At 42.9% G+C, this 72089-nt stretch overlaps 2 protein-coding genes across 2 annotated transcripts; both read right to left on the bottom strand.

The window, feature by feature from the left end:
* Positions 1-34956: 34956 nt before the first annotated feature.
* LOC306776493 (ceruloplasmin-like) lies at positions 34957-46360 on the bottom strand (the record flags this gene model as incomplete). Its single annotated transcript, XM_079267204.1, has 24 exons — positions 34957-35067; positions 35169-35274; positions 35750-35806; positions 35907-36046; positions 36183-36274; positions 36723-36794; positions 36956-37011; positions 37179-37285; positions 37500-37628; positions 37767-37906; positions 39064-39268; positions 39722-39934; positions 40063-40219; positions 40483-40697; positions 40788-40832; positions 40950-41090; positions 41678-41817; positions 42080-42218; positions 42338-42525; positions 44037-44112; positions 44194-44367; positions 44837-45049; positions 45124-45368; positions 46200-46360. 24 exons carry the CDS (start codon positions 46358-46360, stop codon positions 35042-35044), a joined length of 3237 nt encoding a protein of 1078 aa, XP_079123330.1. The 3' UTR covers positions 34957-35041.
* A 1240-nt stretch (positions 46361-47600) lies between these two features.
* Positions 47601-50479, bottom strand: LOC306776064 (transmembrane 4 L6 family member 1-like; the record flags this gene model as incomplete). The annotated part of the gene is made up of 4 exons (XM_079266649.1): positions 47601-48926; positions 49353-49495; positions 50095-50163; positions 50438-50479. 4 exons carry the CDS (start codon positions 50477-50479, stop codon positions 48728-48730), a joined length of 453 nt encoding a protein of 150 aa, XP_079122775.1. The 3' UTR covers positions 47601-48727.
* Between the last annotated feature and the right edge of the window lie 21610 nt (positions 50480-72089).

Below are 72089 nucleotides of genomic sequence, written 5' to 3'. Positions count from 1 at the left end.
GTAGAAACCGATGTGACCCTCCTCCCCATTCATCATCACATCGGTGCTCAAGGTTTCTTCCACTGAGGGCAGTCCCACTCCACATGCCATCATCTAGATCTTCAGCCTGCCCCTACTGTCTTCAACAACTCCACAGAAGACACCTGGAAAGCTCTGAGGCAGGCCGCGGAAAAACCACTGGTCATAGCATCTGCACAGTCAGCATGCTGCGTCCGACGACAAAGCATGGCGCTGATGATAAGACAGGGGTACTCGAGGCCCGCGGGCTCCGGCCCGTGGGCTTTGAGTTTGACACCCCTGTCTTAAGAACTGCATTCTGGGAAGACTACGGAGTTACCCAGGTAGTAGCCCTGGCTTCTCGGAGCCAATGCTGACGGTGGGCGTTTGGACTATGGGGAAGACTCAGTCGTGCTCTTAAGCCCTGCATGGTGATAGGTGTCTCTTTGTGGGGCAAGCCAGCGCGGCCCGGAGGACTTGTTCCTCTGGAGCTTGAGTGGCTGCCGTCAGCAGAGTGTAAAGATGGTCGGCCAGTCTTCAATGCTACCAGGGGGCAGGAAGCCTGTGTGCCAGTCTGCCTCAGAGCTCACTTCAGGCTTCCGGTGTGTCCGATGTCGGCTGCTGTGGTAATATACTCTCACCAAACTCCTGTTGTGTGAACCAGCAGCATATCTGACCTGTAACTTTGGATTCAGAATAGATTTTGTCCGTTAGCACTTTTCGGAATTTGGCTTAGTATGTTTGATGCCACTATAATAATTTAAGGATTACCAAATCCCTCCTTGAATATCAAATTGTTAGCATTGATTATTTACTGAGGGTCAAGTACAGTAAAACTTAGAGAGCTTTGCATAGAGGAGGGATATTTTGAAATATAGTATTTATAATCATACAGTTGTAAAATAATTCACAAACTGTGTAAAATGTTGCTCACAAGTTTCTATGGATCATTGTTATATCTGGACACTGGTCTTGCCTCTAACGTAGTTGTGACACATGCAAGAGTAACTTCCCTGGTTGCCCTGATCGTGACAGTGAGCGTGTACTGTCGGGGAGAGGCAGTCACGTATCTCCTGAGTGAGAGTCCTGAACGGTGACATGTCACTGTGTTGGGCTGCTGTTTCAGTAGTATCAAACAAGGGGATGGCCAGTCTTCAAATCATGTGCCAACATGCGTTTGGGTACTTCCGGTGTCCGATGTACGATGATGGGGTAATATACTCTCACCAAACTCCTGTCGTGTGAACCAGCAGCATATCTGACCTGTAACTTTGGATTCAGAATAGATTTTGTCCATTCGCACTTTTCTTAATTTGGCTTAGTATGTTTGGTGCCACTATAATCATTTAAGGATTACCAAATCCCTCCTTGAATATCAAATTGTTAGCATTGATTTTTTACTGAGGGTCAAGTACAGTAAAACTTAGAGCTTTGCTCAGAGGAGTGATATTTTGAAAGAATTAATTTACAACTGTATGATTATAAATACTATCACTACCGGTATGTAAAGTTTGAGGATTTACTCTAACTTCCTACATTAGGACAGTCTTGTTATGCTCTCATTCACTCACTCATCTCTCTGGCTCTCGCTCTCTGGCTCCTACTCTATCAGCTGACAGTGGGCGATTTCGCCACGGCCTCCCTCAGCCAATCATATATTTCCTGTCAAACTTTAAAGACCTGTTCTCTTCTGTGCAGTCAGCTGTCATTTCAGTAGAAACCGATGTGACCCTCCTCCCCATTCATCATCACATCGGTGCTCAAGGTTTCTTCCACTGAGGGCAGTCCCACTCCACATGCCATCATCTCGATCTTCAGCCTGCCCCTACTGTCTTCAACAACTCCACAGAAGACACCTGGAAAGCTCTGAGGCAGGCCGCGGAAAAACCACTGGTCATAGCATCTGCACAGTCAGCATGCTGCGTCCGACGACAAAGCATGGCGCTGATGATAAGACAGGGGTACTCGAGGCCCGCGGGCTCCGGCCCGTGGGCTTTGAGTTTGACACCCCTGTCTTAAGAACTGCATTCTGGGAAGACTACGGAGTTACCCAGGTAGTAGCCCTGGCTTCTCGGAGCCAATGCTGACGGTGGGCGTTTGGACTATGGGGAAGACTCAGTCGTGCTCTTAAGCCCTGCATGGTGATAGGTGTCTCTTTGTGGGGCAAGCCAGCGCGGCCCGGAGGACTTGTTCCTCTGGAGCTTGAGTGGCTGCCGTCAGCAGAGTGTAAAGATGGTCGGCCAGTCTTCAATGCTACCAGGGGGCAGGAAGCCTGTGTGCCAGTCTGCCTCAGAGCTCACTTCAGGCTTCCGGTGTGTCCGATGTCGGCTGCTGTGGTAATATACTCTCACCAAACTCCTGTTGTGTGAACCAGCAGCATATCTGACCTGTAACTTTGGATTCAGAATAGATTTTGTCCGTTAGCACTTTTCGGAATTTGGCTTAGTATGTTTGATGCCACTATAATAATTTAAGGATTACCAAATCCCTCCTTGAATATCAAATTGTTAGCATTGATTATTTACTGAGGGTCAAGTACAGTAAAACTTAGAGAGCTTTGCATAGAGGAGGGATATTTTGAAATATAGTATTTATAATCATACAGTTGTAAAGTAATTCACAAACTGTGTAAAATGTTGCTCACAAGTTTCTATGGATCATTGTTATATCTGGACACTGGTCTTGCCTCTAACGTAGTTGTGACACATGCAAGAGTAACTTCCCTGGTTGCCCTGATCGTGACAGTGAGCGTGTACTGTCGGGGAGAGGCAGTCACGTATCTCCTGAGTGAGAGTCCTGAACGGTGACATGTCACTGTGTTGGGCTGCTGTTTCAGTAGTATCAAACAAGGGGATGGCCAGTCTTCAAATCATGTGCCAACATGCGTTTGGGTACTTCCGGTGTCCGATGTACGATGATGGGGTAATATACTCTCACCAAACTCCTGTCGTGTGAACCAGCAGAATATCTGACCTGTAACTTTGGATTCAGAATAGATTTTGTCCATTCGCACTTTTCTTAATTTGGCTTAGTATGTTTGGTGCCACTATAATCATTTAAGGATTACCAAATCCCTCCTTGAATATCAAATTGTTAGCATTGATTTTTTACTGAGGGTCAAGTACAGTAAAACTTAGAGCTTTGCTCAGAGGAGTGATATTTTGAAAGAATTAATTTACAACTGTATGATTATAAATACTATCACTACCGGTATGTAAAGTTTGAGGATTTACTCTAACTTCCTACATTAGGACAGTCTTGTTATGCTCTCATTCACTCACTCATCTCTCTGGCTCTCGCTCTCTGGCTCCTACTCTATCAGCTGACAGTGGGCGATTTCGCCACGGCCTCCCTCAGCCAATCATATATTTCCTGTCAAACTTTAAAGACCTGTTCTCTTCTGTGCAGTCAGCTGTCATTTCAGTAGAAACCGATGTGACCCTCCTCCCCATTCATCATCACATCGGTGCTCAAGGTTTCTTCCACTGAGGGCAGTCCCACTCCACATGCCATCATCTAGATCTTCAGCCTGCCCCTACTGTCTTCAACAACTCCACAGAAGACACCTGGAAAGCTCTGAGGCAGGCCGCGGAAAAACCACTGGTCATAGCATCTGCACAGTCAGCATGCTGCGTCCGACGACAAAGCATGGCGCTGATGATAAGACAGGGGTACTCGAGGCCCGCGGGCTCCGGCCCGTGGGCTTTGAGTTTGACACCCCTGTCTTAAGAACTGCATTCTGGGAAGACTACGGAGTTACCCAGGTAGTAGCCCTGGCTTCTCGGAGCCAATGCTGACGGTGGGCGTTTGGACTATGGGGAAGACTCAGTCGTGCTCTTAAGCCCTGCATGGTGATAGGTGTCTCTTTGTGGGGCAAGCCAGCGCGGCCCGGAGGACTTGTTCCTCTGGAGCTTGAGTGGCTGCCGTCAGCAGAGTGTAAAGATGGTCGGCCAGTCTTCAATGCTACCAGGGGGCAGGAAGCCTGTGTGCCAGTCTGCCTCAGAGCTCACTTCAGGCTTCCGGTGTGTCCGATGTCGGCTGCTGTGGTAATATACTCTCACCAAACTCCTGTTGTGTGAACCAGCAGCATATCTGACCTGTAACTTTGGATTCAGAATAGATTTTGTCCGTTAGCACTTTTCGGAATTTGGCTTAGTATGTTTGATGCCACTATAATAATTTAAGGATTACCAAATCCCTCCTTGAATATCAAATTGTTAGCATTGATTATTTACTGAGGGTCAAGTACAGTAAAACTTAGAGAGCTTTGCATAGAGGAGGGATATTTTGAAATATAGTATTTATAATCATACAGTTGTAAAATAATTCACAAACTGTGTAAAATGTTGCTCACAAGTTTCTATGGATCATTGTTATATCTGGACACTGGTCTTGCCTCTAACGTAGTTGTGACACATGCAAGAGTAACTTCCCTGGTTGCCCTGATCGTGACAGTGAGCGTGTACTGTCGGGGAGAGGCAGTCACGTATCTCCTGAGTGAGAGTCCTGAACGGTGACATGTCACTGTGTTGGGCTGCTGTTTCAGTAGTATCAAACAAGGGGATGGCCAGTCTTCAAATCATGTGCCAACATGCGTTTGGGTACTTCCGGTGTCCGATGTACGATGATGGGGTAATATACTCTCACCAAACTCCTGTCGTGTGAACCAGCAGCATATCTGACCTGTAACTTTGGATTCAGAATAGATTTTGTCCATTCGCACTTTTCTTAATTTGGCTTAGTATGTTTGGTGCCACTATAATCATTTAAGGATTACCAAATCCCTCCTTGAATATCAAATTGTTAGCATTGATTTTTTACTGAGGGTCAAGTACAGTAAAACTTAGAGCTTTGCTCAGAGGAGTGATATTTTGAAAGAATTAATTTACAACTGTATGATTATAAATACTATCACTACCGGTATGTAAAGTTTGAGGATTTACTCTAACTTCCTACATTAGGACAGTCTTGTTATGCTCTCATTCACTCACTCATCTCTCTGGCTCTCGCTCTCTGGCTCCTACTCTATCAGCTGACAGTGGGCGATTTCGCCACGGCCTCCCTCAGCCAATCATATATTTCCTGTCAAACTTTAAAGACCTGTTCTCTTCTGTGCAGTCAGCTGTCATTTCAGTAGAAACCGATGTGACCCTCCTCCCCATTCATCATCACATCGGTGCTCAAGGTTTCTTCCACTGAGGGCAGTCCCACTCCACATGCCATCATCTCGATCTTCAGCCTGCCCCTACTGTCTTCAACAACTCCACAGAAGACACCTGGAAAGCTCTGAGGCAGGCCGCGGAAAAACCACTGGTCATAGCATCTGCACAGTCAGCATGCTGCGTCCGACGACAAAGCATGGCGCTGATGATAAGACAGGGGTACTCGAGGCCCGCGGGCTCCGGCCCGTGGGCTTTGAGTTTGACACCCCTGTCTTAAGAACTGCATTCTGGGAAGACTACGGAGTTACCCAGGTAGTAGCCCTGGCTTCTCGGAGCCAATGCTGACGGTGGGCGTTTGGACTATGGGGAAGACTCAGTCGTGCTCTTAAGCCCTGCATGGTGATAGGTGTCTCTTTGTGGGGCAAGCCAGCGCGGCCCGGAGGACTTGTTCCTCTGGAGCTTGAGTGGCTGCCGTCAGCAGAGTGTAAAGATGGTCGGCCAGTCTTCAATGCTACCAGGGGGCAGGAAGCCTGTGTGCCAGTCTGCCTCAGAGCTCACTTCAGGCTTCCGGTGTGTCCGATGTCGGCTGCTGTGGTAATATACTCTCACCAAACTCCTGTTGTGTGAACCAGCAGCATATCTGACCTGTAACTTTGGATTCAGAATAGATTTTGTCCGTTAGCACTTTTCGGAATTTGGCTTAGTATGTTTGATGCCACTATAATAATTTAAGGATTACCAAATCCCTCCTTGAATATCAAATTGTTAGCATTGATTATTTACTGAGGGTCAAGTACAGTAAAACTTAGAGAGCTTTGCATAGAGGAGGGATATTTTGAAATATAGTATTTATAATCATACAGTTGTAAAATAATTCACAAACTGTGTAAAATGTTGCTCACAAGTTTCTATGGATCATTGTTATATCTGGACACTGGTCTTGCCTCTAACGTAGTTGTGACACATGCAAGAGTAACTTCCCTGGTTGCCCTGATCGTGACAGTGAGCGTGTACTGTCGGGGAGAGGCAGTCACGTATCTCCTGAGTGAGAGTCCTGAACGGTGACATGTCACTGTGTTGGGCTGCTGTTTCAGTAGTATCAAACAAGGGGATGGCCAGTCTTCAAATCATGTGCCAACATGCGTTTGGGTACTTCCGGTGTCCGATGTACGATGATGGGGTAATATACTCTCACCAAACTCCTGTCGTGTGAACCAGCAGCATATCTGACCTGTAACTTTGGATTCAGAATAGATTTTGTCCATTCGCACTTTTCTTAATTTGGCTTAGTATGTTTGGTGCCACTATAATCATTTAAGGATTACCAAATCCCTCCTTGAATATCAAATTGTTAGCATTGATTTTTTACTGAGGGTCAAGTACAGTAAAACTTAGAGCTTTGCTCAGAGGAGTGATATTTTGAAAGAATTAATTTACAACTGTATGATTATAAATACTATCACTACCGGTATGTAAAGTTTGAGGATTTACTCTAACTTCCTACATTAGGACAGTCTTGTTATGCTCTCATTCACTCACTCATCTCTCTGGCTCTCGCTCTCTGGCTCCTACTCTATCAGCTGACAGTGGGCGATTTCGCCACGGCCTCCCTCAGCCAATCATATATTTCCTGTCAAACTTTAAAGACCTGTTCTCTTCTGTGCAGTCAGCTGTCATTTCAGTAGAAACCGATGTGACCCTCCTCCCCATTCATCATCACATCGGTGCTCAAGGTTTCTTCCACTGAGGGCAGTCCCACTCCACATGCCATCATCTAGATCTTCAGCCTGCCCCTACTGTCTTCAACAACTCCACAGAAGACACCTGGAAAGCTCTGAGGCAGGCCGCGGAAAAACCACTGGTCATAGCATCTGCACAGTCAGCATGCTGCGTCCGACGACAAAGCATGGCGCTGATGATAAGACAGGGTTACTCGAGGCCCGCGGGCTCCGGCCCGTGGGCTTTGAGTTTGACACCCCTGTCTTAAGAACTGCATTCTGGGAAGACTACGGAGTTACCCAGGTAGTAGCCCTGGCTTCTCGGAGCCAATGCTGACGGTGGGCGTTTGGACTATGGGGAAGACTCAGTCGTGCTCTTAAGCCCTGCATGGTGATAGGTGTCTCTTTGTGGGGCAAGCCAGCGCGGCCCGGAGGACTTGTTCCTCTGGAGCTTGAGTGGCTGCCGTCAGCAGAGTGTAAAGATGGTCGGCCAGTCTTCAATGCTACCAGGGGGCAGGAAGCCTGTGTGCCAGTCTGCCTCAGAGCTCACTTCAGGCTTCCGGTGTGTCCGATGTCGGCTGCTGTGGTAATATACTCTCACCAAACTCCTGTTGTGTGAACCAGCAGCATATCTGACCTGTAACTTTGGATTCAGAATAGATTTTGTCCGTTAGCACTTTTCGGAATTTGGCTTAGTATGTTTGATGCCACTATAATAATTTAAGGATTACCAAATCCCTCCTTGAATATCAAATTGTTAGCATTGATTATTTACTGAGGGTCAAGTACAGTAAAACTTAGAGAGCTTTGCATAGAGGAGGGATATTTTGAAATATAGTATTTATAATCATACAGTTGTAAAATAATTCACAAACTGTGTAAAATGTTGCTCACAAGTTTCTATGGATCATTGTTATATCTGGACACTGGTCTTGCCTCTAACGTAGTTGTGACACATGCAAGAGTAACTTCCCTGGTTGCCCTGATCGTGACAGTGAGCGTGTACTGTCGGGGAGAGGCAGTCACGTATCTCCTGAGTGAGAGTCCTGAACGGTGACATGTCACTGTGTTGGGCTGCTGTTTCAGTAGTATCAAACAAGGGGATGGCCAGTCTTCAAATCATGTGCCAACATGCGTTTGGGTACTTCCGGTGTCCGATGTACGATGATGGGGTAATATACTCTCACCAAACTCCTGTCGTGTGAACCAGCAGCATATCTGACCTGTAACTTTGGATTCAGAATAGATTTTGTCCATTCGCACTTTTCTTAATTTGGCTTAGTATGTTTGGTGCCACTATAATCATTTAAGGATTACCAAATCCCTCCTTGAATATCAAATTGTTAGCATTGATTTTTTACTGAGGGTCAAGTACAGTAAAACTTAGAGCTTTGCTCAGAGGAGTGATATTTTGAAAGAATTAATTTACAACTGTATGATTATAAATACTATCACTACCGGTATGTAAAGTTTGAGGATTTACTCTAACTTCCTACATTAGGACAGTCTTGTTATGCTCTCATTCACTCACTCATCTCTCTGGCTCTCGCTCTCTGGCTCCTACTCTATCAGCTGACAGTGGGCGATTTCGCCACGGCCTCCCTCAGCCAATCATATATTTCCTGTCAAACTTTAAAGACCTGTTCTCTTCTGTGCAGTCAGCTGTCATTTCAGTAGAAACCGATGTGACCCTCCTCCCCATTCATCATCACATCGGTGCTCAAGGTTTCTTCCACTGAGGGCAGTCCCACTCCACATGCCATCATCTAGATCTTCAGCCTGCCCCTACTGTCTTCAACAACTCCACAGAAGACACCTGGAAAGCTCTGAGGCAGGCCGCGGAAAAACCACTGGTCATAGCATCTGCACAGTCAGCATGCTGCGTCCGACGACAAAGCATGGCGCTGATGATAAGACAGGGGTACTCGAGGCCCGCGGGCTCCGGCCCGTGGGCTTTGAGTTTGACACCCCTGTCTTAAGAACTGCATTCTGGGAAGACTACGGAGTTACCCAGGTAGTAGCCCTGGCTTCTCGGAGCCAATGCTGACGGTGGGCGTTTGGACTATGGGGAAGACTCAGTCGTGCTCTTAAGCCCTGCATGGTGATAGGTGTCTCTTTGTGGGGCAAGCCAGCGCGGCCCGGAGGACTTGTTCCTCTGGAGCTTGAGTGGCTGCCGTCAGCAGAGTGTAAAGATGGTCGGCCAGTCTTCAATGCTACCAGGGGGCAGGAAGCCTGTGTGCCAGTCTGCCTCAGAGCTCACTTCAGGCTTCCAGTGTGTCCGATGTCGGCTGCTGTGGTAATATACTCTCACCAAACTCCTGTTGTGTGAACCAGCAGCATATCTGACCTGTAACTTTGGATTCAGAATAGATTTTGTCCGTTAGCACTTTTCGGAATTTGGCTTAGTATGTTTGATGCCACTATAATAATTTAAGGATTACCAAATCCCTCCTTGAATATCAAATTGTTAGCATTGATTATTTACTGAGGGTCAAGTACAGTAAAACTTAGAGAGCTTTGCATAGAGGAGGGATATTTTGAAATATAGTATTTATAATCATACAGTTGTAAAATAATTCACAAACTGTGTAAAATGTTGCTCACAAGTTTCTATGGATCATTGTTATTGTTATTGACAAACATTATCAACTATGTGAAGAAGTAACAGTGAAGACGTCTATGTATTACGTTGCAGAAATCGACTAAAATGAGCATTCAGTCTCTTGAGCATCCGGTCTGCCCTCAGTCCAACATGAGAGGACGAAAAAGTAGAGCTGCCCCGCCAGAGCTGTCTCCACTCTCTTCCAGGCAAAGTCACCTGGCTTTTGGGGTCTGATCCCGGCCGACTGCCCCAACTCCCCGTGGGCAGCACTAACAGACAGTGGTAAAGGTGAAACTGACCCCTATTTGTTTGGAGCATGTGGCAAGATCTTACACATAGCACATTTAATCCTTTATTTAATTAATCTTCGTCCCACTAAGATTTTAAAAAGCTCAATAGAAAACCTGGCTGAGACAAAGTGTGTGTGATTACAATATTGATCTTTAATACTTATTCATCCCAGCATTATGCTTCTTATCCTGAGTAGATGTTTTTCTTACATATAGCCAGTCCAAGTCATAAGATACACATTAACATCCCATGACTGGAAGGGAATCAATGTTTGACTCAAGGGCAATTCTAGGAGGATGCTTGTCAAGACAAATGATTGTACTTTATATCTTTAAGACCGGTACAGAGCGAGAGGAAGATGCTCCTCATCAAGCCTGGTAAACAGGCTTTTTAAAAAACAGAACCCCCGCAAAGCAGCCGGCCCGGACTCTGTCTCCCCCTCCACCCTAAAGCATTGTGCTGATCAGCTGTCTCCGGTGTTTACAGACATTTTCAACACCTCCCTGGAGACATGCCACGTACCAGCCTGCTTCAAGGTCTCCACCATCATCCCTGTCCCTAAAAAAACCAAGGATCATGTTGAGAAAATTAGCTTATTTGCAGTTTTGATAGCCACTAGGTTATGCAGATTTAATAATCATTAGTTTATGCAGATTTAATAATCATTAGTTTATGCAGATTTAATAATCACTCACGCAATACACACAGTACACGCTAGGGCAAGGGAGAAGCCAGTGGGAGATTGATAACTTTAACTGCGTCACAAAGGGATAGGCTGCCATTTTTAGATAAGGTAGAATAATAGAGGAGTGAGACAGGAAAGAGACAGCGCCCTAGCAGTGCCCATTCTCCTTGCCCCCACAGCCGACAACATCTCATACGCACTGACAGATGACTACACCTTCTGGGATGGGCCAGTGTGGGCGGATATGCTCAGGTCCCAACCAGGTTGAATACATGTAAAAACATGCTCAGCCTGCAACTTTGACTTGAACCAATGGGCCTCTAGAGGAGGGACCCTATATAAATGATTACGCTGCTATGTTGAAGCGTGTCTAAATGGTGGAGCTCTGCGAGCGAAGCTATTAGTGACCCGTGCACGTATTACTGCAGGGCTGAATAACTCTGTTGATAAATAAACCTATTGCTTTTAATATAACTATAACGCCTCGTGAGAGCTTTCATTATCCTCTTAAATCCGCTCTGAGTGTGGGAGATAACTTTATTTTTCACAACAGATGGTGACCCCGACGTGATAGATACGATACAGAGCTTCGGATTAGAGAAATAATGGACCTCTCTTTATCTGTTCAGAACCAAAAAGGCGTTGTTTTTTCCCTCTGAGGCTGGGATTGCTGGTAATTGCCACCAGTGCCGTGCGAGCAGCTCGACAGTCTGATTGTACCGGTACAAACGAAGGTGAGCGCAGAAACCTATTTAACTGAATTCTGCAATATTGTATTTATAGGCTGATCCAGATTTTATCAGACTGACCGAGCTGTAAGTATTGCATAGTTATAGAGTACTTGTAAAGAATAATCGACCGAGCAACAGAGTTGTTATACAGTCATTGTACACATGAGTGAATGAGTCCATCAGAAAACGTAGAATAAAAGGCGAAAAATGACGTTTTTGTGGCAGCGTAGAGTGAAGTAGTGTGAGACGCGGTCGCGCGCCTCTTCTGTCGCGGTCACGCGCGCCACATGAAGCGCTCGAATTCATGCCACAAATAGCGTAATCTTTAACGTAATTTATAAAACGTTTTGGACTACGAAGAAACGGCATAACATGACGGGGATATATGTAAAAAGTCATTGAGAAAATAGACCGTGAAGTATTACCGTATCAAGACATTTAGTGTCCGTCTCCGGACGTGTGTTGCGTGTGGTGTAAAACCAAGTTAACTCTGCGTAGAGTAACCTTTAAATAGTTTCTGCACGGGAGCACAGGTTTTAAGATAACCGATGAGTCGTTGATAGCGGGCGAAGAGAAAATTACCTTATCGAGGCATCGAGTCTCAGGACACTGAATTTGTGTGTGGCGCTTAGTGGAAAACCATGATATCTTAGAGTATCCTCGACGGAGTTTCTGGGTGAGAGCACAAAATTCAAGATAACCGATGTATTGTTGATAACGGACGAAGTGTAAAAGAAAAGTCGACAGGAGACAGGCCGGAGCAGAGGCCGTCGCTATTTAAGTGTGCTAAATTGTGTTGTGGATACACAGGGCCAGTAGCATAGGGGTTAGCATTGCGGCCTTCCACGCGGTAGGGCCGTGTTCGAACCCCAGCCGAAGCAGATATTGTACTTGTGTTTTATGATACGCAGCGGCCGCTGTGATGCAAAGTAACGTTGTTTGTTTTGTGTGTTGGTTAGGGAAAGAATTTTTATGATTTGACTGTATTTTGTTTGCTGAAAAAGCAGTTTGTCATTTGTATCGTGATCAAGAGGTCATCGATGCGCCAGTCTGTTTGCTGAGGGTGAGGAAGTGAATTGACTGTTGAGTGGTTAAAAGAACAGACCGAGTGGATGATTTTAATTTTGTGTTTATTATTTGAATGTATTTGTAAAAGTATCCATTTCTTTCGGCCGTATTTGTGACCGTATTTGTGATTTGTGCGCATTCCAAAGACGGCAGTATGCTTGGTTTTAATTTTGGTTAAATGAATGTGATTATTTTGAGCGTGCATATGACAGAAAGAGAGCTGCTGAGCTGCTGAGCTGAGCTGCAAATGTGTGTGTGTGACTTTCAAAGTTTGAGGGACAGTGGAAACGCATATGAGACACACCCGTTGCTATCAAACACAAACATAAAACATTAGAATAGATCGATACGTGATTTGTGCATATTTCAGAGGGGTTGGTTTTAATGGTTTTAATGGTTTTAATTTGGTATGTGTGCTAAGGGTTAATACTTCAGTTTACTGGGAGACTAAACAAAGTTAGGAGCGAAAACATAGCAAGGCCAAGGTTGGAGATAAGCTGGCAGTCTGTGTTCCACCACAGTCCCCGACGCTGGTCTCATGATTCATTTTGTTTCTAAAGATAGATTTGATTTTGTAGCGAGTAACGAAGGTTTCAGGGGAAATGTATCGGAGTAAAAGTATCAGTTTTCTTTGCAAAATGTAGTGAAGTAAAAGTAAAAAGTAAACAAAATTGGGATTCCCTGAAAGAGGCAGTTTTAGCCTATGATTAAAATTTGATTAACTCAGAACGTGCTGGGAGCAGAGAAAAGGGTGAAGCAGATACAAATAAGTTGATGTCCAAGAGGAAACGAAAATAGGTGTAACTGTTTAAAATAGACAGAGAGGCATGTGAGCAGAGAGAGAGAGAGGAATGCAGGGGTGAGACACACACACACACACACACACAGAGGCACGCACACACAGAAACACAGGGATCTAAGAATTGTATCTCTACATGTCTAACATTTGCTGCTGAACTTTTGGCAGCTGTTTTGTTTTGTTTGTTTTGTTGATTTTTAGTCCTTGGTCCTGATCTGGGGATTCCGCTTCCTGCTGTATGCTCCCCAGCCACAAACAACGACACCCACCACTCAACACGTTGAGGATGAAGAAGACGAATGAGACTCGTCAAAATCTACAGGTACCATGTCAATGCTACAGAAAATATCTGCGGCATTCAAACCTGCAGTGAGTTGCATACGAGGATGGTGAAAACTGGCCGTATAAACATGCGGTGACAGCTCTGACTGAACTTTGTAAGAAAGCTTTCCGCCATCCATAAGCCTGGAGAACATCACACAAGAGAGTTGTGTGACATGCAGCATGCTGAACATGAGGATCAGTTCAACAACGGACAACAGAGAAGTTTCGTCAGCACAGATGCAAGCATGCCCAGCTGATAATGTATCAGGGCATGAGAGGAAGCTGAAAGACACTTTGAGACTTTGACACACACCAACTGAAGACTTTGTGTGCCATAAATGTGGCAGCTTGAACATTGAGGAACAGATGCTCACGCTCCATGAACAAGGAGTGGTGGGAGGGCTCGACAATCAGCCATCAAAGGGGGGTGCAGCAGGGACCGGAGTGAGACCAGAGCTGGACCAACGACGCGCACACAAATACAACACCGAGGGTGAGTTAACTTCAGATTCTTTAGATGACAAACTTGTATATTTAATACACACATTAGGAACTAGACAAACACCACTCACACCCACATATGTATTCGAATGAGATTGAAGGATTTAGAAAGTCACAGCAAGTCACGTTAACTAAAAAGAGAAAATGTTTAGACTGTCACATGCAGGCTGATTCACTTCACTGCACAGCACATGGGTTACGTGAACGAGATGCAAGGTTAGAGGAAGTATGATTTAGAGAGGTGGAAATTATATAATGGTATAATAACAGTTTGTTGGACAAAAAAGTACTGCTGCTGTCTGTTTCTCTGTGTCCCACACAATCTGAGTTTGTAAAGGGGGAGGATTCCACATGTTTCCACATGTTTCCACATGGTACACCAGGACTGGTGTGAAGGACATGTCTGACTGGCAGCAAGTCAGACTCAATTCACTGACTTCAGCAATATAGAGGATCCTGGTAATGTACAGAAACAAAGGTGACTTACACAAATCAATTTTATCAGTAAAAAGAGTCATTCAACTTATGTTTGATAAAACACACACACACATCCGTCAACATGGCTGAGCTGTCTCAAAGTCAAAGTCAAAGTCAAAGTCAAAGTTCACTTTATTGTCAAAGTTTCCACATGTGTTATGCATACAGAAAATTCGAAATGCCGTTTCTCGCAGTCCCACAGTGTAATATAGACATGAACATATAACATATAATAGAATAAAATAGAATAAAGTTAAGAACATAAGGGCCTAGATAAAGGATTAAACAAGTAGCAGCAGAGAATAAAAAGTGACTGGTGCTGATAAAAAGTGACTGGTGCTGATAAAAAGTGACTGGTGCTGGATGAGGGAAGGGGTGTGAGGGGGAGTAGATGTCCTGGTATGTTCCATTTGAGGCAGTGGGGAAAGGTGGGTGAGGGGGAGGGTAGAGAGGTCAGGGGAGAGATGGCAGGGGGGGAGAGAGGGGGAGCGAGAGGAGAGAGGGAGGGAGAGAGTTCAGCATCCTGACCGCCTGGTGGAAGAAGCTGTTCCTCAGCCGGGTAGAGCTCGAACGGAGACTGCGGAACCTTCTCCCTGAAGGCAGGAGGCTGAAGAGGCTGTTGGAGGGGTGGGTGGGGTCACCCGCAATGCCGAGTGCTTTGCGGGTGAGGCGGGTGTTGTAAATGTCCTGTAGTGTAGGGAGTGAGACTCCGATGATCCTCTGGGCAGAGTTCACAATGCGCTGCAGGCTCTTGCGGTTGGAGGCGGTGCAGCTTCCGAACCACAGCGTGATGCAGCTGCTGAGGATGCTCTCAGTGGCGCCTCGGTAGAATGAGAGCATGATGGGGGGGGGGGCTCCTGCTCGCTTGAGCTTCCTGATGAAGTACAGGCGTTGCTGGGCCTTCTTTGCCAGTGCAGTGGTGTTGCAAATGAGAGGCTATTGAAAGTATTACACCTGTTTTTGAGTTTTTATTGAAGGCTATATAATAATGGACCCAGGTGTCCTTAGGGTTATTTAGATTAGATTAGATTAGGACAACTTTATTAATCCCCAGAGAGGACAGACTTTTGTCACCCAAAAGCCCTGGTGTATTTCACAAAGCCTTGTGAAACAATCTGGTTGATTTACACTTACCAAGTGGTTCAGCCTTTTTTACAATATGTTGAATGATATCATGATTTGCAGGAAGTGGAAGCCAGACTAGGAATCAGACATAGGTATGGATCAGTGTATCATCCACAGTCACAAGGACTGGTAGAGAGGGCAAATCAGACGCTAAAATCGAAAAATAGCAAAAACATGTGCAGCATCAAAGCTGACAGGGGTTGAAGCTTTACCACTAGCTCTAATGGCAATTTTCAGTGGCACAAGGAAATGAGACGCGTCTTTCACCACATGAGTTAATAGTCATATTCCTGCCCTAGAGGTGCAGCAGGTAGACATGAAGGTGTATATGACTGCATTAATCATTCTCACGGAGGCTCTCTCCAAACAGGTCCAGCGAACCAGTGCAGCTGACCAGGAAGAGGTAAAAATCTCATCCGAGTGGGTGACTGGGTCAGGGTCAAAGTTCATAAGAGAAAGTGGACTGACCCCAGGTGGATAGGGCCGTACGAAATGAAGGAGGTTACTTCACACTCGGTCCAGGTCATAGGTAAATCAGGAGCACCTTGGCACCACCTGTCACATTGTGCCCCAGCACCTGAGCCGTCCAGACCCCTAGCAGAGGTCCGAGGTAATCTGACGCAAAATGCATAATTTGTTTTGTCATTTGTAATTTGACTTTTCAGCAACCACCAACAGGTGATCCAATTAGCTACAGGACATGGAAACGACAATGTTTGGTTAAATTGAATTGTTCAAAATGCTATAAAAAACAAAATGAGTGGCTGTATAGCTTGTGCTGCAGCTAGACCAGCTAGGTTCACCGAACCAGCACCACTATATCCTGAATCTGACCCAACAGGATACGCATGCATGACAAATATGACTAAAATGGCTACTCCATCAAATTGCATGACTCTGGCATCCATATTTCCACCAATTGATAACGCAACTGCAGTAGGATATTTCAAAGCTTACAAAGCCTGACCCAATGCAGACGCAGACATATCTTAGCAAAAAGAGCAGCTGGAACTGAGTTCAGTCTGGACAAAGGTCCAACCTACATAGATGAAATCGGAGTGCCCAGAGGAGTGCCTAATGAATACAAATTGGTAGACCAGCAGGTTTTGAGAGTATCGTATGTATCATTCCATGGATAACAGTAAATAAAAATGTTGATCGTATTAATAATGTGCATTACAATGTTCTTCGCTTGGCTAATCATACTAGGGATGCAATAGAGGGCCTGGCTGAGCAGCTGGCCCCAACTTCTTTGATTTCTATGCAGAACAGAATGCTGTAGACATGTTGCTTGCTGAAAAAGGGGGTGTTTGCTCAATGTTTGGAGATCTGTGTTGCACTGTCATCCCCAACAACACTGCGCCGGACGGTTCAGTCATAAAAGCACTGAATAGTCTGAGGGCACTGTCAAAAGAAATGCAGGAAGCATCAGGTGTAAACAATCCAGTTGGAGATTGGATGGAAAACATGTTTGGAAAATGGAAGCACCTGATCTTGTCAATAGCAGTGTCAGCGGGAGTGTTCATTGCAATACTGGTGTCATGTGGATGTTGTATAATACCCTGTATTCGTTCTTAGGTTAGCCGTCTCATCACAACTGCCCTCTCCAAGGAACCATTACCACCCCCTCCTTATGGAGCTTACCCAGTATGGGAGGAGCAGACCAGCCTGTTAGGGTCAGATGAGGCAGAGCCAGACACAGGCGTGTAACAGGGTAGGAAGGTAAAGAAAGTGACGTCTTTCAGACGTCAAGAGAGGGATTTGTTGAGAAAATTAGCTTATTTGCAGTTTTGATAGCCACTAGGTTATGCAGATTTAATAATCATTAGTTTATGCAGATTTAATAATCATTAGTTTATGCAGATTTAATAATCACTCACGCAATACACACAGTACACGCTAGGGCAAGGGAGAAGCCAGTGGGAGATTGATAACTTTAACTGCGTCACAAAGGGATAGGCTGCCATTTTTAGATAAGGTAGAATAATAGAGGAGTGAGACAGGAAAGAGACAGCGCCCTAGCAGTGCCCATTCTCCTTGCCCCCACAGCCGACAACATCTCATACGCACTGACAGATGACTACACCTTCTGGGACGGGCCAGTGTGGGCGGATATGCTCAGGTCCCAACCAGGTTGAATACATGTAAAAACATGCTCAGCCTGCAACTTTGACTTGAACCAATGGGCCTCTAGAGGAGGGACCCTATATAAATGATTACGCTGCTATGTTGAAGCGTGTCTAAATGGTGGAGCTCTGCGAGCGAAGCTATTAGTGACCCGTGCACGTATTACTGCAGGGCTGAATAACTCTGTTGATAAATAAACCTATTGCTTTTAATATAACTATAACGCCTCGTGAGAGCTTTCATTATCCTCTTAAATCCGCTCTGAGTGTGGGAGATAACTTTATTTTTCACAACAATCACAGGACTCAATGACTACAGGCCCGTCGCCCTGACCTCTGTGGTCATGAAGTCCTTTGAACGCCTTGTCCTGTCCCACCTAAAAACCCTCACCGACCCACTCCTGGACCCCCTGCAGTTCGCCTATAGAGCCAACAGATCTGTGGATGACGCAGTCAACTTGGCCCATCACTTCACCCTCCAGCATCTGGACTCCCCAGGAACCTACGCCAGGATCCTGTTTGTGGACTTCAGCTCTGCTTTCAATCATCAACCATCATCCCGTCTCTGCTGCATGACAAGCTCTCCCAGCTGCACGTGCCCGACTCCACCTGCAAGTGGATCACAGACTTCCTGTCCGACAGGAAGCAGCACGTCAAGCTGGGAAAACACGTCTCAGCCTCCAGGACCATCAGCACCGGCTCCCCCCAAGGCTGCGTTCTTCCCCTCTTCTCTTCTCCCTGTACACCAACAGCTGCATCTCCAGTCACCAGTCCGTCAAGCTCCTGAAGTTCGCGGATGACACTACCCTCATTGGACTCATCTCTGGTGGGGATGAGTCCGCCTACAGGTGGGAGACTGACCATCTGGTGACCTGGTGCAGGTTGAACAACCTAGAGCTCAACGCTCTAAAGACAGTGGAGATGGTTGTGGATTTTAGGAAGAACGCAGCCCCACCAGCCCCTATCACTGTGGGTGACTCCCCCGTCGACGTGGTGGAGTCCTTCCGCTTCCTGGGCTCCATCATAACCCAGGACCTCAAGTGGGAGCTGAACATCAGCTCCATCACCAAGAAGGCTCAGCAGAGGATGTACTTCCTGAGGCAGCTGAAGAAATTCAACCTGCCAAAGACAATGTTGGTGCATTTCTACAGAGCCATCATCGAGTCCATCCTCTGCTCCTCCATCACGGTCTGGTACGCTGCAGCCACTGCAAAGGACAAGGGCAGACTGCAGCGCATCATCCGCTCTGCTGAGAAGGTGATTGGCTGCAATCTGCATTCCCTCCAAGACTTGTTCACATTAAGAACCATGAAGCGAGCACGAAAGATTGTTGCCGACCCCTCCCACCCTGGACATGATCTATTTGTGCCCCTTCCATCTGGCAGGAGGCTGCGGTCCATCAGAACTAAGACCTCACGCCACACAAACTGTTTCTTCCCGTCGGCAGTCTGGCTCATTAACAGAGCCCGGGTCCCCCACTGACTCTGGCATCCCCAGGACAATTTCCTTCTGGTCTCTTTCCTTCTGGTCTCTCCCCCGCACATCCCTGTCTCTCTATTTAAACACACTCGTCACTTTTAACATTCATACACTTCACTTGGTTTACGGTCCTGTTATCTGTTTTTGTGTGCACTTTATTCCATATCCTATATTCCATATCTTATTGTACATTTCAAATATGTTTCTATTTCCTGCACTGTGCTGACTGTTTTTGATAGTTAAATGTTATTTGATAGTTTATGTTATTTTGATAGTTAAATGTTGTAGCTACTGTGTTAATTAATAGTTCCAATACTTGAAACAAACAATTGACTCGCAAATGTAAGAAAAACATTTTTTTTTAAAGCAAATGCCTTCTGCACATGACACCTCGCATCGACATATAATTAAACCTAATGACAAAAACCAAAGGATTCTAATAAAGCACGTTACTTCCTTTGCAAATTTGGAAGTAAAAGCATCCATACATTTAACTAGACCATTTTAAACAGTTCATGATAAATACATAAAACATAAAACACATTTCCGTACTGTATGTTTAACACTGAAATGAATGAGTCATCAAATAAATAAATATGGCGTCAAAACTTGGTTCACCTGCTTGAATTTAACATGTGACTTTTAAGTGGTCCAGTAAAATAGACTTGACTTGCTTATAATTAGAGTGCATGATCATTGGTAGACATCTCCCTACAGAAAGCTCAACAGGGCCATGACATTTGAGACAAGACATTTCAAGAAATTGAAAAGTAAAATATTCATCAGTTGTGTTTAAGTTCCTGGGAATCTATCCATATGAAATTGCAAAGACTTGCCTTGCAGTCAAACCGGCAGCCTCTCACATTCGCTCAACCTCTTTTACTCCACATACTTGATATTGCTTTGTTCAGCACAAGCCTTTTGACTTCCTTGTAATTGCATCCACCGGCTATTTCATCATATTTTTAGCCAGAAGCCAGGAAAGCCCATGCACAGGCACGCTGAGCGATTAGGATGCCTCGAGGTGTCACCGACAGAATCACCGAAACAGCATGACCATTCTGTGAACACTTCTCCCTGAGTTGCAGCCCCTGACTGTGGTGAACAATACTGTAAATGCCTCTCAACATGAACATGACTAAAATATGTATTTAGCATGAATCAGGCAGAAAGATTGACAGGTTTTCATCAGATTGTTTTGTTACAGAGTTAATACTTCTGGGATCTCTGCTGACTATCCTCTTGATCGACGGAGTAATAAAGTATACAGACTGAATGCAGATACAACAATCATAATGCTGTTGCAGAGCATGTCCTGGCACAGAGGATTGCTGTTGAGGTTCTGGACTGCTTTGAATGGAGAGGGCAGTAAGAGATGTTGGTTGGTCACGAAGGACTGGTGGTAATATTAATGTTCTTTAAGAATGTTCATGCCTAAATGTAGCTTATAATGAAGCTTATGACTTATAATGAAGCTTATAACTTCCTACAGCAGAGCCCGTGGGGCTCTGCTGTAGGAAGTTATAAGCTTTTCTCTATTTCAGATACAATAATGGCAAACTTCGTCTACTTCATGACATTTTTTGCAATCTTTCATCATCACTACATATTGCTTTGTAATGTGTGTAACCTTGTCTTTCTGCCTGAAGCTGCTCGCCCGTTTCTGCTTCGTGGGGCACAGCAGAACTGGCCTTACCGCACTTTTGGCTCTGGACCGACAAACCATGTGTGTATTGTGTGCACGCGTTTAACCTGAACTTTCCGGTCGTGAGGTGGGCCTGATGGCTAGGGCCCCTATAAGCATCCCATCGGTTGATTTGAATGGTGCAAGGGTGTACACTTCGTGCTAGCTAGCTAAGATGTTGAAAAGTATTATTCCTTTTAGTTCTTGTAAAGTTTTTAACTCTCACAGCACTTGAAATTTTAAAAAAATATAACAAGGTGGGTGGCCAGTAATAACCACAGACAACTGACTGGATATTAAAACAGTAAACCTCCAAAGCGTCATGAATTGCCTTCTGTTAAAAAGTAGGTTCAGGACAAAGTTATTACAATTTCCAGTAGAAAGATTGTGGAGGGTTTCTTTTTCTAGATATCTTTTCTATCTTCATTTTTTTCAAAAACTGTTGAATGACAGTAGTTCTGAGGAGCTGCGTTAGCTGCAGCACCCAAAACGACTGGTCCATTCAGGTGTAGGACAGTTGTGACACTTCCTATTAGAGTGTCCAGGATTCAGGACATGAATGAAATAAGCCCTCAGATCAAATGTATTCATCCAGAAAAGGGCTGTTCAGCAGGAACCTGCCCCCATCTCCCCTCCATTTGGAGGCTCGTCTGTCTCAGATCTACTTATCCAACCGCAGCCATGAATTCTGGTTAAGGGCTGAAGTAGTGTCTTTGTAGCTTTTGTCTCTTTCCCTCTTTCTTATCTTTCTGACACAAAACCAAACAGGATGCAGGGTAAAAATGCTGTTGTGACAGAATAAGTGCTGATACTGTAGATGTGAAAGGTCAGCAGTAAGGAGACGCAGAGGAGGGTCGATCGGAGGATTTCAAAGCTGTCTGCCTGTCAAAGTGATTTCCTTTGACATGGGATCTTGTTCTTTTGGGAGACAAAGACAGACGTATGGGCAGACATGCAAACAGAGCACAAGACAGGCAGGAAACCACCAAGACAGTATGCAGGATGATGGAAAGACAGACCAACAAAATAGAGACATACGTGTAAAAACAAAGACAGACAGCAGCAAGAGAGAAACTGATACGCAAGCAGACCATCAAATTGGCTCATTCATCAAAAAGACAGTGAAACTCTGGACAGCTTTTTGGATGACGTTGACAATATTTCCCTCTACCTGTGCCTTTGTGCAGGAGGTAACAGATTATGATGAATGGACCATTACTTTGAGGAAAGAGAAGTCTCTAATATAAAAAATCCAGAAACATAGGTCCGTACTTTCTATTGTTTTAATGCAGTGTCTAATCAATTTGAACATGTTTAATGATTGTCCTCTCCAAGGAAACAGCAGCATTGGATGTGTGTTTTAATTAGCATGTTGTTTTACTGCCATGCAAGTCCTATCTGGGTGTGACATGATGTAGCACGACTCCGGCACTGTTCCAAAGTCCACTAAAAGTGTTTTAGTTCTATTTTGTGTTTAACAAGTAAAACAAGTTTTGAAAAAAACCCCACTTTGCTTTGCTTTACTTGTTTTAATTAGTGTACACATCCTGTCTTATCTTTCCTGAATATCAGCAGGAGGAAAACCAAGTCGTTCCTTATCCTGGATCACTGACTTCAGAGAAGATTAATAAAATCAAACAAGAAAACTAGTTTTATGTAAGTACATATAGATAAAGTCAATAATTACTCATTAAATAGCAAATTCATATGCAGGTGAGTGTAATGCTTTAGAGATGCAAGCTGCTCCAGCGAAAATAGACCACGATGTACATGTAAGCCCTGATTGAGGCCCTTGCTTCACCAGCTGTGGTGGCAGTGGATCATCTTCAGCAGGTGCGAAGGAGACAAAAGTTCACACTCCATGTCCTTCCAACACTCATAGTTGTTTTCCTCAGGCTTTTCTCACACGGCGTTCACAGCTAAATCTACGTGAATAAAGATGCTGTAATTTGTAGATATCTAACGAAATCAATTCATATGTAATATACACCGCAAAACTCCCTCAGGGCGGGTGGGACGCGAGGCAGATAGGTCCAACAAAAACCGGCCTCTCGTTCGTGCCCTGTGGGAAACAAGAAGTCAATGTTGACTTTTCCTAAACCCAACGAAGTACTTTTGTTGACTAAACCTGACTCATTCGTTTCCTATGAAGAGTGGAGTTTCTTTTAAAAAGACTGTATGGTTGTTACGAATGGAAATTGCCTCGTGTTGCTGGACTTTCGTAAGAAAATGCATGAAAAACAAGGAGTTGTTTTTAGTTCTGTCATATGGGTAGTTTTGGATGCAGAGCACGTTAAAGGCGTTTCATTTACCACACAGTCACGGCAAAAGATCCCACTGTTGCTATGTCAGCCCTCCTTGCAGAGGCCCACGACGATGTCAGGATGGGAAGGATCACATGTTGCTGCCCTTAAGGTTTGCTCCCCTCCTCACCCCAGAGCCCCAGCTCTTTGTGCCTCCAACTGATAAGACTAGACTAATACCTGCTAAACCCACTGCCTGCGTGGGAAACAATAAACTCCCTTTATTCTTACCTTTACTTGGTGCAATGGAAAATGGAATCTAGCCACGAGTCCATTGTTATTCTGAAAAGAAAACCCATTGAAGGTAAGGCTGTGTAATAGCAGAGCAATACTGTAGCTGTGTGATCTATAGGTATCTGACATGGAGGGAAAGCTGCAGAATCAAAGAGCAAAATAATACACAGAACCTTGGAAGGAAAATCACTTCTGTCTGATGCATCGTTCGGCCATTCCTCATACTGTAATTACACAGATCTTTGGATTCCCAGCCGATCTGGAATCAGACCGCAGCTTGCAGGAACATGAATAATGGAAGTCCTAAAGAAGTCTCAATTATGTTTTTATATTGGGGGAAATTAATGATTCATATCTTAATATCTTCAGTGCTAAAGAGGCTTTTGGAGATCTCTGACAGATATTATGCTGTATTAGTATTCAGTTATTTCCACCCATTCAGGTGCAGCAGCTCAGCCCTCAACCAATGAGGATTCACTGTAGGAGACAAAGTCAGAGAGGCATGTTATTGTAATCCCACCACATCCATTTATGTTTCATGAGACAGCTTCATAATATACAGTGCAGGCCAACGATGGATGGGGGGATATGAAGAGCATCAATAATAAACGAGCAGACATTGATTGTCAGATACATGTGTGTGTGTGTGTGTGTGTGTGTGTGTGTGTGTGTGTGTGTGTGTGTGTGTGTGTGTGTGTGTGTGTGTGTGTGTGTGTGTGTGTGTGTGTGTGTGTGTGTGTGTGTGTGTGTGGTCTCTAGCCACCCCAGGCAAACCTGATTCTTGCGATCAGCTTTGCATGATGATTACATCCTCTACAGTGATTTACGTGCCGCTCACCATCGTGTCCTGCTCTTTACCCAGTGGGAAATGCCAATAGCCAGATGTGTTGAATGTGTTGACATGCAGGTAAGTCCACCAGGTGGGTTCATTATGGAGACAAGCACGGAACAGACAGGCGTTAAGTTATTGCCAGCTGTGGCTTACCTTCAAACATCACAGCGCTTCCTCCTCATGTCAACAGGGCTGCTTTTAGATGTACAGTGCAGCGTAGATGTTGGATAGGGCTTTTTGTTGTTGTTGTTGTTGTTGTTATACCTTCGTTATGTTCACTCTCTGCTGCAAAAAAGCTACTGTATACTGTAAGTCAGGCCAACAAGCCGAGTCTGGGTGTGTATGGTAATGAAAAGGTGCATATTGAAGGCTAAACAAGTTACAATAAAGTTAGTCTCAATCCAGATTGAACCATTAGGTATGCTTACATGCTCAAAAGAAACAGATTATGCAGGAAATTGGATGACAAGGCACTGCTGTATGCACAGGTTGTATTTTTGAGTGTCTTAATTTGACCAACAGTGAAAATGTATAAACTACTTATAAACTGACTTATTTAGACATCTAGAGGTATTTTTGAGGTTTTTCAGTTGTGTTCGGACTTCGAATTAAAATAAATAAAACACAACTGAGCATACATGAAAACTTTGCTTTCATCTTGCCAAACATTTTCAGTCTGAAGAGAAAACTATAAATCTGGTTTGTCTACTCTCTCAGACCGATTATGGGAACTGGGTCTCTTACAGTACATGCCATCACATTACTAGAAACCACTCATGGATTTTTCGTAGGCTCAGAATAATACAAGGTAACATTTATAACGAATTATTCTACGGATTACTCTGAATACCTGTATGTTTTGTGTTTTATTATATTAAGTGTTCAGAATGTTGCTCTTTGCTTTGCATTAAAAGTTGAATCACATAATTGAGAGTTTATTCAAGCACAAACGGAGATCTCTATTAAGATACTGCAGTTTGGAGTCACTGCAGCTCATAATGCTGAGCTACCGATCTCTGATGATTATGGGAACCATTTAAAACAGCCAGAAACAACGATGAGCACCGCATATTAATAAACCTCCAAAGAAAATTAAAAAAAATGCTCAGAGTGCTGTTTTGTGATCTAAAGAATTTGTACAATCAGACAACTGGATTAAACACGAGTTTGACTTGTTCATGTACTCTGCTTCCAACTGTGATTTTCATTACCCTAAATGCAGCTCTAAATATCTGTTGAGTATTGCTGTGCTGCATCTGATCTATGCTACTGCACAGGGCGTTTAACTCTAAATCCAAACATGAATGTTGTAAACATGTTAAAATCAGCTGCACCATTATGTAAAAACTGCATTTTACATAATATGTGACAGGATCTGTTTGTTCTAACCATCGTTTGATTGACTCAATTTGTAAACTGAATAAACTGCAGAAGGATCAGACTCTGAGGTAGTCTGGATTTTAAAACATAAACTCTGCTCGCTGTTTACCGAATTCAGCAAGATCGATACAAATTGTCACTGCGGAGTGGCCACACAAATCTGTATGTTTTCAACTTGCTGGGCCACTGTTCTGTGGAAAAAACAGTTTGCTTTAATGTAACCAATGCTGAAGCAAACTGCTTTATACAATCAAGATGGATGAAGTGGAGAAACTTGACGCTTTCTAACTTTTCTGCTTTATGTTCCTCTCATTTTTAAACCCTTTCTTTGGATATAAAGAATGTGTTGAAGTAGCGAATGTTTTTCATGCACTTTGAAACTGCCTCATACATGAAGTGTGAATAATGTGGGTATAATACACATCAAATAAAATACAATTCATATTTTTTTACATTTTTCAGACACACTAGCATTATATCACCACTGGTGTGAGACAGAGGAGTGATGTGATGTGATCTGATGTGGTGTGAGACTGGTGTGACACTATCTTCACAACGTTTTTTTTTTTTTTGAGTAATTATGCCTGGATATCACCATCAATTTGACAGGGATCTTTTGATCCTGAAAATGCTAGAACTGCCTCCAATTAAAGAAGATGATCTGCTTAAAAAACAATCACCACTTATGCTGTGTTTTTTAAATGAAGAAAGTGTTCAGCCTCGGGGATTGAGCATGCACGGCGACGGGAACAAGGAGTGAATGTTAAACTCCTGCTCCACCTTTGTGTCTGGTCTATGAATGTTTGATCACACCATTTAAATTCTCTCTGCATCGGGACGGGGCAAAGGTGCCAATTTTCTCTGATATTCCGGCATGGTGAGTGACAGCGAATGGGTGTCTCACTGAGTTAATGAGAGCGATCCAGAAAGTCCATTTTACTGATCGACAATGAAACTACTGACATGTTTTCACATTCGGCTCGAACATTGACAGCTAAAAACAGTGAGACGCTGGCATTAACGTCAGCACTTGATATGTTACCACAATTTCTTCACGAGCTATGCTTCGTGTGCATGTGCGTGTGCAACCAATTCACACTCCCAACTCGTCAAATAGCAGTTGGTCAGTGCCCATTGCCGTCTGAAACAGACACACCGTGCTTTCAACTAACTCCAATGTAAACCCACCCCCGTCATGATTAGATGGGCAGAGCAACTCACTTAGTATGAAGAGCAAGAGAGTCCACAAACACAGGACTTTCATCTAGGAGACCCATGTTTGTGTCCTGTATGAAACTAAAAGTAAACATTGACATTTTGTCACTTTGTCGTTAGTCACGCAACTAATTTGTCACGTGACTCACGAGAGTCATTAGTCATTTTGGCAGGTCCCATTTTTGTTCTCTAAGACAAAAAAAGATGAAAAGCATATACAGAGATTTGTAGATTAAATGAACTTCTCTATTAATCACCACAATCCTCTAGTATAGATTTTCTTGAGTCAAGGACAACCCAAAAAAGCGACAATAGCTTTTTAATCAAAGAAGAGCCTTGAGGGATGAACCAAGGACACAAGGAGAAGGCTGTGATTTCCAAAGGAGTGTTTTCTTTCAGGCTTTTAAACCACAAATCATCGCGGAAAGTTACAGAGTTTCAAGTTGTTTTCGGGAAATACAAGCCTGTTGTCATATGTAATGTTTACAGGGTTCAACACTGTAGTTCAAACGTGACAAGCGATGGTTTCAGCATAAATGGTCTGTGTCTTCGTTGGAGTTCGGTGAGGACTATTTAATCCGAAATAAAAGTAGGTCAATTCAATCACAAGATTTAGTTGTTTTTTGCTTCTGATAAACCTTTGAATTTACCTTCAGAAGGCTTGAAAGCTTCAGCAGAGTGAAGCAACCGTAGTACGGTAAGTATTTTTCTGTGTTGTGTCTCACCACCACCTCAGCTGCAAAATGATTTAAATGTCAAATTAATTAATTAATAAAAAAGACAAGGTGATAAATGAAAACAACCATTTAGTATCAAATATCTCTGCTTGGCTGCTCTATTTGGGCTAAAAAACTATTTTAAAACAGATTCACCAACCTGATGTAGAGACGAAATATCTTCTTAAAACCCACAAAGACTGACATTCACCAACGTTTCTTATTTGGGATTTGATCTTCGGTGACAACAGAATCAGCGCACACTTGCGTACATTTGAGTGCTGACACGTTTGTGCAAAATGTTGCACTTTCTATAATTCTGCACTTAAATAAGATATAAATTGCAATCATATTTTCATCAGTTATAATATTTGTAGACTTTATTTACATCTTTGGTGGTGGAGTACAGTCAACATGTGGTTAATGGAAACCTCTCGGAGTATCTAGCTCATGGTGGTGATGGGGAGGTCCAATAGTAACAGAATCTAAATGATATTCAAAGAGGGGCATGTGTGGGAAAGTTGCATTACATGTCACCATTCACCCATTTGCAGCCATTCATACACTGATGACAGGGGATACCCTGCAAGATGCCACCTGCTCATCAGAAGTAACTAACATTAATACCCACACAGAGCAATTTGGGGATAAGTGTCTTGCCCAAGGACACATTGACATGGACTAGCGGAGCCGGGGATCGAACCACCGATCCTCTGATTGAAGGACGTCCCTGCTCTGCCACTGAGCCACGTTTTAGCTTGAGAACTAACACTGCAGGGACTCTCTGACAAATTGAGGCTGATATAATGTCTTCATTAGGTGGTTAAATTAGGTGGTTGAGGGTCAGTGTGTTACTCGCAGACACACGGATGTTGATGGACATGCAATCTATGGGTGAAATCAGTTATGAGGCAGTTTTTCTATCCGACGGGCCGCTCTCCCACCCACACAGTCTGTACCTCGAGTCTGACCAAATCAGCTCTATAGACATTTCCTCAGTTCAATGTTCTTTCAATCCTTTTTAATCACTGGATTAAATAGTTTCCATTCAGTTTGATCAGGCTTAGTGCGGAGGACAGAAATGATTTATGACTTTGTGACTAAGCAGCTCACAACAATGAGTTCATACTTTTAAGGTGGGCTGAAAGGTTATCTGAAACAAAGGGGCCGTTCCTTGAGAAACTGTCCGATTCTGATGGGGAGTAGAGTGGATATAAGGTGATGCTTATGCCAAGCACAGCCTATATTAAAAATGGCCTATTAAACATGCACTTAGTCAAAATTGATGGCTGCTAATGAAGCCGGTGCATTTCAAATTGGCTGAACAATATACAACATGTAGCCTTTTAGAGGAAAGACGAAAGACAGACGGAACATCTGACAGCAGTAGATGTTGATGTCCTCCGGGGAGTTTTAATCTGCTGCTGCTGAATGTTGCTGAACAACTTGAGTTTTAAGAAGCAAAGTCCCCAGATTCCCCAGTATATTGTTTCAGAGTTTGACAGCGACAAACAAACCCAAGGTCACTCAATCACACAGGTGTTTTTCTCAGTTTTTCTGTTACCAGGAGAGTTGACTACAGACAATAGAAGCTTCAGAGCTTATAGATGTCCTTGTGCTAAACTCCACTCGAACGGTCTTATTTTAGACAAGATGACCAGCTGGCACTTAAAAAAGAAGAAAGGGAAAAAACAAGCTTTAGAATTCCAGCTGGATTTAAAATTCCCCCGACTGTCACTTTTCCTTGAGTGTTTTGGGTAACAACACGATTGAATTCTAACAGGGAGACCGCTTCAATCAATATTTGGAGCACTTTTAAGATGTCGTCTCATGGTAATGACATGGCACTAACTATTGTAAAAGTAAAACTCATCTCTCCACTGTATGTGCAGATATTGGTGTGTGGCTAACAGAGAGAGGAATTACTCTCATATATGACCTGTAATCATCTTTCAGTTATCAAAGCACTCTGTGTGAACAGAAATGTAGAAAGTATGTGGACATTTGAGCAAGGTAAGTCCCAAACATTACATCAATAGGTGATTAGGATCCTAAAAATAATAACTGAACAACTAATTTGAACCAGGAAATACATCTTGAAAGAAACATAATGCCTATTTTATTACATTTTGGCAACTAAGGCATGATTCATGTTTGAATGAAGCTTAGCAGGAGTTCAGTCAGGGAGACTCTGAGTCATTCACAAATCTCTCTGTCTCTCACTCTCCGGTTTCTTTTCTGTCTGCTGAATATCGGCTCTAGTTAAATCAACCAGATGTTCCTGAAGCCAATCATATCATTGCCGTAAAACTTTAGATAAAAGACTGTTCTCTTCTCTGCTGTCAGTTGCCATTGAAGTGCGAACGGACGCAACCCTCCTCCACCTCGTTCACCAACAGTCTTCATCACGTCAGTAGCCAAAGTTCCTTCCACTGAGCTCATCAGAAGTCCTGCTCCACGTCCCATCATCCAGATGTTCAGTTAACTCTCCTTACCGCTTCACCACCACCATCGGTGTCTGATTTCCTAATGGAAATGGGTATTGAACAAACTCAAAGTTGCTTATAGTTAGGCCATGTGTTCTGTGCTTTTTTAACTCTCAACAAATACCTCCGACAACAACTGTGCAGAGCTCATCCTCCTGCTGCTGCTGCTATGGTGTATGGATTGACTCGTGGACTTCCCAAACTTATACCTGGCCGATACTATTTATTTTGCTGACAGGTGGCTGTTTGGTGTTTTTCAACAAAGCAAGGCAGTAATGTGGTGTGTTTCACAGGGTTTATATATTCAGCGTGAGAGCCACGGGGATCACACACGCTGTCCCCTGACACCCGACCTGCTCTGTTTCCACAGAAACAAGTGCATGAATATGTTTCCTCCAGCCTGGCCGGAGGAAACAGCATCTTTTATTCTTCCGTGGTGCAAAATGGCAAGAACAATTTTGTTTTTTGGGTAGGTTTTGTTTGAAGCAGGAAGGCTATTCAGAAGTGAATCATCGTCATGATTGTCACCAGCATCACGATGGGTTTCTCACTTGGTCTCTGACACTGAAACTGTAAAATTTGGGGGTGTTTTGTTTGAAGTTTTGAAGTTTACTAGTGCACCTATACTGCGCATACTGTAATATGTTGGTGATGTATCTTCTCCATCTTCTGATTTTAACTTGTTTATGTTTTTAACTATTTTAACTTCAAAGATTCTTAAAATTTAAGAGGTTTACAATTTTATATATTTCTCTATAACACACATATTCAACACTATATCAGCAAAAGACGGGTGCTCCCAGAACAGCAGAACAGAGCCATACTGCCAGATGTACTGAACATGGAAATAAAGTGATCCTGACTGAACTCTGATTGGTGCACAGAAATTTGGAATTCACGCTGGTCTCCATGCTCCTTTTAACACCTCTGCAGTTATCAAATCATTAATTAAGCTGATGTCGAATCTGCCCAGAGAGCCTGGTGTGGGAGAGAGATACGACTGCAGGCACCACCGGCCATCTGGGGGTCATGTGTGAAGATTGGAGCAGTACCTATATTTTGCCAATCAAACGGATCACTGATGAATTGATCACATGGATATATGTTTTGTATATTAGGTGGCCCTGAGAGCTCAGTGCACAGCTGCCTCCAAGAAAAAAATATCCAAATAAACCAAACACAAGTAAATTAAGAAAGAAAACATAGATCACATAACAAAGTATGGTAAATGAAGAAAACAACAACAATGAGAATACAGAAACCTTAAAAGGTCAATTTGGGAACCGCTGCTAAAGGTACAATCCAGAACTGACTAAATGTTTGTATATTGTTGAAGTAAAATGGGAGTTACAAATGTAACTATGGTTCAATGAATTCTGGATGACCCTCGAGTCGTCACGCATTCTGTTCCTTCAGAATCTTCTTGCCCAGATTCTGAGTGACAGACAACTCTGGCGGTCAACCAGAATTCATGGACCCATAGTTACATTCAGAACTCTTGTTCTATTTAATTCTTCCTAAAACAAATGCACTGGATGACTGATACCACTAGTGTGATGGGAGAACAATTTCGGGTTTAACCAGCACTTCTGGAGCTCTTCAATACAGGGCTTAGAAGGAGGGACTGAGAAGGCATAAGGCTGTGGCGTCTGCCTGAAAGAAGCACTCAAAGGAGCCGCTCCTACAGGAGCTTTATCCAGCCCCAGCCATGCTAAAGCCATCCTAATAGCTGGCTTCCTTGTGGCATGGCCAGCCTCTGATCCATATAAAGACCCACCATCCGACCCCTGAGAAAAAGCATCAGATGCCCTGTATCTCAATTATCGCTCTGCCCATCATCACACAAACTGTTGACAGTACATCATCCTCTAAACAAGGTGAGTCCCTTGTGGCGGAGTCACTAAGAGGAGCTGGCCTCCCTATTATAAGGCTGGAGATTGAGGAGGAGCTCTTTAATCTGAGCAAACTCTGATGAAAGATTACCAACATTGAGAGCCAAAGCTTCAACCTTTCTTACTTTTTTTGGTGGACCATGTGAGACCGCCTTGAGCCTCTTTGATGTTGTTGGGTCTGCAGACACACGAGCAGGCAGCAGCCCAAAATCCTCACCTATCTCTGCAAGTCTTGCCATTTTTACTGACAGTGGCATGAAACTACAGTTCATACAAGGGTCGTCAGATACGCCCGGCCTGAGGTTACATGAGTTATAGACATGCAAGTTCAACATGTCCTGAAGTGGGTCAGTCCCAAAAAATAAACACTGACTAGATGAGTGAAACAAATACATTACACAGCCAATACTAAGCAGTTACTTTTAAGAAACTACGTTCGGAACACAAATTCACAAATGTCTACACATGTCTTTACACATCCGGCCCCAGATACAGGATAACTGTAACATCTTGTTTACTTTGCTTTCTAAATGTTTTTTGACATTTCAAGGTCCACTTCCTTTCATGAACACTTGCACATGAACTCCCTGTCTCTACCAGCAGTGTTGACAACCTTGACATGCGATTAGAGGGGTGAAGGAAGCCATGGATTTTTCCTATTTTGTGATTTGTTATTTATTTTTCCTGTGAGCCTGAGCAAGACCAACTCTGGCTTGAATATGGTGTTCCTGAGTTATTGTACAGTTAATTGAAAATCTGATCTTTATGTAACTTGACTGCTTAAATTGTTTGTCTTTTCTCACCCGCCTAAAGTTAGTTTGCATCAGGTATTTAAAGCTGCCTTTAGATTCATGCACCTGTTTTGCCTGTAGGACAGTGCAGTCTGTGTGTTTGTGAACATATGTTACCATTGCTACCGTAAAGAGGTTAAACCTGTTTTATTTGGGTAACAACATTTGTCTGAAAGTCACAGCCTCGCATGTTGCTATAGCATTACTTTCATACTTATTATTTTGTTCTTTTCAAATCTGAATTGCAGCTTTAAATTGTCTCCTTCAGCAGGCTTAAACAGCAACATATTATGGCTCGGGTAAAGTCACCATAGCCGAGTGAGAGCGAGTATCAGGCAAAGTTTTACCAGCTGAATATGACAGAACAGTTTGGCACATCATTGAGATGCAGTACAGGTTTAGATCAGAGCTGGCATTATTGGCCACATTTCATGGTCTGAATCTTTTAAATTCCATTTCCTAGTCAGCTAATGGAGCACTGCAGGTGGCTGCTAAGACACTGATCTGCTCTCAGTTCAGTGAGTGTGTGAGCGTCTACGTGTTTGGTATGTGTGTGTGTTTGGTGATGATAGCTGATCCTCACAATATCAGATCCCTTTGAACAATGAAAAAGGGGCAAAGTCAGAATAAAGTGACTCCTCACAAGCCTGTCAAACTGCATATTTATTTGAATATATTTGAGGCTTTTATCTGAGTCTGGGACATGCTAAAATGATTCATAGCATCTTCTATTTTGGGATTAACTTCCAGGATTCTAGACTGCCTTGTCGAGCACTTTCATTGTGACACTAGACTCCAGGAATCATAGACACCGCTCACAGGATTTGCAGGACACGTGGCACACAGATGTGTATGAGAGATTGGAGCCATTCAATTTCTCATCAGTACTTGCGGACTAACTGCTCCTAATGGATCCCCTCTCAAAGGTTCCTCTGTGGGACACTGACAAGGTCAAAGGCTTATAGTTGCATCATCTTGAAAAGTCAGAGGTGGATCCAAATTTCCTAGTTCGCAGTGACATCAGCTGGATGAAAAGAGGAACTGTCAGTTGCTTTTCTAAATTGCTTCCTTAGTTTCATCTAAACATATTGGTCAAGTCAAGCCGAGCATGTGTTACTCCTGCATCCCTCCGGTGCACTTAAAGTGTTATTGTGTATAATGTTTGTAGAAAGTCAGATGATCACACTGCATCAAAAAGACATAGCCCAGCAGTTACAGACAGACACATGCATCAGCGACATCTGAGCTGCTTCACACTGGTCTGTAGCTGTAGAGATGCAGCCTTGCAGGTCGTAGACTGCTAATGTTGCTAAATATGCATTAAAGTGATATTACTGCAATCCACTGGTGGATCAGACTGAACCCTTGCTTGTGTCAAAGTATGAACAACTTGATATCCTGATTGCAGGTTTCCGGTGGCTTTCATGTACATGCTTGTGAAACCTAACCGTACATCATTAGGCTAACATTTGTTTCAGTCCTAAGTTTTCTCTTTTACCCCTCCAAGCATGAGACCTCTAGAGAACATGTACTGCATGCTTTTTCAGTAAATGTTGTTCAGCCTACTAGGGGTTTTGAGTTATAATGTTGGAATGAAAGAAAATCTAAATTTTTTATTTTTACAAATACTATTTTGATGCTATTATTACAAAGAATCCCACGACAACATAACTAGCCTATTAAATAGGCCGTATTTGCTGGGTTGCCAATCACCCTAATAATGAACAGCGTCAGTTACTCCCATCTTAAATTCATTAGGGAAAGTTGGAAAGACTATTCAGGTATTTAGGGAATAACCTACAACATAATATTAAAACATAAAAATGTTTTTTTAAGTGTTGCTCTGAAAGACATAAAGCTGAGCAGTTTGTGTGTGAGTGTATGAACACAATGATTGGTTGCGATGCAATGGGCACCAGCTAAAATCATGCGCAAGGCAACACTACATCCCTACCTCACAGTAATCACTCAAAAGGTTATTCCAAAGGATACATGTTTCCCCTGCTGATGTGTTATGTGAGTTACATCGCTGAAGACAACAATGTTCACTTGTGTTACAAATGATTTTAGTTTCCGCACACAGTGCAACTCTACGGCTACAGTGCCCCCTGCTGCCCGACTGCTGTCATTACATGCCACACATAACAGTTATATAGAACTGTTCATTCATTTTACATTTTTCTTTATTTTTTTCAGTACTCTTACAGGCTTCAGTGTCATTTGGGAAAATATCAAAGCAGATAGACAATTTTAAAAATGCACATTTTATTATTTATGAATTGTGATGTCTATTCTGAGATGTAATTATCTGCACAAGTAACCGTTCACATTAAGATGAGTTTATGAAGAGCGTTTAATGAATTGGGTCCTGAAATAAAATGTCAGCTCATCTCGGCTGTCTTCTATCCTTTTTTCTCAACTGTTCAGCCAAAGATTCCCTTCTTCTTTGCTGTTGACGAGAAACAAACATGTCACTCTTTGCACAGCATACTCATTATCTCGCATTTCTCCAAGCCTGAATTCATGTCCCTGCCCAATTAGTGTTCTTACCTTTCTCAGTAACAGTATACATCGCCTCCATGCCACCTTTAATGTGGTCAATGACGTGACAGTGGAGCAGCCAGGAACCAGGATACTCAGGACGCATCTTTACAGTCTGAACAGGGAGAGGATGGAAACGTCAAGTGAGTCACAAGTTTCATTTTTATTCATGTTTGACAACACTGAACCGACAGAATCCAGTTTTCCTGCAACTGACTGATGCAAAATGTTCTAACATTTTAAGTTCTATATATATATATATATATATATATATATTTGCTGTTAAAGATGGTAGGATTGGCAAAGGAACACTTATATCATATATGCAGCAGCACAATTAAAACAATACTTTTACCTGATTTCCTTTTTTAAAAGTGAGCAAAAAATATTTTAAGTTAATCTGTATTCCTTATTTGGTGTGTCTATATGAATTTTGTAACCTGTTTTAAGAGAAGATAATATTTTAATATATTTTACAATCCAATGGATGATGAACAATAACCTTTTACGACACTGATCCCTTGAAGTTGTGAATATAATAAGACAAATTAAATCAGTTGATGCCACGTCAGGATGTTTTGAGGTTTTACCTGAAAGGTTGCTGGAAACAGCTCATACACATCCGTACGATGAGGACCTCCACCCAGCTGGAGAGAAAGAGCAAAAAATAGTTGGAATTTGTGTGTATTAGTTTGCGTAATGTGTGATTGTGTAGGCATGTCTTGCAAGTTTGTTTGTCTTGTATACCTTATATTCCACACTGTGCCCATGCCAGTGTGCGGTGTGTATGTCCACATCATTGCCCATTCCCATCAGGTACCAGTACACCTTATCACCCACCTCCATGTTTAGACCATTCAGATTTCCATACATATAACCATTGATGGCTGCATATACAGAAAAGCACACAAACAAACATATTGGAAAGACATGAAGAATATTTCGATCGACATCGAAAGTAAAAACAAATACCATCGGTCAAAATGATGCCGTTTATTTTGATAAAGATTATCTTTATCTCACCATGCATCTTGTTGCTCTCTATAAAGGTTTCATCATCCTTCAAGTTTGTGCGAGGGTTCCTGATGTAGGTCCTGATATTTTCATCCAGATACCTGGAATAATAATAATAATAATAATAATATTAATAATAATAATAATAATAATAATAATAATAATAAAAGGATATGAGGTGGGACCCGATAAAATTGCATATAAACTTCACTGTTGAACCATCTACTGATGAAATTCTCTAAACGGAAAATGTTGACATTATTAAAGTGTGTGGATTATCCTGATTATCTGTGAGAGGGTTTACAGAAAGTAAGTATTTCAAATTGACAGTGTTAATTACCATAATTGAAATTCCAATCAATTCCATTGTATGGTGGTGGCGGCATACATTTCAGACAATTTCAAAACCTCAGAATATAAAACCAAAAGAACATTTTTTTAGATACCATGAAGTAAAGGGACAAAATCAGTTTTGCATTTAAATTAGACACCTTAACTACTAAAGGTCTAAACAGTTCATAATTAGTTTTAAGGTTAGACTCCACTTACCAACTTTCATTCTCATCAAAAACCAGGAAAAGCAGCGCGAACTCTTCCACTTGCTTTTTCATACCAAGACTCCTGAAAGAAACACAGTTTATAAAGCTGTAAATTAGCACTCTATAAAATACTTTATAATATTGTTTTGTGATGCAGAACAAAAATTCATTCCTGCCTCATCATACCTTGAAAACACACACGCACACAGTACATGCTGCATGAAATGATGCAGAGACACTCACCTGCCCCAGCTACGGCGACAGATCACCAACGGACCAATCAGACCGCTGTACAGGTCCTGTTAGGCAGGGAGGCGAGGTAAGTGTGTGTGTGTGTGTGTGTGTGTGTGTGTGTGTGTGTGTGTGTGTGTGTGTGTGTGTGTGTGTGTGTGTGTGTGCGTGTGTGTGCGTGTGTGTGCGTGTGTGTGCGTGTGTGTGCGTGTGTGTGCGTGTGTGTGTGGCGTACCTTGGTAACATCAGCAGTGGAGTAGTATGCTGACACAAAGCACTCCTCCTGCTCTGTGGTTGGTCCTGTATTCTTTGTAACGTACCACTGGTAGGAGTAAGTCTCACCTAGGAAAGACATGTTTCTAGGTATTGAATCCTATACTATGTGAAAAAAGTATATTAGAGCTAAGTGAAGGACCTTTGCAGAGTCCTTTTGGTATTCTCAGAAAATTGTAACTTTGTTACACAATAATAATGAAGTAAATCTACAATTAAAATGTTGCATTCTGGGATTAATTCCAATATTTCTTGATGGTCTGCAAGCAGGTAGACACACTACCTGGTTGGGTGAGATGAACTGCCGGGATTTCTGTCTTGACTCCATGGGCGTGGATGGAATAAGGCCTGGACGCCATGTTTTTAAAAACCACCGTCACCTTGTCTCCCACATCAGCGTGAATCATTGGACCTGGAAGACGGGAAAGTGTTGTGATTACAAGACCAATCCAGCTGGAACATAAATCCAAGATGTTTCATACATAGTTTTTGTGGCTTTTATATTACAATCACAGTTTGTGCATTCCTGCTGCCCTGGCTGAGAGCCTACCCATGATGCCGAGGTGTTCTATATCAGCTGCTCTTTCCACTTGCTTGGTGAATTTGTTATTGGTGAACTGGCGGTAGACCACCTTCTTGTAACGGGAGCCGATAAACCCACCCTGCTGGTCCAGGAAGACAGAAGCAGGGCTGCGGAGGGAGAGAGACGGGCTTATTTTGCAGAGGATTAAATGTTGTGTGTGTTTATGGTACAATCACCTCATGCGGATGTGTTTAAGCATTCACTTCCATTTGCATGTAAATGTCTTTGTGCATGAATCTGTGTTTTGCTGTTTGGTTATCAAAAGATACAAAACACTAAAGACAACAAAAAACATTAGGTACAATATTATTTCATCTTGACATAAATAACTGAGCAGAGTTAAATGAAATAGTAAGGAGAGAAGTTTTATAAAAGTGCAAAGTTAGATTTAAAGGATAAGACTGGTGGTATTCTACTGTACATTTTTCTTATTGTTAAAAAATCCCATGAAAACACCAAAACCAACAATGTGTTAGTCCATCTCTCAGCCCCTCTGGTTCCTTCGCAAGACCTTTAATAAACACGTCTCCAATAAATAATCTCATTTTCAAAAGGCTCCATTTTCTAAAACAGCTGGGAATTTTAAGAAAACTTTACTCAAACAGGAGTACACAGAGAACTTGTTGGGCACCATTTTTATACGGATTACTCCATGTCTGGTGCTCAGCTGCATGCCGGTGTGTGGGATTGACTCAAAAATAATGTGTGTTTGTACTGAAGTAACATCTCACCAACAGCAACAATATGGCTCATTGATGGGTTTTTTAATAGTTTTGGGGCAAAACTTGAGGTCTAAGATGCATCAAGCTTAAAAGGCAATACCTCTTAGTCAGATCAATTGCATTGCTGGTTTTGGTCTTTTTCTGACATTTGTGGACAGTAAGAAATATTCAGGGAATCAACATTTATCTTATCCTTCAAGTTTTATACAATGTTTGTATAATAAAATAAACTGCATGCATGTTAAGGTAGTGCATGGTTTCCGCTGTCATCAATCTTTGGAGGCCAATTTTGCCGCCAACTGTCCGCAGAAGTCCAGATATTTGTAAGCAACTGTTTTCATGCTGTACATGTGCAGGGGACGATATTTTTTTCCGACGATGGCGAAGGCATGACCCGCCCTACTCTGCCTCTGATTGGCTTACCCTGATATTACCCTAACCCCAACCAAGCTATCTCCTCATACACAGGCAGAGTAGGTCGGGTCATGACTTTGACATCTTAGGGGAAAAAAGAAAATTGGTGTGTGCAGGTGGTACTGTACTTCTCATGACCGCGGAACATCTCAGCCTCCCAGGTACGGTTTGGAGAGTAGTCCCAGTCCATCTCCATGGCAGCGATGTAGTAGGTTTTTGAGCGCAACATAGTCTCACCCTGACGCTGAAATATGCTGCACTTCGCTACCGTGTAGTTGGCTCTCATCCCACCACGGTAATGGTTCACTGTGGCTGACACCACTTCAAACTGACCTGAAACAAACACAATCATCATATGTACAGAAATACACAATGTACACGTTCGGCTCAATAATTATCCCAGACACCCAATGTTTGAAATCATTCGGTCTCTCACACACACACACACACACACACACACGTTATATTCTCATTCTGTTTGAATTGTGAGATCAAAACAAAGTTGTAACAATGTCACTGAAGGTTCTCACAAGTAAGAAGTACAATCATGTGTGCGTGAGAGAGAGACAGAGAGCGAGAGAGAGAGAGACAGAGAGAGAGAGAGAGAGAGACAGAGAGCGAGAGAGAGAGAGACAGAGAGAGAGAGAGAGACAGAGAGCGAGAGAGAGAGAGACAGAGAGAGAGAGAGAGAGAGAGACAGAGAGCGAGAGAGAGAGAGACAGAGAGAGAGAGAGAGACAGAGAGCGAGAGAGAGAGAGAGACAGAGAGAGACAGAGAGATGTATACCCATGCTGTCTGGCTCCATAGTGACAGTGTGTGAGATGTGAGGGAAGACGCTGATGGTGTCTCGTCTGTTCTGGCGGTAGATGAAGCGGTTTCCCTGGAAGTAAAGGCTGATGATGTCCGTCTCTGAACCCAGTCCTGACACGTGCCATGTTACCGTATCCCCCTTACACATGGTCAGGCCTGGGAGGTTCCTATACACAAAGCCATTGATTGCTAAAAGAGAAAGACACAGAAACAAAACATACAGTGATTAGCTCAAAAATGATAAAATCATGAAGGGAAAAAGCTAAGCTGAGCTGAGCTGCCAGTGATCAGTGTGTGAGTGTGCGTCGCCTACACACCGTGCATCTTGTTGCTTTCGATAAAGCCATCGTCCTCCTTGTTAAAAGGAGGCTCTATGGGAGCAGTGGTTAGGGACATAATGTTCTCATCCAGATACCAGCTCAGGTTCTCGTCAAACACAGTGGCCATGAGGTGGAACTCTTTTTTATAGTTTTTCTACATGAGGAGAAGAGAGAAGGATCAGGAGGAAAGGTGTCTAATTGTGATTTCATCAATACATTTCAGTCATTTCAGTTTTCTGTGTCCCTCTATGGCAGACCTCTATTGAAGCTGTTCTCCAGCCTTCTTGCCACAAGCCAGATATGTATCAGATTTAGGTCCACATATACTGCAAATATCCCCCAAATCATAACTGGAAACACCAGATTTAATGGGATGTGACCTGATCAAACATAAGTTTAGTGATGCCCTCTTCTTACTTGTATTCCTTTTTTCAGTGATCCAGGACGACAGATAAGGAGCGGTCCAACCAGTCCAGAGTGGGTGTCTTTAACAGGGTCCACTCCAGAGTAGTACAGATAGGTCAGACAGTCAGCCTCCCCTTGGACTGGACCAGCACCCAATGGCACCGTCCATTCATAGCTGTGCAACGTTCCAGGTCTGACTAGAGCAGCTGGGGGAGGGGTCACCACTCCTAAATGTATTAAAAGAAAGAGGAATATTATAATGATGTTAATGCATGCTAACTTAGACTGGCACTGTAATATTCCAGCTTTTAGCTCACTTGGTTCCCTCTTCAACTCCCGCAGTTTCTTTGCTGTATGGGACTCTGAGGAGGAGAAGAAGTGTAGGGCAGGAAAGACGGAGACATAAAACAAGATAAGAAAGTGTCTAAAGTATAATCTAGTACATTGATAACAGTGTGAGTGCATGTGCTTGTATTAACCTTCCAGTTCATTGTGATAGAGCGTCCCATCCTGTTCTATACTGTACTGAACACCATGAGGCTGTATACTGTAAGGCCGGCTGGCTTTGTTCTTAAACACCACCTTGATAGTGTCCTTCTCTTCAGCTCGCAGCACAGGACCTGGAGACATGGATGGACACAAATGGACACACAAGCACACATTTAGGACAAAGGACCATTAGATGACACTATGTTGGGAGATATCTCATCATGTTAACAAAATCCTGCCGACATATTTCAAACATTAGTGTTGGAACTGGCAAACTGTTGTTGAAGTGATCTGACGAAGTCTGTCCAAAATATGAACAAAGACCTCCTTCAACAATAACAAAGCTATAGAAGGTCAGAAGAATTTTTTTTTAAAGCTGTTTTTAGTTGTAACCCAAATATCTTTGGTTGTTTGGGACAGTTGGTTGGACTAAACAAGCAATTTGAAAATGTTTGGGAAGTTGTGATGAATAAAAAATGAAAAAGTAATCTGCAGATTAGTCAATGATGAAACAGTCCAATGTTGTATGGAAAGTTTTAACCAGAAAGGGGAGCAAGACATATAATATATTTCGTTACATACCATACTATCGATATATAGCATTTTTCATTGAGTAATAAGCATGTTTGGCTGTACTAATTTGAGTTTATTTGTGCCTCCAGAGCATCGCTGACTCTGGAAAAAAAAGTGCAACCAACCCCTGCCCAGCCTGGATTACCCAGAATTCCAAGGTGTAGCTCCGCTGGGCTGCGTAGCATCTTTGTTGTGAAGGTAATGTCCGTGTATTCCACATAGCGAACCTTCTTATAGCGGCTTCCAATACGGTTTTGACTTCTAGTTACAAACATATCTGCTTCACTACACAAACACACACACACACAAACACACAATACAAATTATTAGCAGGTCTCTTACAGAATCATGAAGATTAGCCTGGACAATTTCTGTGAGAGTGTGTGTGTGTGTGTGTGTGTGTGTGTGTGTGTGTGTGTGTGTGTGTGTGTGTGTGTGTGTGTGTGTGTGTGTGTGTGTGTGTGTGTGTGTGTGTGTGTGTGTAGGTGTGTGTGTGTGTGTGTGTGTGCGTGCGTGCGTGCGTGCGTGTGTGTGTGCAGTAACCAACCCATCAGTAGGCGGCGTAGGAGCGTAGTCCCAGACTTCCTCTTCAGCAGCAATGAAGAACGGTCTGAGCTCACCGTGTGGCCGGGCCTTGTGGACGATGGGGAAACACTTCTTGATCTCAAACAGAGCCTGCATTCCAGCTGGACAAAACCACAAAACAAAAACTCACAAAGAAATACTAAACAAATTTGTTCATTATCCAACTGGGTGACAAAAGGACTTGCTTGAATCAAATTAAGAATTAAGGAAGTCGGCTCACCCATCAAATGGTCATTGACAGTGCACGTCAGCAGCCAGTGTCCAGGGTTGTCAGCTACCATTTCAGCTGTAGTGCTGGAGCCGGGGAAAAGACTGATTATGTCTGTGTGGTGGTTCTGAGTGGTCAGGATCTGGCCATGGAAATGAACTGAATGCATGTCCACCTGTTGCAGATAAAATACATTTAAACTGGGTTAAGACCAGGTGCTTGCTGCTAACACCAAGACATGATGTGGGCTATTGTGAGTCCAGTTTAGCAGCCCTGCAAAAAAGTAACACATGTTCACAAATTTAGTTTTTTCAACAAACTGTCAACAGAGGCCAGATGCAATTGTAAATGTGACGGTTACTGTTCAGACTTTCACCAACAAAATGAGAACTAGAACTGCATGCACTCAGACAATAAATGTGAGTCCTATTACAGGTACTTGGTATTGTTAGTATACGTTAACATATTGTCAATATAGGCCCAGTCAGACAAAGCTTGAGCTTCTTCTAAATGTGCTCAAAAAGACAAATCAGACAATAACTACAAAAGGTTCACTCAGTAGAAAGCAGATCTCGGCAAGACGGGTCTGCTACGACCACTGCTGTATTGTGTGATTGAATGAAAACACCCCAAAATGGTTGAGAGCAGTGAGTGACGAGCCAGCAGGCAGCCAATGGCCGTATAAAATAGTTGTGAAAGTTGTTTGTAGACAGTGTGAGTCATCACAACCACGAGAGGCTCTTGAGCATGCAGCCATGGGCACCCAAAAATATCATTATGTTTGCTGCAGCAGAATGCAAGATTAGCCGAGGGGAGACACAGAGGCGCACACTCACTCACTCACTCACACACTCACTCACTCACTCACTCACTCACAGACTCACTCACTCACTCACACACTCACTCACTCACAGACTCACTCACTCACTCACTCACAGACTCACTCACTCACTCACTCACAGACTCACTCACTCACACACTCACTCACTCACTCACACACTCACAGACTCACTCACTCACTCACACACTCACTCACACACTCACTCACTCACTCACTCACACACTCACTCACTCACTCACTCACTCACACACTCACTCACAGACTCACTCACTCACTCACTCACACACTCACTCACTCACTCACTCACTCACTCACACACTCACTCACTCACTCACTCACACACTCACTCACTCACTCACTCACACACTCACTCACACACTCACTCACTCACTCACTCACTCACACACACACACTCACTCACTCACTCACTCACTCACACACTCACTCACTCACTCACTCACTCACACACTCACTCACTCACACACTCACTCTCTCACACACTCACTCACACACTCACTCTCTCACTCACTCACTCACTCACTTAAGGGTGTACACACATGCGCACACACACGCGACCGATCGCATGATCTTCGTGGAAAATATGAAAATGAAAAATTAAAGGATTAAAGGGCTAGTTGCATATTTTGAACTTTGGTTGGTTATGTGCCTCAATTAAGACTTTTTTTTTAAATATGACACATGCAACTAGAACAATATTCTGATTCGTGGGAGTAATAATAATAATAATAATAATAACAATACCATTAATAATAGTAATAGTACAATAATACTATACAATAATAATACAACTATTAACAACAGTAATAATAATGATGATGATGATGATGATATTAAAAATACAATATTTACCTCATATGCCAGTGGATCTTCTTGCCTTGGCACATGCTCAGTCCAGGCAGGTTACCATACAGAAAACCATTTATACCTGCAATTAAATCAGAGTTAAAGGTATTTGTATGTGTATGCATATGAGTATGCGTATGTGTACCTGGATACTACCACTCACCGTGCATTTTGTTGCTCTCAATGAAATCTTCATCCTCCTTCAGGCCACTGGCAGGATTTGTAATGTGCGTCCTGATGTTGTCGTCCAGGTACCAGCTGAAGTTCTCATCTGACACCATGAAGAGCAGAGCGTAAAGATAGTCTCCTGAGCTGTCTCCATGCAGGTCCAGGGTTCCTACAGAGGAGTGGAGAGAGGACATTTTAGGATAACATGCATTAATGTACTGAAGGGGAAACCTACAGTAAGTAGTGCCCCTACACAACTATTTTCTCAATTAACTTCTTACTATTTTGGATGCTGCTTTTTGGTATTGCCACAGCTGATCTCACAGATTTGACAAGAATCCAGCAATATTTTTGATAGTTTAATTTGTGGTGAAACGATTGGCTCAAAAATTGATAAGTTGATAGTAAGAAGTTAAATGAGGGAAACGTTGTTTGGGCCTTAAAGTAGGTTTCCCCTTCAGAATAAACCACAGAAAGTACAGAAAGTACAACATTTCCCTCTGAAATGGAATGGAGTGGAAGTAGCCGATATAGAAGCAGAAAATTAAAACTAAAGCAGAAGTACCTGAAAATATTACATCAGTTAAATAAATGTACTTAAGTTCCGTCACCAGATAAGTTAAAAAAGGTTCCAGTACCTCTCTTACAGACAATGAGGGGTCCCATCAGTCCTGAGTTGATGTCTTTTGGTGGGTTAACGTGGGAGTGGTAGAATCTGGTCAGGCAGTTGCTGTCCTCTAATGTTGGGCTGTGGCTCTCTGGGAGGTTCCACTCATATGTCACTGTTGTACCAGGAGCCACTGAGTCATCACGCTTCAGCTCTGGACCAGTACCGTCTGGGTAAAGGGCTCCTGAAGATACAAGCACACAGAGTCACACATATATCAGCCTGTTAAGGCTGCCCATCGATTCATTAATGCCTCACCCTTATTGCCCTTGCTGTAGTTCAGTCCATGTGAGTGGATGCTGTAAGGTCTGTTTGCCGTGTTATTCAGGTGGACGGTCACTGTGTCTCCCTCCTCGGCCATCAACAGGGGTCCCAGGTAGCCCAGCCACTCCGCCTTCACCACCTCTGTCCTGTAGGTGGCGTCGCTGTACTGCTTATACACAGCCTTCTTGTAGACGGAGCCAATGCGCTGGGGGCCTTTCTTTAAAAAGACGGAGGCTTCTCTACAGAGACAGAGAACGAGGATTATTATGGGTTGCAGTTAAAATATTACAAAAACCTGTGATTGGCTAAAAATTTTAGGGCCTTTTCACATCAGACATTTTGATTTGTGATTTTAGGGAAAGCAGAGGTGTAACTCATAACATTAACGATGGCTCTGATCTAATCAAGTTTCCCAGTAAGTCGTGACAGTATGACAGTGAGTGAGCATGTACAATATACCCTTTTTACCCACAAACACTGCTCATGATCGGACATGATTTTAACCACAAACGGTCTTATTATTTAGATTATTTCGATAAATGTATTAATTGTGGAACACAATTCATTACTGCGGTTTCTTCTTCTTCTTCTTCTTTTTTTTTAAAGCATGCTGAGCAGAGAGGTTAAAAATTACAAAATAAATAGTTCACATGAAACATAAGTAATTGGTTAAATGGGTAAAAGTAAACATGTAAAATGCATTTTGCACAGAAAGCACATCAAATATAAAGAATCACTCTCCAAAGGAAACTCTGCACTACACGTGGTGACACTGAATTTTTCTTTGATGAAGAGATGGAATAAGTGTTAAAGTAAGGCTATTTGTCATGTCTTTAAAAGTTGCCTTCTTTCGAGATACAAGGTTTTCACACAACAGTGAAGATTGTCGTAATAATATTGCAATACTTGACATTGAAGGTTAAATTGTTGAGCAGTGTGGGTCAAAAAATGACAATGCTCAAACATCCATGCATCTTAATTGAGATCATGGTATGGGGGTGAAGTGGCTATTGGAAAGACAACATAATCTTTCCAACGTAATCAAGACAATGTACTAAGTTTGTACTCACTCATCCTCTTGCAGTGTGCGGTTTTGAATGATGTTCATCCCACTTGGGGCATAGTTCCAAGACACTTCCTCTATCTTGAGGAAGTACTCTCTCCTCATCCCAGACGCACATACTGCTGCACAACACAGCAACAACACTCCCCTTAACCCCAGTCGCTGCATTTTGAAGATATAGCGCTGGCACTACCACTGATAACCTGCCCAAGGAGGACGATGACTCTTTAATTCTGTTGAGCGATCCAGAGGATGATAATGATGAAGACAAGCAGTGCAGACACCTGACAGCTGTAAGTCAGTCTGTCTGAGAGGCTTTAGACCCTCTGTGTGTCTTTATACTACCTAAGCTGACTGGTGGGAACAGCCAAGCAGGGCAGAGGGGTCACTGACCAACAGACAGGGTTTGAGCCAACCCATCACAGAGATAAGGGAGGGCGTTCCCTGACAGACTTTTTGATCAAAAGGTTACATTTGCATAAGAACAGAACATGCTATTCTTTGCAATGTCCACATTTGATGGCACAACCACGAAGAGATCAGATTTAACTTACATTTACATCAGACATTATGCAGAATATCTCATATTTGTCAGAATATAGAAAGCCAGATCTGTACCACAGTCAGTTATATTTTCCGTGCTTGTGGAAATGCAGCCAAAAATCTTGCTTAGTCATGTACACATGACTAAGCAAGATTTTTGCCAGTGATGAAAACACAGACTTTTGATCCAGTCACTACTGCTGTCCAATATTAACTGCAAGGTTGAAAATGATACAGAAAAATCTGATTCCGTTGTTTCGATTTGCGTTTGTCCTAATCCACAAAATCAGTCTAACCAAGCTAAGTAATTGAATTAAAACTAATTTGAAGTACTTTCACCTACCCCTAAAGACAATTAAGGTCAATGAATTCTGCTACCAAAACTGGTTTGTCATTGTTTTAAGGTTTAAAGCGCAGTAGTTTTTTCACAATGTGACATGGACATAAAAAGTAAAAAATACTCTCCCCACAGCCACCGTGTGATAAAGAATTGAAAAATGTCTTGTGATGGACTTGACTGCAGGGTCTGAGGCCACAGTTACTCAGTCTGTGTCCTGACATCGATCAATAACGGGCAACTCTGGAAACTCCAGGACACTTTAAACACACACACACACACACACACACACACACACTGTTAAATGTAAGCTAATATTGCATTTGTGCAAGGCCCCTTCTCCAGATAAGTTAATGGAAACATTTTGTTTCCAGTAACAGTTTGGAGGAGGTGCAGCAGGGGAGTCAAGCATGCATACACATATACACACACAGGATATATATATATATATATGCCAATTATGAAAAGAGAACCTGTTTTTGTGGACAAAGATCAGCCTCAACTTAATGACTCACTGGATACTTAAAATGGAAATAGACATTTTTTTATTAAAGGCGGCACAAACAAACAAACATTATAAAAAATATGTCACTAAAACATATATAAAATGTCTGTTTACACTGATCTAGCTTCTGAAAGACGTAAAGAAAACAATTTACAACAAAATGCTCTGAAAATTAAAACAAATGTACAAACATAAAAATCTGCTCGTAATCCTTAAGTGATCCAACAGTGTATAAATGTTGGAACAACAACAACCACTTCCTGGTGCATCCAGATAATCATGTCAGCCAAGATGCGGATAAACAACCAAATAATGGAAATGTGCTTCTCTCCTTGCAACACCAATGACACAAGAGCTTATCTCATATGTGGCTGCCATCTTAAGTACACTAGTTTAATATCATTGGTTTGAAGTGTAATATCATCTGTTTAAGCAATAAAAACGTTAATGTAGTTATTGGGTTTCTGAAGGTACAGAAAGTATACCGCCAATAATGATAACAAAGAAAGTGAGCAACCTTGAAATTAAGAATGTAAATTTCATGAAGTGAACAGTTGTCACTCAAGTTTGAGAACAGTTGTTTTTGTATCTTCTTCTTTAAAAAAGCAAATGAAAGTTTCACACACTGCTACTTACTTCAGTGAAACCTATCCCATGTAGGATAGGACAACATACTAAATAATATTATTGATATTATTGTCGTTATCATTGTCTACTTTGTCTTTATTATTTAAGTTTACTGTATTTTCTATGGAGTATTCAGGACACACGCTCACACACATATCTACATTATTATGTACTAATAACCTGTTGCCTTTGAAATGTTGAGACTTCTGCACCAGAAAAGCTCATCATCATAATCATAATCAATGACTGCCTCGTGATTTTTGCCACTCTAAAAGGGCAAATCAAAAGCTTGAAAATATAGTGATTACACTGACGTGGCCGTCAGAAGTCCATGATACTGTAGGTGTGTCTAAGTAAGGTTGAATTGTACTCGCACACATGGTGCAGTGTGTGCAGACTTCCGCTTCCATGTGTGTCCATTAACGTCCTGTATCTGTGCATACATATTGCGTGTGTGATTTGTTTATGGGTGCACAGGCACTTGTGTCTCAGCAGGTGAGTCTACATACACGTGTGTGTTGATCTACGCGTTCAGACTATACTCCTGCTTGTAGCAACAGGGCCGGCAGATGGCGTTGACTAAACCATTTCCCAGCTGTAACAGACAGATGATGAACTCAAGCACAGCCAGGCCCAGCAACACACACAGCAGAGTCACGTTCCACTCCACGATGTGAACCGGCTGAAGACACCGTGACCACGTCTCTGGTTGTAAGAGATACCTGGGACACAGAGAGAGAAAGATCAATCACGGACAGCATTTACTACATTTATATTTTATATATTTTTTGCATTGGTTACAACTCATTGTGAGTGCTGCACCACATTCTTAAAATACTGAAATACTAAGGGGGAGAGTTGTCTCTAAGTATACATTGATGACATAAGTCGACACATGACAAGGTGTCCTCATTTACGAAATTAACAAAAAAAGTGGAGGCAAAGTCCATTGTTTTCCAGATTAGGGCACCTAGTCACATTTACCACAAAAGGCAACGGGTAAAACTGTACATTTTTACAGTTGTTTGTAGTCAGTTCATTCTGTTTACCAGTGAAATATAAAGTTAAGGACATGTATACACACATTCTTCTCTGTTTATAAACCCCCCATGCCCCAACACCCACGCACACACACAGCATCTCTCTACCTGCCCCCCTGGTCTGCAAATGGGTACGTCCATCCATAAGGAGTGAAGCACTGGGGACCCTGCACCAAGGCAAGTCCTGATATGACGAAACAGTAACCAGACCCCACCAGGCCGACCACAGCTGCCAACACTGACCCGCACATCTGGAGAGCAACACAGACACACAAAGTGATTATATAGAAGAACATGAACGTGTTGGCATGCCTTTGTGACTGTATGTGTGAATGCCTGTCTGTATAAATGTTAACGGTTTCATTTATGTGTTTAATAGATCAGATACAGAGACTGCTATAGACACACACACACACATAACAGCAGCTGTGCATGTGGCTTGAATGGTGTGAGCCAAGCTTACTTTGTTGAGATTTGAGTAACAATGGGACCCTTGTAGAATTATTATAGTTGATTAGCATTAACATTCCACCTCATAAGGACACAGTGTTGTCTGGCTTAATGACAACTGTTCAGTATTATTCTCCAAGTGGTGAGAAAGAAACAACAAAATGGCAGTAAAATGGGGACACTAAGAGTTACAATTCGTGAAAGATGTGATTTTGATCTGTGTGCAGCAAACAGAAATGTATAAGTATTTTTATATGTTTAGAGAGCAGCATGGGAAATGAGGATGCTGCTAAGCATCAGCTGAGCATCAGTGTCATTACTCCTGGAGTGTTTGATGCAGACTTAGCTTAGCATATACCTCCTGTGGATTTTGAGTGTGATGGTTTAATAAGTCCCTTACCATTAAGCTCTCATTCCAACAACAGTTACATTTCCCCAGAGTGATGAAGACCACAGCTGGAACCAGCATCTGGAAACACAGAGTTACATTTCTGAACAGCAGCATTTTTTTTTCATCATTTGAAATGGCAGGAAGTGATACACATTAAATCGTTATAGTAGTAGGCCTATATATACAGTATATATAGATGCTAAAGCTACGTAAGCTAGGCTAATAATCATATTCTACTACAAGAAAAGATTATTGATCCTGCTTCTCTTTGCTAGCAGCTAGCATATCATTATCACCACCCATACTGTATTATTGTTTTATACAGCACATACATACAGTAAACATACAGCACCTTGGCCTCGACACATGTTTTGTCCCACCTGTCAATCACCATCCTTGTTGAAAGCAGTATTGTACATATGGACGTCACCTAAAAGACAAATCGCCTGGGACGTAAACAAATGTGCAACATGAGGCTGTGTTGCTTATTTCACACTAATCGAATGTTTGCAGGCCATTTAAGACTCAGTCGGGTTCAACTTGTCAGAATTTGGCTCAACTCTCAACGGTCTTAAGACAGGGGTCTCAAACTCCCGGCCCTAATCATTTTATGTGGCCCGCGAATCCGCCAGCAAAAAAAAAGTTTAAAAAAAAAATCATTTTTTATTTCTTTTAATTTTTTAATTTTTAAGTTAGACTAATAATAATAAAAATATCCCCATAGTCGAAATTATGAGATATAAAGTCGAAGTTATTAGATAGAAAGTCATAACTATGATAGAAAGTCATAATTCTGAGATAGAAAGTCAAAATTATGAGATTGACAGTCAAAATGATGAAATAGAAAGTCAAAATTATGAGACACTTAAACAGTTAGAATCAGCTCTTTGACTGGTTACTGTACATTTGACATGGATATGTATTGTGAGCACATTGAAGACTACTTTAAACTGTGAATGCAGACAGTTATTTAACAATATGTTACGAGTAGTTACATTTACAACCGGCCCTTTGCGGGCGAGTTTGAGAATCCTGCTTTAGACACTGACCGCTCCACTTTCTGTCCGTTATTTGGTGCCGAGCAGGCAGCGCTCAGTGGATTTGTATTGGTGTGTCAGCTCAAAACAGCTGCTTGTTGACGAGAGTGGGGACACCGAACCAAACCGTGAATGTGTCCTAAACCAAAACAATGAGCTTAAAGAGGCTTAAACGTTCTGCAGAGCTGCAAAGTAAAGTGATGAATCTTTGTATCTGCCTCTCTGGAGGCTTAATTCTCACTATGAGGAACAAACATCTGTAGTCCTCTCATTCAATATAAATATAAAAGAAACATTCCTACACTACAATTTCTCTGTTAAATAACAGTAAAGTGCTGCCAGCAATGTCCTGTAATTCTACAGTATTCATACCGTGAAATGACTTAACAGCATATTACTGTAAAGTTATAATGCAGTGTATTTCTGTATTTTTTTAAATTTCTGTATTTTCATCTGTATTTTTTACGTCATTTTGAGACATAAATAACCTTATTATGAAATGACCACATGGTCAAGTATATTTTTGTATACTCCTGTGACTTCAATAAATGAAAAGTACTGAGTGTTTTCTCTTTTTTTGTTCAGAACTTAAAAGCAAAATGAATACAACAGTCTCAAGTGAACTTATAGAAAGGAAAAAGTATATGGTTCTGGCCAATGGGACAGCAGAACGTAATAAAAATCAAAAACAGCTGATAGATGCATTTTACAGGACAGGTGGCAACATTAAGGCCCATCATGATGATTTAGTCTGAATCTACTGCATGTTAATCATATGGCCGACATAACCTCACTGATAATTGAATCATTGTTTATAGTAACTGAGGTTAGCTTTAGTTTAGAGCAGTGGTCCCCAACCACCGGTACCGGCCGCACAGGAAGAATAAATATTATATTATTTCCGTTTTATTGATTATCAGAGTCTGAAGGAAGTTTTATTTTGAAAGATGACCGAATTCTCTCGCAATTTCATCCACCTGTGCCTCTTGACATGTCAAGACGCTTTGTCTCGGTCACAACTCTGCTGGTGTTTTGGATTAAACTCGAGGCTGAATATCCTGAGATCGCCACTAGAGCACTGAAAACCCTGCTTTCATTTCCAACCTCCTCTTTGTGAAGCGGAATGTTCTGCAGTGACAGCAATCAAAACAAAATGGCGGAGTCGAGTGGACATCAGGAACAGACTTCGGGTGTCATTGTCAGAACACAGGATGCAACATATTAGCGTTTGAATATGAATTTGCAAACAGAGACAGCTTAACAATGTTAAAAGGATCATTTGTGGAGTTACTTGCAACAGCTTAAACTTTTGTTGTGACTTGTTGCATGCAGTGGTGTATAAAGTACCCAAAAGCCATACTTGAGTAAAAGTAAAGATACCTTACTGGAAAACGACTCCAGTAAAAGTAAAAAGTCACCTATTAGAATACTACTTGAGTAAAAGTCTTAAAGTATCTGATATTTATTGTACTTAAGTACAAAAGTACTTAAGTACAAAAGTAATTTTCTGATATTAAATGTACATCATAACCTGAACATTAAATGAACATCATAACCTGTTCATTGAAAGTAAAAGTACAAGTAAATGCTGTTAATAAAAAAGCAAAGGGTCAGAATTTTGAGAATTATCAAGTTTATTCTTTTAAGCGCTGTGGCACCATGACCAAGGACATGGAGCTGTGTTGAACATAATTGGGTTGGCTGTGATCCATTCAGGAGCAACAATGTTCAACATAATATATTGTACATAAGTATACTTTTGCATCTACTATGAACTTATCATCATAATTCTCTGAAAAGCAATATGACACTATGAAGGAGTTGTAACAGTGCGTTTATAAGTCTGCTCATTAGACTAGAGGATGTAGAGGACAAATGCATAATATTATGTTCAGCAAAACATATCCACTTGATGCATCAGGTCAGTGTTTAGAGAAAGGACACCTGCCTTGTAAACTCCTATGGGTCTGATTTGAATACAAAGGTTTTGCTCAAGCTGAATCTGCAATTGGGCGACTGCTACCATCATAACTCCATCTGATCATCCACAACATGACTCAAATATCAAAACATGATCAATACTAAAGCAGCAACACAGTCATTACTTGAAACTGAAAAATGTCCTGTTCATCTTCAAAAGAAGTTGGTTTTTAAAATTGCGAGAATTCAGTCTCGCTCTTCTTGGGCTGAAGACTAGTCCTGCTATGCTAAATAGTCTTTCACAGGCCGCTGAGGCAGGTAGAGGTGTGTTCAGCGTCACAGACAGCTTGCGCACAGCTGCGAAGGATTTCCCTAATGCTAACGCTAATGCTAATGCTAACGCTAATGCTAACGCTGCGCTCTCTCGGCTCCCGTCACAACTGTCAACACTTCCTCAGCTCACTAACTCGCTAGCGATCCACTGATGTTGGTCTTCGTCACCACCGTAGTTTGTTGCGGGAGTAGCAGGTGCTTCCATTTCTGCTTCCATCATGAAATCAGTCATCGTAGAGTGGAATTATACTCATGTAGTCGCCCGCTAGCTTATAGCATGTAGCATCCTGGCATCACTGGGAATCAAAACGCCGCAGCTTTGAGAGCACTTGTTTGCAATTGTGCATTAACGTGATTAACCAATGATTTAACTTGCTGCTAGGACCACTGATTCACCAAACCTGCTTGCTTGCAGTCTGTGTTCCACCACAGTCCCCGACGCTGCTCTCATCATTCATTTTGTTTCTAAAGATAGATTTGATTTTGTAGCGAGTAACGAAGGTTTCAGGGGAAATGTATCGGAGTAAAAGTATCAGTTTTCTTTGCAAAATGTAGTGAAGTAAAAGTAAAAGTCAACATAAATATAAGTAGTAAAGTAAAGTACAGATACCCAAAAAAACTACTTAAGTACAGTAACTAAGTATTTCTACTTCGTTACTATACACCACTGGTTGCATGTATGATTTAAAATATCTGCAAAGCAATAGACTAAATTATTTTTTTTAATATACAGTGTTGTATCATTACTGCTAATGGGTCATAATGTGTGGAGTTTTGTGAAAACATGCTGAACACTGGACCAGCAAATAGTGAATTCATAGAATAGAACAGAATGGAGTGGTCTCGTGTGACGTCACAGTTTAGCTGTCGGCCATGTTGGAGTACACACAAAGCCACTGGCATGCACGGCTGAGTCGCATAACCTATCGATCATGGTGAACTTTTGTGCTGTCTTTGGTTGTGGCAGCAGAGCTGATAGACAAGAAATCATTCTTTCGTTTGCCAGCGGTCATTACACATCAAGGAAATGACACGAAGGAGCTATCCAAGCGACGTCGCGAGAAATGGCTGTCACGCATCTCTCGAGATATAAAGGAATGGAATTTGGCGTACACTAGAGTATGTGCGGATCACTTTATAAGTGGTCAGTGATTTTATTTACAAATTCGTTTGTGAACAGTATTTAATAAAGGAAATATAAATTAAACTTGGACATGAGAAGGTTACCGAAGCTTCATCGGCCCGTGACAGCAGTCGGTGCCAGAGACGTGTCGAGCGTGTACAACAGGCGAAACACAGAGATGCAGCCTCAGCATTGCTTGATATGAGTTTAACGTCAGATCATATATATATATATATATATATGTGTGGGGGGGGGGGGGGGATGAAGTTAGGAGTTAGTTGAAAGTGAATTCCTACACACACGCACACAATGACATGCACGTACAATGTAAACAAACACACGTGTCTGTTTGCGCTGAGTAAACATTGAATATTGCTAAATATCTGACCAGATCTGTATATATTTATTCTTCCAATGACGAGATGAGAATTGTCGATGACCGTTGCTTTGACGTCTCGGACCCGTCCACTGACAAACTGATTATAAGCGTCGAGCCCTTTGTAGCACTCCAGCTCGTCTTTTGTGTAAGGACTGGGGGTGTTCACGAGATATGCGTAGATGTTGGCGTAGTTTACCGATGGAGATAAGTAGGATCGGCACTGAAATGATCTGCACTCATCGTATAGGGATCCAAGTTACCAATAACCTTCAATTTGGCCAGGTAGCGAACCTTTGATGCACTATCCAGTGATTCAAAGTATGGTATTTTCGCCGCACTTCCTTGTTTACGCGCCGCCATGTAGGATCTGTATGTACTCCAACATGGCCGACCGACCTCGTAACCAGGGGCAGACTGGGGGAAAAAAGTGGCCCGGGAGTTTACTGTCAGACCGGCCCACTCAATGCATCGCACGTATCGATGTCAGTGGCCTACTTGGAAAAATACCCATACACTTAACATTATTTTCGATGATTACAAAGAAATTACATCATATATGTTTTTTTTATAATAATACTCCAAGGTAGTAGTTTGCTCGATGAATATGCTGAACTTTGGGCTAGTATCAGATGGTTATACGTATAACTACAGAGCCTTAAGGAATGAATGTCAGCAGAGAAAGACCACACAATAAAGAAACTGGAATCAGAGGGTAGAATTAGTTTGAACTATATTGAAATGAACAGAACATACGATGGGGTGTGAACATCAGTGGTATCAGTAGTGTTGCATGCTGGGTGTGTGATTGTGTGTGTGTGTGTGTGTGTGTGTAGGGGTGTTGAAGGTGCATAACAAAACAATAAGTTAAGTAACAGAACCTAAACTAACTCTGCCAGCCCAGGTGCATTATAGTCACATAGTAATAAAAAACAATATCAGTATACTCATGTGTTATTATTACCTCACTACACGAGTAGCAGCTCACTCTTTTCTGCAACACCGTCTATGATTTTCTCACTGTCCAGCATCTGCAAAACATCTGTCTGAGTAGCCATCAACATAAAAGCCTCCAGGTGCTGTTGAGAGCTGGTTAACTTAAACATTATTTGACATAAATTATTAGAAATGATAAGATTGCCCTCTTTACAACTACCACCATGGATAGCTTGCTCATCGATTGTAAGCAAGTAACTACGGCTAACATGTTAAATTAAATAATCTCGATGATGCGAACAGCGCCAGCTTGCTTATTTGACCAGATCATAACGGTCTCAATTTTGGACATTTATCATTTATCTAGCTAACGTTAGCTAGGCTAGCTTGTAGCCGAACACCTCATCTGTGAAAAGCAAGCTAACATTGGCCAAGTCAATGCCACAACTTACCATCATAACACTGTCACCAGTCGGTGGTTTCCCAAATAAGTCAGAGATTTTTAAATATTTTGATGCACCTTCCTCCAGATATCTCTTCTTTTTCTCCCTGAGCTTTTCAGCTCCACCTTTAAAGGATTTACGTTTTGGTACCGGTGCCATGCTGCTAGCTCGCACTCAAAACGGCTTGTCTCTGAGCGAGTGACACAAGCTGCAGATACATGAATCCGTGACGGGACGCTACGTCAATAACTGACAACGCATGGTCAAATCAACGTAATTAACACAATGACAGCCACAAAGTCATAAGAACCAGTCACATATATTCATATGACAACAAAGCACATCAATCCAGCAGACCTGCAGCGGATCCACGCATTCCACCACACACAAGAGCACGAGCCATCAAATATTATTCATAAAAACGTTACTGCAGATGTAAAAAAACAAACGCAGTTTGTCACTTACCAAATTCTTTGTTGACAAAGAATTTAATCCCAGTACATCGTTTCAGTTCCAGTAAGAAGTCCTTCTCGATTCATGGACGCCGTGACAGTCGAGCCGCCCCTGTATTTCGCCGGTCTACAGCGGCCATTCGCACCTCCGCGGCCCCGCCCCGACCGTCGCCCGGCACGAGCGCACGGCGCAGACCGCGGTTATGGAGAAAAGTTTTTAAAAGCACCGTAGTGTCCAGCCGTGCTATGGCGTCTCAGATCGCGAGGAGTAGTATAATGTCAGTCTATACTGTTGATACAGTTTTCACTGATTATTGACTTTCGGTATTAGAGTCAATTGAACGTGTTCTGTGAAGCATATAATATAGTCGGGGCCGGCGATGTCAGAGACCGGCCCAAACCCCGTCGGCCTACCGGGGATTCCCCCGGTATCCCCGATGGCCAGTCCGCCCCTGCCCCGCCCCTTAGTTACGAGTCGTAACTAAGGGGCGGGGCAGGGGCGGACTGGCGGGAGTCGTAACTAAGGAGATCGTGACGTCGGTGAGAGAATGCTGGATGAAACTGGAACACAGCAGAGAATGTTGAGGTGTCATCTTGTGAAGGTCTGTCATCTGACAAATTGGCAGATGAACTTGCAAGCTTTTCAACCTCACTTCAGGCTTCCGGTGTCCGATGTCGGCTGCTGTGGTAATATACTCTCACCAAACTCCTGTTGTGTGAACCAGCAGCATATCTGACCTGTAACTTTGGATTCAGAATAGACTTTGACTGCTACCACTTTTCAAAATTTGGCTCACGATGTTTGGTGCCACTAGGAGGGATATATTGAAATATAGTATTTACAATCATACAGTTGTAAAATAATGAACTAACTGTGTAAAATGTTGGGATTTCCTCTAACCTCCTACATTAGGACAGAGTCTTTATGCTATCATTCACGCGCAGGTTTGTTTGGATCATATCTATTATCTGGCACCGGATTGCTGGACCTGCCGCTGTTGTGGCACATGTGCTAGTCAGCGTGAGTGTTCTCCCCGTGTCCGATGTAGTGTGATGGGGTAATATACCCTCACCAAACTCCTGTCGTGTGAACCAGTAGCATGTCTGACCTGTCACTTTGGATTCAGAATAGATTTTGTCCGTTTGCACTTTTCGTAATTTAGCTTGGTATGTTTGGTGCCACCATAATAATTTAAGGATTACCAAATCCCTCCTTGAATATCAAATTGTTAGCATTGATTCTTCACTGAGAGTTAAGTACAGTACAACGTAGAGAGCTTTGCTTATAGGAGGGATATATTGAAATATAGTATTTACAATCATACAGTTGTAAAATAATGAACTAACTGTGTAAAATGTTGGGATTTCCTCTAACCTCCTACATTAGGACAGAGTCTTTATGCTATCATTCACGCGCAGGTTTGTTTGGATCATATCTATTATCTGGCACCGGATTGCTGGACCTGCCGCTGTTGTGGCACATGTGCTAGTCAGCGTGAGTGTTCTCCCCGTGTCCGATGTAGTGTGATGGGGTAATATACCCTCACCAAACTCCTGTCGTGTGAACCAGTAGCATGTCTGACCTGTCACTTTGGATTCAGAATAGATTTTGTCCGTTTGCACTTTTCGTAATTTAGCTTGGTATGTTTGGTGCCACCATAATAATTTATGGATTACCAAATCCCTCCTTGAATATCAAATTGTTAGCATTGATTCTTCACTGAGAGTTAAGTACAGTACAACGTAGAGAGCTTTGCTTATAGGAGGGATATATTGAAATATAGTATTTACAATCATACAGTTGTAAAATAATGAACTAACTGTGTAAAATGTTGGGATTTCCTCTCACCTCCTACATTAGGACAGAGTCTTTATGCTATCATTCACGCGCAGGTTTGTTTGGATCATATCTATTATCTGGCACCGGATTGCTGGACCTGCCGCTGTTGTGGCACATGTGCTAGTCAGCGTGAGTGTTCTCCCCGTGTCCGATGTAGTGTGATGGGGTAATATACCCTCACCAAACTCCTGTCGTGTGAACCAGTAGCATGTCTGACCTGTCACTTTGGATTCAGAATAGATTTTGTCCGTTTGCACTTTTCGTAATTTAGCTTGGTATGTTTGGTGCCACCATAATAATTTATGGATTACCAAATCCCTCCTTGAATATCAAATTGTTAGCATTGATTCTTCACTGAGAGTTAAGTACAGTACAACGTAGAGAGCTTTGCTTATAGGAGGGATATATTGAAATATAGTATTTACAATCATACAGTTGTAAAATAATGAACTAACTGTGTAAAATGTTGGGATTTCCTCTCACCTCCTACATTAGGACAGAGTCTTTATGCTATCATTCACGCGCAGGTTTGTTTGGATCATATCTATTATCTGGCACCGGATTGCTGGACCTGCCGCTGTTGTGGCACATGTGCTAGTCAGCGTGAGTGTTCTCCCCGTGTCCGATGTAGTGTGATGGGGTAATATACCCTCACCAAACTCCTGTCGTGTGAACCAGTAGCATGTCTGACCTGTCACTTTGGATTCAGAATAGATTTTGTCCGTTTGCACTTTTCGTAATTTAGCTTGGTATGTTTGGTGCCACCATAATAATTTAAGGATTACCAAATCCCTCCTTGAATATCAAATTGTTAGCATTGATTCTTCACTGAGAGTTAAGTACAGTACAACGTAGAGAGCTTTGCTTATAGTAGCTACATCAGGTCAAAATCTTATATCCATCTTTCAGTTGTTTGGTTCTGTTATTTAGATAGCTATGCCTTGTCTGAATAAAATAATACAAAGATCATGTAATTCGGTCAAGGCGTTACAAAGTTATTCCACTTTGAAGATGGTAGAAACGTGTGGATTAATGAATAGATTTCCATGTATCTGTATTATAGGCAATGGCACCGTAATGTGGAGGATTATCACAAATTTGGCAAACAAAATGTAACCATTTGCTCTGAATTATACTTGCAGCCATGAAATTTGGATCTTGGCACAAACAAAAGCCGATCTTCAAGATGACAGTGACAAATTTTATTTTTATGAATGTGTTTGCTCTGTTATCTATGAATCGATTCCCAATAGGTATAAGGCATATATTTCACGGCTAGGAGAATTTAATTTGGTTCTATATCTTTTTTATTGAGTTTGATCAACTTGAAATGTGATCCAGAGATAGCCAAGTTAAAAAAGGCCGTATCTGGTTTAATTTGACTTCCCAACCCTGCTGGAGCACACATGGACTCATCCGCCATGTCTCACACTGAGCGCGTGACGTCACAGAAAGGGGTTATGGCTTTAATGGCATCGCCCAAGGCAGCCGGCGTTTGCGGCGGGAAGGGTGGGTCAGAAAAACATTCATTTACAGCCGATTAATCAATTTATAGGGATTTCTGTTACTTACCAACAGATTCTATGTACTTTTTGCTACAAGATACAGTGAAATCGATTTTCTGAAAGTGATGATAGACGCATGATTTTGCTAACTGAAAGCTCAAAACTGAAAGTCAACAAACTTCTCGTGTACTTAGAAATCTCGTTGACCCACCTGCATGGAGCTGCGATCGTCTGCTTCAATCGTGACTACTCTCGGCTGTTCCAAATAAGGTTCGGTAACAACCGTAAATGGTTTTGTGCAAGTCGCGTCATTGCCGGAAACTCCGTGCCGTGCAGCGAGGCGGCGGTGGAACCCCCGTTACTCGCCTTCTCGGGCTAGTTCGTCACAATGTATGCGAGCAATGAATACAGATGTTTTGATATTATTAATCTACATTTTATAACCTTTCCATAGATACAAACCGTTTTGTTCTAGCCCGAAAAATAAATTCACAGCAGCAGAGTTACCGCGCCAGGTCTTGTGTACGCTGATATTCTACACGGATCCACTCTGGATCTGATGTCCCTATTATAATTGAAGGATTACAAAATCCCTCCTTGAATATCAAATTGATAGCATTGATTATTTACTGAGCGTAAAGTACAGTAAAACTTAGAGAGCTTTGCTTAGAGGAGTGATATTTTGAAATATAGTATTTATAATCATACAGTTGTAAAATAATGAACTAACTGTGTAAAATGTTGGGATTTACTCTAACCTCCTACATTAGGACAGTGTTTTCATGCTGTCATTCACTCACTCTCTGTGCTTTCTCTCCTCACACGTTTCTATGGATCATTGTTATATCTGGACACTGGTCTTGCCTCTAACGTAGTTGTGACACATGCAAGAGTAACTTCCCTGGTTGCCCTGATCGTGACAGTGAGCGTGTACTGTCGGGGAGAGGCAGTCACGTATCTCCTGAGTGAGAGTCCTGAACGGTGACATGTCACTGTGTTGGGCTGCTGTTTCAGTAGTATCAAACAAGGGGATGGCCAGTCTTCAAATCATGTGCCAACATGCGTTTGGGTACTTCCGGTGTCCGATGTACGATGATGGGGTAATATACTCTCACCAAACTCCTGTCGTGTGAACCAGCAGCATATCTGACCTGTAACTTTGGATTCAGAATAGATTTTGTCCATTCGCACTTTTCTTAATTTGGCTTAGTATGTTTGGTGCCACTATAATAATTTAAGGATTACCAAATCCCTCCTTGAATATCAAATTGTTAGCATTGATTATTTACTGAGGGTCAAGTACAGTAAAACTTAGAGCTTTGCTCAGAGGAGTGATATTTTGAAAGAATTAATTTACAACTGTATGATTATAAATACTATCACTACCGGTATGTAAAGTTTGAGGATTTACTCTAACTTCCTACATTAGGACAGTCTTGTTATGCTCTCATTCACTCACTCATCTCTCTGGCTCTCGCTCTCTGGCTCCTACTCTATCAGCTGACAGTGGGCGATTTCGCCACGGCCTCCCTCAGCCAATCATATATTTCCTGTCAAACTTTAAAGACCTGTTCTCTTCTGTGCAGTCAGCTGTCATTTCAGTAGAAACCGATGTGACCCTCCTCCCCATTCATCATCACATCGGTGCTCAAGGTTTCTTCCACTGAGGGCAGTCCCACTCCACATGCCATCATCTCGATCTTCAGCCTGCCCCTACTGTCTTCAACAACTCCACAGAAGACACCTGGAAAGCTCTGAGGCAGGCCGCGGAAAAACCACTGGTCATAGCATCTGCACAGTCAGCATGCTGCGTCCGACGACAAAGCATGGCGCTGATGATAAGACAGGGGTACTCGAGGCCCGCGGGCTCCGGCCCGTGGGCTTTGAGTTTGACACCCCTGTCTTAAGAACTGCATTCTGGGAAGACTACGGAGTTACCCAGGTAGTAGCCCTGGCTTCTCGGAGCCAATGCTGACGGTGGGCGTTTGGACTATGGGGAAGACTCAGTCGTGCTCTTAAGCCCTGCATGGTGATAGGTGTCTCTTTGTGGGGCAAGCCAGCGCGGCCCGGAGGACTTGTTCCTCTGGAGCTTGAGTGGCTGCCGTCAGCAGAGTGTAAAGATGGTCGGCCAGTCTTCAATGCTACCAGGGGGCAGGAAGCCTGTGTGCCAGTCTGCCTCAGAGCTCACTTCAGGCTTCCGGTGTGTCCGATGTCGGCTGCTGTGGTAATATACTCTCACCAAACTCCTGTTGTGTGAACCAGCAGCATATCTGACCTGTAACTTTGGATTCAGAATAGATTTTGTCCGTTAGCACTTTTCGGAATTTGGCTTAGTATGTTTGATGCCACTATAATAATTTAAGGATTACCAAATCCCTCCTTGAATATCAAATTGTTAGCATTGATTATTTACTGAGGGTCAAGTACAGTAAAACTTAGAGAGCTTTGCATAGAGGAGGGATATTTTGAAATATAGTATTTATAATCATACAGTTGTAAAATAATTCACAAACTGTGTAAAATGTTGCTCACAAGTTTCTATGGATCATTGTTATATCTGGACACTGGTCTTGCCTCTAACGTAGTTGTGACACATGCAAGAGTAACTTCCCTGGTTGCCCTGATCGTGACAGTGAGCGTGTACTGTCGGGGAGAGGCAGTCACGTATCTCCTGAGTGAGAGTCCTGAACGGTGACATGTCACTGTGTTGGGCTGCTGTTTCAGTAGTATCAAACAAGGGGATGGCCAGTCTTCAAATCATGTGCCAACATGCGTTTGGGTACTTCCGGTGTCCGATGTACGATGATGGGGTAATATACTCTCACCAAACTCCTGTCGTGTGAACCAGCAGCATATCTGACCTGTAACTTTGGATTCAGAATAGATTTTGTCCATTCGCACTTTTCTTAATTTGGCTTAGTATGTTTGGTGCCACTATAATCATTTAAGGATTACCAAATCCCTCCTTGAATATCAAATTGTTAGCATTGATTTTTTACTGAGGGTCAAGTACAGTAAAACTTAGAGCTTTGCTCAGAGGAGTGATATTTTGAAAGAATTAATTTACAACTGTATGATTATAAATACTATCACTACCGGTATGTAAAGTTTGAGGATTTACTCTAACTTCCTACATTAGGACAGTCTTGTTATGCTCTCATTCACTCACTCATCTCTCTGGCTCTCGCTCTCTGGCTCCTACTCTATCAGCTGACAGTGGGCGATTTCGCCACGGCCTCCCTCAGCCAATCATATATTTCCTGTCAAACTTTAAAGACCTGTTCTCTTCTGTGCAGTCAGCTGTCATTTCAGTAGAAACCGATGTGACCCTCCTCCCCATTCATCATCACATCGGTGCTCAAGGTTTCTTCCACTGAGGGCAGTCCCACTCCACATGCCATCATCTCGATCTTCAGCCTGCCCCTACTGTCTTCAACAACTCCACAGAAGACACCTGGAAAGCTCTGAGGCAGGCCGCGGAAAAACCACTGGTCATAGCATCTGCACAGTCAGCATGCTGCGTCCGACGACAAAGCATGGCGCTGATGATAAGACAGGGGTACTCGAGGCCCGCGGGCTCCGGCCCGTGGGCTTTGAGTTTGACACCCCTGTCTTAAGAACTGCATTCTGGGAAGACTACGGAGTTACCCAGGTAGTAGCCCTGGCTTCTCGGAGCCAATGCTGACGGTGGGCGTTTGGACTATGGGGAAGACTCAGTCGTGCTCTTAAGCCCTGCATGGTGATAGGTGTCTCTTTGTGGGGCAAGCCAGCGCGGCCCGGAGGACTTGTTCCTCTGGAGCTTGAGTGGCTGGCGTCAGCAGAGTGTAAAGATGGTCGGCCAGTCTTCAATGCTACCAGGGGGCAGGAAGCCTGTGTGCCAGTCTGCCTCAGAGCTCACTTCAGGCTTCCGGTGTGTCCGATGTCGGCTGCTGTGGTAATATACTCTCACCAAACTCCTGTTGTGTGAACCAGCAGCATATCTGACCTGTAACTTTGGATTCAGAATAGATTTTGTCCGTTAGCACTTTTCGGAATTTGGCTTAGTATGTTTGATGCCACTATAATAATTTAAGGATTACCAAATCCCTCCTTGAATATCAAATTGTTAGCATTGATTATTTACTGAGGGTCAAGTACAGTAAAACTTAGAGAGCTTTGCATAGAGGAGGGATATTTTGAAATATAGTATTTATAATCATACAGTTGTAAAATAATTCACAAACTGTGTAAAATGTTGCTCACAAGTTTCTATGGATCATTGTTATATCTGGACACTGGTCTTGCCTCTAACGTAGTTGTGACACATGCAAGAGTAACTTCCCTGGTTGCCCTGATCGTGACAGTGAGCGTGTACTGTCGGGGAGAGGCAGTCACGTATCTCCTGAGTGAGAGTCCTGAACGGTGACATGTCACTGTGTTGGGCTGCTGTTTCAGTAGTATCAAACAAGGGGATGGCCAGTCTTCAAATCATGTGCCAACATGCGTTTGGGTACTTCCGGTGTCCGATGTACGATGATGGGGTAATATACTCTCACCAAACTCCTGTCGTGTGAACCAGCAGAATATCTGACCTGTAACTTTGGATTCAGAATAGATTTTGTCCATTCGCACTTTTCTTAATTTGGCTTAGTATGTTTGGTGCCACTATAATCATTTAAGGATTACCAAATCCCTCCTTGAATATCAAATTGTTAGCATTGATTTTTTACTGAGGGTCAAGTACAGTAAAACTTAGAGCTTTGCTCAGAGGAGTGATATTTTGAAAGAATTAATTTACAACTGTATGATTATAAATACTATCACTACCGGTATGTAAAGTTTGAGGATTTACTCTAACTTCCTACATTAGGACAGTCTTGTTATGCTCTCATTCACTCACTCATCTCTCTGGCTCTCGCTCTCTGGCTCCTACTCTATCAGCTGACAGTGGGCGATTTCGCCACGGCCTCCCTCAGCCAATCATATATTTCCTGTCAAACTTTAAAGACCTGTTCTCTTCTGTGCAGTCAGCTGTCATTTCAGTAGAAACCGATGTGACCCTCCTCCCCATTCATCATCACATCGGTGCTCAAGGTTTCTTCCACTGAGGGCAGTCCCACTCCACATGCCATCATCTAGATCTTCAGCCTGCCCCTACTGTCTTCAACAACTCCACAGAAGACACCTGGAAAGCTCTGAGGCAGGCCGCGGAAAAACCACTGGTCATAGCATCTGCACAGTCAGCATGCTGCGTCCGACGACAAAGCATGGCGCTGATGATAAGACAGGGGTACTCGAGGCCCGCGGGCTCCGGCCCGTGGGCTTTGAGTTTGACACCCCTGTCTTAAGAACTGCATTCTGGGAAGACTACGGAGTTACCCAGGTAGTAGCCCTGGCTTCTCGGAGCCAATGCTGACGGTGGGCGTTTGGACTATGGGGAAGACTCAGTCGTGCTCTTAAGCCCTGCATGGTGATAGGTGTCTCTTTGTGGGGCAAGCCAGCGCGGCCCGGAGGACTTGTTCCTCTGGAGCTTGAGTGGCTGCCGTCAGCAGAGTGTAAAGATGGTCGGCCAGTCTTCAATGCTACCAGGGGGCAGGAAGCCTGTGTGCCAGTCTGCCTCAGAGCTCACTTCAGGCTTCCGGTGTGTCCGATGTCGGCTGCTGTGGTAATATACTCTCACCAAACTCCTGTTGTGTGAACCAGCAGCATATCTGACCTGTAACTTTGGATTCAGAATAGATTTTGTCCGTTAGCACTTTTCGGAATTTGGCTTAGTATGTTTGATGCCACTATAATAATTTAAGGATTACCAAATCCCTCCTTGAATATCAAATTGTTAGCATTGATTATTTACTGAGGGTCAAGTACAGTAAAACTTAGAGAGCTTTGCATAGAGGAGGGATATTTTGAAATATAGTATTTATAATCATACAGTTGTAAAATAATTCACAAACTGTGTAAAATGTTGCTCACAAGTTTCTATGGATCATTGTTATATCTGGACACTGGTCTTGCCTCTAACGTAGTTGTGACACATGCAAGAGTAACTTCCCTGGTTGCCCTGATCGTGACAGTGAGCGTGTACTGTCGGGGAGAGGCAGTCACGTATCTCCTGAGTGAGAGTCCTGAACGGTGACATGTCACTGTGTTGGGCTGCTGTTTCAGTAGTATCAAACAAGGGGATGGCCAGTCTTCAAATCATGTGCCAACATGCGTTTGGGTACTTCCGGTGTCCGATGTACGATGATGGGGTAATATACTCTCACCAAACTCCTGTCGTGTGAACCAGCAGCATATCTGACCTGTAACTTTGGATTCAGAATAGATTTTGTCCATTCGCACTTTTCTTAATTTGGCTTAGTATGTTTGGTGCCACTATAATCATTTAAGGATTACCAAATCCCTCCTTGAATATCAAATTGTTAGCATTGATTTTTTTACTGAGGGTCAAGTACAGTAAAACTTAGAGCTTTGCTCAGAGGAGTGATATTTTGAAAGAATTAATTTACAACTGTATGATTATAAATACTATCACTACCGGTATGTAAAGTTTGAGGATTTACTCTAACTTCCTACATTAGGACAGTCTTGTTATGCTCTCATTCACTCACTCATCTCTCTGGCTCTCGCTCTCTGGCTCCTACTCTATCAGCTGACAGTGGGCGATTTCGCCACGGCCTCCCTCAGCCAATCATATATTTCCTGTCAAACTTTAAAGACCTGTTCTCTTCTGTGCAGTCAGCTGTCATTTCAGTAGAAACCGATGTGACCCTCCTCCCCATTCATCATCACATCGGTGCTCAAGGTTTCTTCCACTGAGGGCAGTCCCACTCCACATGCCATCATCTAGATCTTCAGCCTGCCCCTACTGTCTTCAACAACTCCACAGAAGACACCTGGAAAGCTCTGAGGCAGGCCGCGGAAAAACCACTGGTCATAGCATCTGCACAGTCAGCATGCTGCGTCCGACGACAAAGCATGGCGCTGATGATAAGACAGGGGTACTCGAGGCCCGCGGGCTCCGGCCCGTGGGCTTTGAGTTTGACACCCCTGTCTTAAGAACTGCATTCTGGGAAGACTACGGAGTTACCCAGGTAGTAGCCCTGGCTTCTCGGAGCCAATGCTGACGGTGGGCGTTTGGACTATGGGGAAGACTCAGTCGTGCTCTTAAGCCCTGCATGGTGATAGGTGTCTCTTTGTGGGGCAAGCCAGCGCGGCCCGGAGGACTTGTTCCTCTGGAGCTTGAGTGGCTGCCGTCAGCAGAGTGTAAAGATGGTCGGCCAGTCTTCAATGCTACCAGGGGGCAGGAAGCCTGTGTGCCAGTCTGCCTCAGAGCTCACTTCAGGCTTCCGGTGTGTCCGATGTCGGCTGCTGTGGTAATATACTCTCACCAAACTCCTGTTGTGTGAACCAGCAGCATATCTGACCTGTAACTTTGGATTCAGAATAGATTTTGTCCGTTAGCACTTTTCGGAATTTGGCTTAGTATGTTTGATGCCACTATAATAATTTAAGGATTACCAAATCCCTCCTTGAATATCAAATTGTTAGCATTGATTATTTACTGAGGGTCAAGTACAGTAAAACTTAGAGAGCTTTGCATAGAGGAGGGATATTTTGAAATATAGTATTTATAATCATACAGTTGTAAAATAATTCACAAACTGTGTAAAATGTTGCTCACAAGTTTCTATGGATCATTGTTATATCTGGACACTGGTCTTGCCTCTAACGTAGTTGTGACACATGCAAGAGTAACTTCCCTGGTTGCCCTGATCGTGACAGTGAGCGTGTACTGTCGGGGAGAGGCAGTCACGTATCTCCTGAGTGAGAGTCCTGAACGGTGACATGTCACTGTGTTGGGCTGCTGTTTCAGTAGTATCAAACAAGGGGATGGCCAGTCTTCAAATCATGTGCCAACATGCGTTTGGGTACTTCCGGTGTCCGATGTACGATGATGGGGTAATATACTCTCACCAAACTCCTGTCGTGTGAACCAGCAGCATATCTGACCTGTAACTTTGGATTCAGAATAGATTTTGTCCATTCGCACTTTTCTTAATTTGGCTTAGTATGTTTGGTGCCACTATAATCATTTAAGGATTACCAAATCCCTCCTTGAATATCAAATTGTTAGCATTGATTTTTTACTGAGGGTCAAGTACAGTAAAACTTAGAGCTTTGCTCAGAGGAGTGATATTTTGAAAGAATTAATTTACAACTGTATGATTATAAATACTATCACTACCGGTATGTAAAGTTTGAGGATTTACTCTAACTTCCTACATTAGGACAGTCTTGTTATGCTCTCATTCACTCACTCATCTCTCTGGCTCTCGCTCTCTGGCTCCTACTCTATCAGCTGACAGTGGGCGATTTCGCCACGGCCTCCCTCAGCCAATCATATATTTCCTGTCAAACTTTAAAGACCTGTTCTCTTCTGTGCAGTCAGCTGTCATTTCAGTAGAAACCGATGTGACCCTCCTCCCCATTCATCATCACATCGGTGCTCAAGGTTTCTTCCACTGAGGGCAGTCCCACTCCACATGCCATCATCTCGATCTTCAGCCTGCCCCTACTGTCTTCAACAACTCCACAGAAGACACCTGGAAAGCTCTGAGGCAGGCCGCGGAAAAACCACTGGTCATAGCATCTGCACAGTCAGCATGCTGCGTCCGACGACAAAGCATGGCGCTGATGATAAGACAGGGGTACTCGAGGCCCGCGGGCTCCGGCCCGTGGGCTTTGAGTTTGACACCCCTGTCTTAAGAACTGCATTCTGGGAAGACTACGGAGTTACCCAGGTAGTAGCCCTGGCTTCTCGGAGCCAATGCTGACGGTGGGCGTTTGGACTATGGGGAAGACTCAGTCGTGCTCTTAAGCCCTGCATGGTGATAGGTGTCTCTTTGTGGGGCAAGCCAGCGCGGCCCGGAGGACTTGTTCCTCTGGAGCTTGAGTGGCTGCCGTCAGCAGAGTGTAAAGATGGTCGGCCAGTCTTCAATGCTACCAGGGGGCAGGAAGCCTGTGTGCCAGTCTGCCTCAGAGCTCACTTCAGGCTTCCGGTGTGTCCGATGTCGGCTGCTGTGGTAATATACTCTCACCAAACTCCTGTTGTGTGAACCAGCAGCATATCTGACCTGTAACTTTGGATTCAGAATAGATTTTGTCCGTTAGCACTTTTCGGAATTTGGCTTAGTATGTTTGATGCCACTATAATAATTTAAGGATTACCAAATCCCTCCTTGAATATCAAATTGTTAGCATTGATTATTTACTGAGGGTCAAGTACAGTAAAACTTAGAGAGCTTTGCATAGAGGAGGGATATTTTGAAATATAGTATTTATAATCATACAGTTGTAAAATAATTCACAAACTGTGTAAAATGTTGCTCACAAGTTTCTATGGATCATTGTTATATCTGGACACTGGTCTTGCCTCTAACGTAGTTGTGACACATGCAAGAGTAACTTCCCTGGTTGCCCTGATCGTGACAGTGAGCGTGTACTGTCGGGGAGAGGCAGTCACGTATCTCCTGAGTGAGAGTCCTGAACGGTGACATGTCACTGTGTTGGGCTGCTGTTTCAGTAGTATCAAACAAGGGGATGGCCAGTCTTCAAATCATGTGCCAACATGCGTTTGGGTACTTCCGGTGTCCGATGTACGATGATGGGGTAATATACTCTCACCAAACTCCTGTCGTGTGAACCAGCAGAATATCTGACCTGTAACTTTGGATTCAGAATAGATTTTGTCCATTCGCACTTTTCTTAATTTGGCTTAGTATGTTTGGTGCCACTATAATCATTTAAGGATTACCAAATCCCTCCTTGAATATCAAATTGTTAGCATTGATTTTTTACTGAGGGTCAAGTACAGTAAAACTTAGAGCTTTGCTCAGAGGAGTGATATTTTGAAAGAATTAATTTACAACTGTATGATTATAAATACTATCACTACCGGTATGTAAAGTTTGAGGATTTACTCTAACTTCCTACATTAGGACAGTCTTGTTATGCTCTCATTCACTCACTCATCTCTCTGGCTCTCGCTCTCTGGCTCCTACTCTATCAGCTGACAGTGGGCGATTTCGCCACGGCCTCCCTCAGCCAATCATATATTTCCTGTCAAACTTTAAAGACCTGTTCTCTTCTGTGCAGTCAGCTGTCATTTCAGTAGAAACCGATGTGACCCTCCTCCCCATTCATCATCACATCGGTGCTCAAGGTTTCTTCCACTGAGGGCAGTCCCACTCCACATGCCATCATCTCGATCTTCAGCCTGCCCCTACTGTCTTCAACAACTCCACAGAAGACACCTGGAAAGCTCTGAGGCAGGCCGCGGAAAAACCACTGGTCATAGCATCTGCACAGTCAGCATGCTGCGTCCGACGACAAAGCATGGCGCTGATGATAAGACAGGGGTACTCGAGGCCCGCGGGCTCCGGCCCGTGGGCTTTGAGTTTGACACCCCTGTCTTAAGAACTGCATTCTGGGAAGACTACGGAGTTACCCAGGTAGTAGCCCTGGCTTCTCGGAGCCAATGCTGACGGTGGGCGTTTGGACTATGGGGAAGACTCAGTCGTGCTCTTAAGCCCTGCATGGTGATAGGTGTCTCTTTGTGGGGCAAGCCAGCACGGCCCGGAGGACTTGTTCCTCTGGAGCTTGAGTGGCTGCCGTCAGCAGAGTGTAAAGATGGTCGGCCAGTCTTCAATGCTACCAGGGGGCAGGAAGCCTGTGTGCCAGTCTGCCTCAGAGCTCACTTCAGGCTTCCGGTGTGTCCGATGTCGGCTGCTGTGGTAATATACTCTCACCAAACTCCTGTTGTGTGAACCAGCAGCATATCTGACCTGTAACTTTGGATTCAGAATAGATTTTGTCCGTTAGCACTTTTCGGAATTTGGCTTAGTATGTTTGATGCCACTATAATAATTTAAGGATTACCAAATCCCTCCTTGAATATCAAATTGTTAGCATTGATTATTTACTGAGGGTCAAGTACAGTAAAACTTAGAGAGCTTTGCATAGAGGAGGGATATTTTGAAATATAGTATTTATAATCATACAGTTGTAAAATAATTCACAAACTGTGTAAAATGTTGCTCACAAGTTTCTATGGATCATTGTTATATCTGGACACTGGTCTTGCCTCTAACGTAGTTGTGACACATGCAAGAGTAACTTCCCTGGTTGCCCTGATCGTGACAGTGAGCGTGTACTGTCGGGGAGAGGCAGTCACGTATCTCCTGAGTGAGAGTCCTGAACGGTGACATGTCACTGTGTTGGGCTGCTGTTTCAGTAGTATCAAACAAGGGGATGGCCAGTCTTCAAATCATGTGCCAACATGCGTTTGGGTACTTCCGGTGTCCGATGTACGATGATGGGGTAATATACTCTCACCAAACTCCTGTCGTGTGAACCAGCAGCATATCTGACCTGTAACTTTGGATTCAGAATAGATTTTGTCCATTCGCACTTTTCTTAATTTGGCTTAGTATGTTTGGTGCCACTATAATCATTTAAGGATTACCAAATCCCTCCTTGAATATCAAATTGTTAGCATTGATTTTTTACTGAGGGTCAAGTACAGTAAAACTTAGAGCTTTGCTCAGAGGAGTGATATTTTGAAAGAATTAATTTACAACTGTATGATTATAAATACTATCACTACCGGTATGTAAAGTTTGAGGATTTACTCTAACTTCCTACATTAGGACAGTCTTGTTATGCTCTCATTCACTCACTCATCTCTCTGGCTCTCGCTCTCTGGCTCCTACTCTATCAGCTGACAGTGGGCGATTTCGCCACGGCCTCCCTCAGCCAATCATATATTTCCTGTCAAACTTTAAAGACCTGTTCTCTTCTGTGCAGTCAGCTGTCATTTCAGTAGAAACCGATGTGACCCTCCTCCCCATTCATCATCACATCGGTGCTCAAGGTTTCTTCCACTGAGGGCAGTCCCACTCCACATGCCATCATCTAGATCTTCAGCCTGCCCCTACTGTCTTCAACAACTCCACAGAAGACACCTGGAAAGCTCTGAGGCAGGCCGCGGAAAAACCA

The sequence above is a fragment of the Melanostigma gelatinosum genome (genome assembly GCF_949748355.1).
Source record: "Melanostigma gelatinosum genome assembly, chromosome: 4".
Lineage (NCBI taxonomy): Eukaryota > Metazoa > Chordata > Actinopteri > Perciformes > Zoarcidae > Melanostigma > Melanostigma gelatinosum.
Note: the sequence above shows the minus strand (reverse complement) of the source record. Positions and strands in the feature narration are given on the sequence as shown.